The 72,089-nt window shown below is 27.8% G+C and overlaps 2 protein-coding genes across 2 annotated transcripts in view; both read right to left on the bottom strand.

Annotated features, from left to right (window-relative positions):
* The window catches only part of LOC8268675 (NAC transcription factor 56), a 2,076-nt gene extending 293 nt beyond the window's left edge, over positions 1 to 1,783 (bottom strand). Inside the window, exons 1-3 of the mRNA XM_002532637.4 lie at positions 1,433 to 1,783; positions 970 to 1,277; positions 1 to 835 (exon numbers count right to left, since the gene is read on the bottom strand). The exon at positions 1 to 835 is cut by the window's left edge and continues 293 nt beyond it. Of these exons, the coding sequence (XP_002532683.2) occupies positions 287 to 835; positions 970 to 1,277; positions 1,433 to 1,616 (1,041 nt within the window). The 5' untranslated portion in view covers positions 1,617 to 1,783 and the 3' untranslated portion in view covers positions 1 to 286. The remainder of the gene's footprint in view (positions 836 to 969; positions 1,278 to 1,432) is intronic.
* A 55,785-nt stretch (positions 1,784 to 57,568) lies between these two features.
* LOC8263571 (NAC domain-containing protein JA2L) lies at positions 57,569 to 59,159 on the bottom strand. Its single transcript, XM_002533867.4, has 3 exons — positions 58,855 to 59,159; positions 58,475 to 58,743; positions 57,569 to 58,369 (listed from the first exon to the last, which is right to left on the bottom strand). The coding sequence occupies exons 1-3, from the start codon at positions 59,033 to 59,035 to the stop codon at positions 57,806 to 57,808; spliced, it is 1,014 nt and encodes a 337-aa protein (XP_002533913.1). The 5' UTR covers positions 59,036 to 59,159; the 3' UTR covers positions 57,569 to 57,805.
* Between the last annotated feature and the right edge of the window lie 12,930 nt (positions 59,160 to 72,089).

The following is a 72,089-nucleotide window of genomic DNA, read 5'->3' as shown; positions in this document are numbered from 1 at the left end:
TATTGATGACCTCACCTGAAAATGGCAGCTACATGTTACACTGGAAGGAAGCTACAGCAGGCCACTGAATATACTCTTCAATTTCTTGCCTAATAACCAAAATCTCAACAACCCAAACTAAAGCTGATGCATCTAGTCTCTTGACTGTATGTATATGAACAAGTATTTATATATATATAACATGTCATTTTCTTTTTCTTCTGATCCCATTCTACTCTGATTGAATCGGCTAGATACTGTATTTATATATAGGTATAAGACCCACCACTTGAAAATAAATCAAGATTCAAGAATACCAATTCAAGCCAGAGAGTTGATATGGTGGCCTAAAAATCCCATCTCCAATTGACCCTAACGTTGCTTGTTGTTGATGCAATGGAGGTGTCTGTGGAAGTTGGCTCAGCAGAGAGACAAATGAACCATTCCCATCACTCCTAACAACACTTTCATCACCAGTGTGATCCCCTTGATATCTCTTGCTTGATGAAGGACTAGCAGCCATGTCAACGTCGTCGGACCAATACAGAGACGGGAGGGTTCTTTTAAGTGGTAACATAGATAGGTCTCCAGGCCTAGAGCATGTTGAAGAGGCCAATTGAGAGATAGAGTTAGTGTTGCTAATGCTGTGATCGTTAAAAAAACTGGTGTCGTTTTCTACCAATGTTCCATAGTTTGTGCCTTTTAGTAGCTGTAGTCTTGCATTCTGTTGGCTGCCGATTGTTAATGAAGGAGGTATTGATCCAAGCATATCTTCCATTGAATCATCTTTTTCCTGATCCATTGGTCGATTTGTGTTATTTTTCTTGTATATTCTACATAAAACCCAATCGTCAAGCTGAAAAACATGACAACAGAAAACAAAACAAAACAAAACAAAATTAATAAAGATCAGAGGAGGAGAAAAAATGAATAACCCGCCAAGAAAAGTTAATCAAGAAGTACATAAGCTAAAAATTAATTAATAATTACCCTTAAGGAGTTTTTCTTGTTGCCCAAGTCACATCCTGGGGGCTTGTTGCTGACTTTATTATCTGCTAACCGATACTCATGCATAATCCAATTGGTTTTGATTCCTTTTGGCGGCTTACCTCCATAGAACACCAGTGCTTTTTTAACACCAACCTTTTGGGTACCTCCAGAAGTTAACACAGGTTTATCAGTTCCGGTTGCCTTCCAATACCCTGAAGTTGCTGCTCTGTTTGGCCTCACTCCGTTGGGGTATTTCCGGTCTCTAGGACTAAAAAAATACCATTCCTGCTCTCCAAATGTTGCCTTCGCTGAAAACCCATTACAACCCAACACTTGTTAGGCCAAGAACTCTACAGTTATACTTTTCAAACCACAATAATAATAATAAAATCAAGTTATAGCCAATTCTGGATGGATATGATAATCAATCACGGGCCGCACACACATAGACACACACACACACCTGGTAATTCCCACGGATCAAACTTGTAAAGATCAACCTCTGCTATAATTGCCACCGGTAGAGGGGCAGAGGATGCCTTTTTCTTGAGGTAATGAACCACTAATTCTTCATCAGTAGGGTGAAACCGGAAGCCTGGCGGAAGGTTCGGTTGCTGCGAACCGGATGATGAGTCGGTGCTTTCCATTCTTGCAGTCTAAATTCACAGGTGCTGAATTAGAGAAATTGAGATGTGGGTATTGAAGATTTTATCAGAGAATAGCATGTTACAAAGTAAGTTCTTTTTTTTTGTTTTCCTCAGAGAGGTGGTTCAAAAGTTTGCATAGAATTGGCATAACCATTTCTCTTAAATGGGCATATGGGATAACACTAAATACTATGGAACAACGCAGGCTACAGTTCCATCACCAATCATAATCCAGCATGTAATTAAAGAAAAGGGTATATTAGTAATTCTGCTAATTTGTGATTTACATAATTAACCATGCTGTTTAACCTAATCCCATGCAAGTGTTGATGAAGACGTGCAATGGTTAGTGAAGGAAGCAATTAGAGGTATGGAGCTGATGGGCAGCTGATAATGACGCAATCTGGGAAGTTGGACCGTTGATAGATCGACACGTGTAAGTTGAAAATTTTCTGACAGGGTGACATGTGGGAAAGAGGATTTGGGGAGTAGGGACCACAACCCACACAAGGCAACAAAATGATAGAAATAGAGAGATAAGTGTGGGGGTGCTAACAAGCTTTACGCTTCAGATGTCATGCTTTTGTTATGCAAATCCCACCATTCTAAGGGACCCTCCATCCACCTTAAAAAGCCTTAATTTTTGATTCAGATCTTCACACTTGAAGACCTTATGTGTCATCTCCCCTCTTCGAATTCATGGCTTTTAGCTTCCTTTGCCCTAATTTCTTCATCTAGTTCCATACAATCCGACCCCTCAATCCGGCGTTTATCCGATTTAATTTATTATTAGTGGAGTTTGAATTTCGACCTTTATTTCAGGAGTAGTTTCAAATTCAGTTTAAATTATTAAATTATTATTTTATTTAAATCCTTTGAGAACTAATATTTGTGGATGCAACCTAAAAAAGAAAACTCTTGTTGTATTTGTCTAAGATAATATAGAAATATATCAAAATATTATTATTTAGCTCTTAAGTCATGCATAGTTCATTTTAAAAATATATAAAGAAATATAAATGAATGTCTTCATCATGAACATTTCATTTTATTTCATTTTTAAATGATTGTTTATATACATATTTATGAGATTAAAAGACCCAAACCATTATTTCTATCAAAATTTAAGTTACTTAAAACCATGAGAAATTTAGATTTCAAGGTGAAACAAACAACAAAGGTTAATCACATTTTATTTTTCACTTCAGAAAACAAAATAAAGATATTTATGAAATCCAAGAAGTCCAAATTGATATGTCCACAATAAACGAGACTGATTTGATTTGGGTCATTATGCAAAAGTTGAAGTCGAATGTATAGTCAAATTTTATAAAGAGAAATATATATTAATATCTTTTCAATGTTTCAATGTCTAAGAACTTGATATAAACCTTTAGACATTGAAATTGCAAGTGGGAATTCTATTTTCTTCTCAGGAGTATTATCAATCAAAAGAAAGTGGAGTTGGATGGATCTTTTTATGAAGCTTTAAATTGTAAAGAGAGTGAGGGATGGAATTAATGAAGGGGATAGCTTGAGGTTGATAGTAGTGCTTCATTGCCTTTGACCAACAATTTGCCAATACAAATGGCCTCTCAAAGGTACAAAAGAATCAAAATATTTGTAATAATAGAAAAAAAAAATAAAAAATCCATAACTTTCGAACGATAGCCTTTCAATTTCTGTCGTGGGCAAAAGGATGGGCGTGGCAAAGATGTATTCATGGTGGAAACTATGCTAGCTAAGTGGGCTCCATTGATGCAGGTTGCTTCATCTACCTAAGGGACCCATTGATGTCATTTCTCGCAGTTTGAACGAGTAAAATTGAACCAGAATCGAGAAACTCGAACTCGACTGATATAATTTAAAAATTTGCTCGTTTTTCCAAACATAAGATTTTGATTTCATTTTTTTTTATGAAAACAATTTAAATTAAATCATACTCTATTGGAATTGTATATACATGTACTGTTTAACCTAATTTCCTCTACCCTCACCTCCTGTGTTTACGCTGTGGTCTCACAGTCACAATCATCTCTTTCACTCCTTAGCAATCGGTAGCTGCTTCTCCCTATTGCTTTGCTATACAAAATTACTTGTGATCTCCTGCAATCCTTTAGTTATATGAATTATGAAGCAGTTGCTATTCTAATGAAGTAAGTGTACTGGGCAATATTAATGCTAGAGAACAAGAAATCTGCAGATTCTTATGCTCCTGAAGCCATGTCCCTTTTTTCAGGTCATAAGCGAGAAGAGAAGAGCTTGTTATGTGCCATAAAATTGTTGGATTCTTCTTTGCTGACAAAAGATATAATAGAAGTGATCCTGCCATTTTGTTTTTAATAATCATTTACCTTTGATTTCCCTAAATTAAGTTTGTCCTAATTCTCAAGAAATGGGTTTCAATTCTAAAGCGGAAGAAACCAAATTAATTCTTTGAATTTTGATGGGATAATAAGTTGTTACTTACGGACGATGTATAAAAATTTCTCAAATTTTCCACAGAAAATGATTCAAATTAATCGATTTAACTTGTATTTTGATAAAATTAAGCTGTTTGGTTTTTAATATAATAGAATCGATCTAGTCAATGTTCGATTCTATATGCATTATTTCACTGCGACTGACCTAACTTAAGCTCAAACACTAAATATTTCTATAAAAAAAAAAAAAAACAAAGAGCTAAGATACTATCGTCCGTTTGGTTCACGAATTCATAATTTTAAGAATTAGACTTAAATTAATCATATCTTTATAATCTTACGTTTAGTAGGATTGTTTAACTAGATAAATAAATTGTTATAGTAATCAAATTACTGATACACTCTTTATTTTGTATATAAAACTTATATCTCTTTTTTTTTTCATTCTCTCAATACATCTTTTAAATTTATTTATATAGTGTACATCAATTTTTTATTTATTACCATTTTTTGCTCTAGAGTATACAAATATAAACATAGGAAATTATGAAATAAATTAAAAAAATTAATGTCATTTTAGAGAAATAAAATAAGAACCCAAGGCTATTTTAAGGATAAGAATCTTATTAATTATTGATTAGTAATCCCACTAGATATAGCTTACTAAAAATATTAGGGAGTTTGGTTTTAGATAAGATTTGTCTCATAAATCAGTTAAGCCATTGAGATTATTAAGCCCAATATTTATCATAATATACCAAATATAGTGTTATTTACTAATCCTATGGCGTAGTTAAGCAATCTCATTACCAAACAGACTGTAAATAACAGTCTTCATATTTTATATGATTATCCATAATCCAGATAAATATATACATATTAGAAAAATAAATATTTTTATGAAATGTTTAGTCAGCTTATAGTGGATAATAAATTTTAAATTTTTTGCCTATTGTTTTTTATCTAAATTTATAAGGGTTAATTTTAGAAAAAATCATAACCTTTAGTGTCTTTTATATAATCAATATAACTTCCAATCTTGATGATGTCATTTTGCTATTCAATATATTGGCTAAGAAAATCTAGCATAATCTTATTAATATGATAGCATAAAATTGGTTGAGATACTCCACATGAACGCTATATTAAAATATTTAATTTATCTTATTCTTTTAAAAAGATTATAATCTTTAAAATTAATAAAATAAAGCAATTCATTAAGGATGTGAAATGATCTTAACATTTTCGTTTGAGCTCATTTTTAGAAAGTATTATTGTTCGATTTTATTTTAATTTTAAATCCGTTAAAAATTTAAGTTAAATTTGAAAATACAAATACTCGATTTGATATATCATAAATTTAAAAAAAAAATTATTTATTTATAATAAAAGATAAATTCAAACAATTTTTTTTCTCTTATAATCAAATATATGATAAAAGTTTCTAAGACTTTCTTCTAATTGAAAAGGACTTATTTTATTGTTAATAGAGTAAGATGATTTTACTTATAATAGAGTTTTTCATCACTTTAAATTCTATTATTCTCAATTAGTTTAATACTAATAAATTTTATTTTATTTTTTATTATACTGATTTATATAATAAAAACAAAAAAAAAAAGTATTTTAATATTTCAAATAATTTCAACTTAATTCCAATTCAACCTACTTTTTAGCTTGTTTAAAATTATTTATAATATTTCGAATCCGAGTCACTGATATAGTTTTACCGAGTCGAATCTAAATAACAACATGTTGGGATCGGCATGGCTGGTTGTCACTCGTACAACTCATGTAACCACTTGGCTCTAAGTTGTTATCTTGATTTAATGCAGAAGTATCAGATTAGACAAATGGATATTGGATAGCAAAATCAGAATGCATGGGCCCTTATGGTACACCATGACACAGACAATTTGTTGTTTTACATTGGAAAAAGACTCAGTAAGTACCAGGACACGTCACTTATCCAGAGGATCCAATTTGGTCAATGGCCACAGTAATTAATTTGTCATTTTCCCATTTCATGTCTGATTTTGAATGGTTGTTTTTGCATTTCAGGCAGGGGAGTAATTTAATTTATTTAGGTTTACTCAAATGTTAATTTGCCTCTCAAACTTTTAAAAATGAACAATTAATCCTAAATTAATTTTTATGGCCTACCAAACTAATATATTTTACCATCTGACTAATGACACCCAGCTTCAAAAGATTGTGTAACACACATGTCGGGACAAGTAACATGCAAAAATTAAGATATTGTTTACAATTTGAATTTCTTCTATTTTGTTTTTATTTAACATATTATATATATATATATATATATATATATAATATTGGCTCATTAGTTTTTGCTCTTAAAATATTGAAAAGGTGGAGGGAAATGAAGAATATTATAAATTTTTAAAATGTATAGGAGATGTAGCTAGAAATATATATAATATAGTAAAGAAATATTTATAGAAACTTCTGGGCGAAATAAAAGCTTTAAAAGGTTTATAAGAGGAAATTTAAAATATAAAATATTATTAGTGAAAAAAAAATTATTAAGAAAAAGTTTGGGAGGCGATGGTTGCCTCTGTTGATATTTAGGGATTTTTATCTCTACCACATTGTTAAGTTATTAATTTTTGAGGAGTATTTCTTCCACATTGCTAAATTAACAAATGTTGAGGTACATTCCAAGCCTATATAATAAAGGCCTCACCTTGTTATCCTATCATCCAAAAAATAAGAGAAAAATATTAGAGAGTTAAGCAATTATTTTTCTCCTATTATAAAGAGAGAATTTTAATGTTTTCTCCTTTATAAATAGAGAGTTTGTAACTCCTATTATTTTCTTATAGTAAAATTCTTCTATCATTGCCCGTGGTTTTTACCCTAATTTGTTTAGAGGTTTTCACGTAAATCTGTGTGTTCTATTGTGTATTTTGTCTTACTTTATCTTTATTTTCTCAAATTATTAGCTGTGATTTTGCTCTATCAAGTTCATATTTTTCTACAATTGGTATCAGAGCTTGGTTGGCAAAAAATTTCTTAAAATTCGGTGGTTGCAGCTCAGTATGATCTTTCGCATCAGAAGAGAATTTTTTAAGGTTTCTTTAGTGCAAAAGAGCTTGTGTGGAGTAGTAAGAATACTTACAATTTAGGGAAGGTTCTGTCTAAGGAGATTGGTATTTAAGAGGTCTGCTTGTGACCCTCCAGTCTTTCTTGGGAACTTACCTAGTGAGTTGTGTTCATTATTGCGGTTCATTTTACAAGCTAAAAGGCACCGTTTGTGATAGAAGCAATTGCGGCAAAATTTGAGATTGAAAAGTTCAACGTGAGTAATTTCTCACTGTGGAAATTAAAGATAAAGGCTGTATTGAGAAAAGACAATTGTCTTGCGGCTATCAGTGAACGACCGACAACACTCAAATGATAATAAGTGGAACGAGATGGATGGGAATGCTATTGCAAACCTTCATCTGGCACTTGCAAATGGGATCTTGTCCAGTATAGAAGAAAAGAAAACGACAAAGGAGATTTGGGACCACCTCACTAGACTTTACGAAGCCAAGTCATTACACAACAAAATTTTCCTTAAGAGGAAACTTTACACATTAAGAATGTCAGAATCTACTTCAGTGACAGAGCACCTTAATGTCTTGAATACTCTATTTTCTCAACTCACATCTTTGGGCTATAAAATAGAGTCACAAGAACGTGCAGAACTTCTACTCCAAAGTCTACCTGATTCGTATGATCAACTCATCATCAGTTTGACAAATAATGTTGTTACCGAAATTCTAGTCTTTGATTATATAGCAGCCGCTATTCTTGAAGAAGAAAATCGGCGAAAGAACAAGGAAGACAAGCAGGCAGGTTCACAACAGGTGGAAGCCTTGATGGTGATGAGAGGGAGATCAACAGAACGTGGTCTAAATGGGAGTTACAATCATGGTAGATCAAAATCAAAAAGTAAGAAGAATTATAAATGCTACCATTGTGGTAAGAAAGGTCACCTGAAAAGGGATTGTTGGAGTCTGAAGAATTCTAATCCTCAAGGAAATGTGGCATGCACTTCGGATGATGGAAATGTATTGTGCTGTGAAGCAGCAATATCAACTGAGAGCAGGAAGATATTTGCTGATGTATGGCTTCTTGACTCAGGAGCAACTTATCACATGACCTCTCGAAGAGAATGGTTCCCTCATTATGAACCTATCTTAGGAGGATCTGTGTATAGTTGTGAAGATAATGTCTTAAAAATCATAGGCATTGGAACTATCAGGTTGAAGATGCATGGTGGTACAGTCTGCACTATTCAAGGAGTGCGACATGTGGAAGGTCTGAAGAAGAATTTGTTATCTCTGGGATAGCTGGATGATCTTAATTGCATTATCAAAATTTAGAAAGGACTCATGAAGATTAGCCGAGGAGCGCTGTAATTATGAAAGGAGAAAAAATTGCTGCTAATTTGTATATGTTTTTAGGAGAGACTGTGCATGAAGCAGAAGCATCTATTGCTTCAAGTAGTTCAAGCGAGAGATCTGCAATGGTATGGCATCAGAAGCTTGGACATATGTTTGAACAAGGCATGAAGGTTCTTGCTGAGAAAAATCTACTTCCTGATCTCACAAAGGTGTCATTACCCTTTTGTGAGCATTGCATAACAAGCAAGCAGCATCGATTACAGTTCAATACATCCAATTCTAAAAGCAAGGATGTTCTAGAATTAGTTCACTCTGATGTATGGCAAGCACCAGTTTCATCACTAGGAGGAGCTAAGTACTTTGTGTCCTTCATCGATGATTACTCCAGAAGATGTTGGGTGTATCCTATCAAGAGCAAGGGAGATGTATTTGCAGTTTTTAAAACTTACAAAGCGCGGGTTGAACTTGATTTAAGCAATAAGATCAAGTGTTTGAGGACAGATAATGGAGGAGAATACACAGGTAATGAATTTGATAGCTTTTGTAAGCAAGAAGGCATTAAGAGGCAGTTCACTACGGCATACACTCCTCAAAGAAATGGAGTGGCGAGCGATGAACGAACTCTGTTAGAAAGAACTAGAGCAATGTTGGGAGCTCGCAGTCTGAATAAGGTATTTTAATGAGGCGTTAACACCGCTTGTTATATGATTAACCGGTCTCCATCTACAGCAATTGATCAAAAGACACCGATGGAGATGTGGACTGGGAAGCCAGTTGATTATTCAAACCTCCATATATTTGGAAGTCCTGTGTATGTGATGTATAATACCCAAGAAACTACAAAGCTGGATCCAAAATCCAGGAAGTGTTTGTTCTTGGGATATGTTGATGGTGTGAAGGGGTATCGCCTGTGGGATCCCACTGCCCACAAGGTTATAATCAGTAGGGATGTAATCTTTTTAGAAGATAAATTGAAGGGAGAAGATGATAGCACTTCAAAAGAAAATTCAGAGACTACAATTATACAGGTGGAAAGAAAGTCTACAGAAGAAGATTCTTCTGAAGCAGCACTAGAGCACGAAGAGGAAGAACCAGTCGAGTTTGAAGAGCTAGTCGAGTTTGAAGAGTTAGAACTTGGAAAGGGAAAACGTATAAAATTTACACCAACCTGGCAGAAAGATTATAATATAGGCAGCAATGTCGCATACTGTCTTCTAACTGAGGAAGGGGAGCCATCAACTCTCCAAGAAGCAATGAGCAGTTCAGATGCATCTCAATGGATGGCAGCAATGCAAGAAGAGATGGAAGCTCTACATAAGAACAAGACTTGGGAGCTTGTGCCACTACCACAAGGAAGAAAGGCCATTGGCAACAAATGGGTCTTTAAGATCAAAAGAAATAGTGATGATCAAGTGGAGCGGTTTCGTGAAAGAATGGTGGTGAAAGGATATGCTCAGAAGGAGGGGATTGACTTCAACGAAATATTTTCCCCTGTGGTTCGATTAACAACTGTTCGAGTAGTCTTGGCGATGTGTGCTACATTTGACTTATATCTAGAGCAGCTAGATGTGAAAACAGCTTTTCTTCATGGAGATCTTAAGAAAGAAATTTATATGCTCCAGAAATAAGATTTTGAAGAAAAAGGAAAGTGGAACTTGGTTTGTAGGTTGAACAAATCTTTATACGGTTTAAAGCAGGCGCCGAGGTGTTGGTATAAGAGATTTGATTCCTTCATCATGAGCCTTGGATACAACAGACTTAATGCAGACCCTTGTGCATATTTCAAAGAGGTTAGGTAAAAGTGATTTTATTATCTTACTGTTGTATGTAGATGACATGTTGGTAGCGGGCCCTAATAAAGATCATATTGAAGAACTAAAGGCACAGTTGGCTAGGGAATTTGAAATGAAGGACTTGGGACCAGAAAACTAGATTCTAGGGATGCAAATTCACCGAGACAGAAACAATAGGAAGATTTGACTTTCTCAGAAAAATTATTTGAAGAAGGTCTTGCGACGCTTTAATATGGAAGATTGTAAGTCAATTTCTACCCCACTTCCTATTAGTTTCAAATTATCCTCCAGTATGAGTCCTAACAATGAAGAAGAAAGGATGAAAATGTATCGAGTACTGTATGCATCAGTAGTGGGGAGTTTAATGTTCGCGATGATTTGTACACGACCAGACATTACACATTCAGTGGGAGTAGTAAGTCGGTACATGGCGAATCCTGGCAGAGAGCATTGGAATGCTGTAAAGAGGATTCTAAGATATGTTAAGGGAACCTCAGATGTTGCATTGTGTTATGGAGGATCAGACTTTATTATCAGAGGATATGTTGACTCAGATTATGCAGGTGATCTTGATAAAAGCAAATCTTTTACAGGGTATGTGTTCACACTTACTGGCAGAGCTGTGAGCTGGGTATCAAAACTGCAGTCAGTTGTGGCGACATCAACAACAAAAGCAGAATATGTAGCAGCTACACAAGCTAGTAAGGAAGCAGTATGGTTGAAAATGATGATGGAGGAACTCGGGCACGAACAAGAGCATATTCCTATGTTCTGTGACAGTCAGAGTACCTTGCATCTCGCAAGGAATCCAGCTTTTCATTCAAAGTCAAAGCACATATGAGTCCAGTATCACTTCGTTCGTGAAAAAGTGGAAGAGGGCACTGTGGATATGAAAAACATTCATACTAAAGACAACCTAGCAGATTTTTTGACGAAGGCAGTTAACACTGATAAATTTATTTGGTGTCAATCCTCTAATGGCCTGATAAAAGTATAAGTAGCATGGAAAGGTAAGGAAGAAAGAACAGTGTGAAGATATAACTGATCCTCAATCAAATCTTCAAGTGGGAGATTGTTGATATTTAGGGATTTGTATCTTTCCCACATTGTTAAGTTATTAATTTTTTATGAGTATTTCTCCCACATTGCTAAGTTAACAAATGTTGAGGTACCTTCCAAGCCTATATAATAGAGGCCTCACCTTGTTATTTTATCATCCAAAAAATAAGAGAAAAATATTAGAGAGTTAAGCAATTATTTTTCTCCTATTATAAAGAGAGAATTTTAATGTTTTCTCCTTTATAAATAGAGAGTTTGTAACTCCTATTATTTTCTTATAGTAAAATTCTTCTATCCTTACCCGTGGTTTTTATCCTAATTTGTTTAGGGGTTTTCCACGTAAATCTGTGTGTTCTATTATGTATTTTGTCTTACTTTATTTTTATTTTCTCAAATTATTAGCTGTGATTTTACTCTATCAGGTTCATATTTTTCTACAGCCTCTTGCCTCCATTTATGTCTGCCACTGGCCATGACTCCCATAGTTTCCCTCTCCCTCTACTTCTTATGAGAAGCTTCCAATAAGTCCTAATCTCTAAAATTCCATTACTCATTTCTTTTACTTGACCACATTGCTTGATTCGATGAAAGATGATATGAAATAGATAATTGCGTCTTTGTTAGTTTGCAGTTAGGACTGAGATTGTAAATGAGTCAGCTGTTTATAAACTATTTTACTCGATAAAAATTTATTTAACAAAATTCAAACATCAACTAGAGAGTTAGCATGTCAGATTGCAGAGTCGACTCGTTTATAACTCCTAGCTCATGGATTAGCTATTAATAATTTAGTGTTTAAATATAAAATGTTTATCTTTTTTAATTGTAATAGATATCAAAAAAATGCTTTAACATATTTAGTATAATAAAATTATAAAATTTATTAAATATTACAATTTCATAATAGATTTTATTTTTTAAAGAAATAACTAAATAATTTAATTTTTAATATATACTCATTAACTCATTTAGACTTTTTAAATATGAAAATTTTAAGATAAATTACTATGGCCCTTCTGAGATTATATACAATATATGAGTCGATCCTCCATTTATTAATAATTCATTATAACCTTTAATGTTTGGTTTAATATAGTGTTTTATCATTCCATCAAAACTTAGGTAAATATTCTATTAATTCAAATATGTTAAATTTTAATGTTTCAAAATTACCCTTAAAATATATATTACTATTTCCCTTCACTTATTATATAAAATACTAATAGGTCCCTAAATCTTAAAATTTGAAATTAGATACCTATTTTTATTTTTATTATTAATAGCTAGTTATATTAGTAGAACAAAATAAGCTATAATAAAAATTTATTATGATTTAATTTCTTATAATTAACTATAATAAGAACTTAACTAAAAAAAATTAAAATAAATTTTCTTTTAGTAAGTAATTATAAATTTTAAGAAATAAAGTAAGCACGATAAGTTTATTATGAGATATTCTCAAAATAAAAATACATGTTTTTTATTATAAATTCTTTATAATTTATCAAGTTATTCAGAATTTTCTAAATTTAGATTCATAATTACAAATTTAAAATTATATATTAAATCACAGGTGTCTTTTTAAAAATTTCATATATAATATTCAATATAGGCTTCTTAGTGTGAAATTAAATTGTTGAAATTCTTTATATATATATATATATAATGAAATAAATTTCGATATCCTTTTAAATTTTATAAATGTGATTTAGTAATTTCAATATGATGCAAGAGGGTCATAATAATTTTAATATAGTATATATATATATTATTTTAATGGATTATTTTGATGAAAGGCAAATAAAATATTAAACTAAACTTCATGGATATCAAAATATATTATAAAAACTAAAAAATTGTGTATCTTTTTGTTATCTCATGAGAATTATAATAATTTATCTAAATATTTAATAAATTTTGCTCGAACTCGGCTCGATAACAAATAATGCAAAACTAAACTAGTGATAATTCAATTCGGCTAGATTGAATTGTACTTCCACTCCCGTTGTAAAGATTTTTGCTTATGATTGCTAATAGGATATACTTTTGTATTGTAACTAAAAAACCTATCATATTGATTAGAAGCCCTGCAAGTTTTTCTTTTCTTTTGGCGTGCCGGAGTTTCAACAATCTAAAATAATCGATTCTATAAAAATCATTAAAAGTTTATAAATTTATTTAAAATAATTTACTTAAAAAAATGTATAATTTTTTTAATTTAATACACCCTTTTAAGTGTTGCATAATAATAATAGATTTAGTTTGTGAAATTACTTAATTAAGACATATATTAGTAAATAATACTACATTTAGTAGATACGATAGAAATTACTTTTAATAATCTTTTCAAAACTTAGCTAATCTATGAGATTAATTTTATCTAAAACTAAGCACCGTGTTAGTAAGTCGATCTAGTGGAATTACTAATTCTATAATTAATGGAATCTTAAAACAATCTTGATTTTTAATTTATTTATTCAAAATTGCAGTATTATTTTCTTTCTAATAAAGATACTAAATGAAATTGATTTGCTTCAGAAAAATTTAGAGAATCTTCTACTATTAACATGACCACGGTGGTTTTATCAAAATAGCGCATAATTATTTTTCTTTTGTTCCCTTTACGCAATAAATTTAAAATATTAGTGTTTATAAGTTTCAATAAAAACAATAATTAAACATTTACTCAATATCATGCAATAATAATTGACATAAAAACTATAAATATTTATTAATCCCTAAGAGTAAAAATGATGTTTCAAGTTAAAAATCCGGATAGACTAGATGAATATATTCAAAAACGTTTTGAAAAAAAAAAAGTATAAAAAAGTGTTATGTAGTTTAATACTTTTGATTTAAAGGACTGGTATTTTTATGATAAAAAAGTATTATACAATTTAGTTTTCTTATATTTTTAATATATTTATTTTGAATAATAAAATTGCTTATTAAGTGATTTAGCATATAATTAACTACATTGAATTCGTGTTAAAAGATATTTAATATATTTTTAATTTTATTAGAAAAAAGATAAAATAATTTGTAAAATAAAATTATAATAACTTTAGAAGTATTCAGATAGTTGATTTGATGGTAAATCACCTATAAAATAATTTTATTATTAAAAAAATATTAATTCTAATATTAAATCATAAAAATCTAATAAGTAGTAAAAAAATGTAAGAAAATTAAATAACATAGTACTTCTTTGTTACGAAAAATTACAGTCATTTAAGTATAAAAGCACCTAATCAAAATATATATTTTTATACATTTTCTAAAAAATAAACTAGAAAAACATAATTTTATATATATAGTAAAGTGTATTTAAGTAAAATGATTATTTTAATACTTTATTTCATTGGTTAAACTATCGTATCAAATATGGGACTACAAAAATAATATTAATTGATGTTATGAATTAAAATATTTGTACCAAATAAAGTTTAATATAAATAATTCTATAGCTTAACTAAGCAGTAATGGCTCTAGAAACTAAAATATGAAACACAAAGAAACCACAAAGGGGTAAAAGAAAATTTAGAAAGGTAGGAGTTATAACCACCCCTAGCCTCCCTTGATTGTACCATTGATCCTATAGATTATAAATATGTGAACCAAACAAGTTGTAGGGAAAGGGATAATTATACCAATGATCACTTAATTATATATTTAGTTTTAATTTGGTCACATAATTTTAATTTGGGTTGCATAATGGTCACAACCGCCATTAAAGATAAAATGTACTCGTAATCCATCTATAGAATGACACATGTTATAATCTCTACCCTAATCATCTTCCTTTTATATTTCCTATCAGCTATAGTTTTAACCTAACCTAAATCTAACCATCTCTAAACCTACCACTAACTAAAGTTAACTCACCTTTTGTTCTTTCTATCAAAATTCCTTATTCATATCACCTTTCTCATTTTCTCTTTCTTTTCAAAATTACCAAATCAAAATGCTCTAGTAACCCTAACTCCAGTAACTGCATTATGTTCTTCATGATAGCTGTTGATAGAGGTATCAAGCTCATTAAGACCTTCCTAGGTTCTCCTCTTTATCTTTGAAATTTCATCAAAGAACCTATTGATAACCTCATTTGTGCAAGTTGGAAAATCATTATCACACTATTCAAAAAATTGATAACAACTCTGAAAAATTACAAATTAAATGTAACATAATATACCAAAACGTGTTTCACTTAGGTTTCATTTACCTTTCTATTTTTACATCTGAAAACCTCCTTCACGGGTTTTCCTCTATCGCTAAGACAAAGGCCTATGACCCCTCATAATCATATTCGGGTCTACCTACAAACCAATGACGATCTACATTAATATGATTCCTTTTCCATGAGGAGCAATTTCCCTATGGACGATCTAATTGATTTATGAAGAGGAAAAATGAGCGCTTGATAACATTCTCCTCATTAAATGTTTGAGTATTGTTGAATGCAAAGAAATGTTAAGGATTAGTTAATAAGGGAACGATTTTTGTTGTAGAGAATTAGGAAGTTTGCAAATTAGAGGAATTAGGTATTTTGATTCTCTACCACTAACTTTAGATATGAGTTAGTGTTAATAAATTAACTTTAGTTAGTGGTATAGGTTTAGAGATAATTAGATTTAGGTTAGGTTAAAACTAAAGCCAACTAGGAAAGATAAAAAAAGATTATTAGAACAAAGATTATAACACATATCATTTAATAACAATTTCGTTCACTCTTCACCATATAATGACAGTTGTGACTATTCTATAATCCAAGTTAAAATTAAGCGATTTTCATGAAATAAATTAAAATTAAATGATCAAATCGAATTAAGTATTTAGCTAGGTAACTACTGGTATAGGAGTAATAGTTCCCCCTTAAAAAAAATTTCTCTCTTGATTTATATAAAGAAAAAATCTTAAACTCTCTTTGATCTCTATAAGGACAGTAACTAGTGTGAGGGTCATTTTGTAATCTCTAAACTTATCATTGCTTAACATCAATTAAACGAGACTAAAACTAGGGTGAAAAAATTTGTATGTTTATTTTCTTTTGGTTATTCAAATATATTAGGTAATTTTGAATAATTAATTGATACATATAGATGATGATAAATAATTAGGGTTAGCAATTAAGCCCATCGTTTTAGAGACAATTTGATTTTTATGAAATTTTAAATAATCAATATATTAATCTGATAATAAAATTAGACCATTTTAAAAATGAGCATTGGAATTTAAATCTCATTAATACGAAAAAAAAAAAGAGGAAAAAAATTATAGTGAATAAAATCCACCTCATTTCATACATATTATTAAAAAAACTTACAATCACACTCAATTTAAATTCTTCTCATAACTAATCTATTGCCACTTTTATCCTTAATTGGGTATGACATTAAAAACGACTCACATGCACCTCAACAGAAAATCCAACTGATTATTGCAATGAGTGGCTTACAAATGGTTGCTGAGCATTGAAGATTGGATTGCAATAGTTCATAACGGCCATTCTCTTTCTGTCTAATTCAAACTGAAAATGCAAAATAAGGAAACAAAATTTCTAATTTCCCTAAACATTAAATTACAATTAAAATAATTCTTTTACAAGCCGGCAAAGACCCCATATAAAATCTAGAGCCACCCATGCAAATATTTTCTTATGAATTTTTGTGATATTGTTGGATGGGATTTTAATATTCGGATGAATTTTGCACATTAATTCTCTATCACATGTATTTGAAAATCTAATAATTTGAAATGAGTCTAGATTGTCCCATGTTTTTCACAAGAATACAATGTGTTTTTAGTGTATACATGACATCATAATAGTTTTGCTCATATATAATAAGAATTAGTCTATGTTAATATGTAAAATAATTTTATTTTATTCGAACAATAATTAGAAAATCATAAGGTATTATAAAATTTTATTGAATAGTTTTTTTTTCATTAAGAGCTCAACTTCTATTTAAGGCTTAACTTTAATATATAGATTAGATTATTTCTTAAAAATGATTAAAGATTTAAAATTTTAAAATTTGATGATGTTGCGAAGCTTTTCTCATATAATTTCCTATATGTATCTTAATAGTAATTATATATTTGGCATTGTCTACTTATAGCTTTTAAAACTTTTATATAATATGGTAGATTTTCTCACCTTAAAACTTAAATTTGAAATGGAAATTGAATTTTTAATATAGTTTCAGAGTTTTATAAAAAAAATGGTAGAAGAACTTCATAGCTCATAATAACACTCATGCATCATGCATAAGACTTGGTTGATTTATCTTTAAAGAAATATATGTATGATAGCTTGGCGTGAAGAAGCAGTTTGATGAAGATAATAAGTAAATACCGGAGCAAGGGTAAATTGGGTCTAAATAGTCATTGTTGTCTTCCTAAGAGCCTAAATAGAACATGTATCTCCCTTGCACTAAAAGTGAAAGATCTAAAGGGATTCTCAAAATACAGGTTGATTAGTTATAGTAATTTTCTTTATAAAGTCATCACTATGATTATAACTAACAGGTTTTAAGCTGATCATTTCAAAGCTTGTTTCTCCCCTCTAGACAGCTTTTATTATTGATAGGTGCATTCAGGAAAACATTTTTATCACACATGAGGCCATCCATGGATTGAAGGGAAAAAAGCAAGAGGCTCTAAGCAATATGGCGATAAAGCTCGACATCATGAAGGCCTATGATCAAATAGATTGGAGTTTTTTATCTTTGGTGTGGGAAAAACAAGGTTTTGACCCGAGGTGGATTGCTCTAACTCAAAGGTGTGTCTAAACAATGGATTATAGCATCAAGATCAACGGCACTTCGACAAGGTATTTCAAACCAGGGAGGGTTCTGAGGCAGGGAAACCCACTGTCTCCCTACCTCTTCATTCTCGTTTCTGATGTCTTGTCAAGAATGTTAACAACAAGCCATGAAGAAGGAAGGTTGAAAGGTTATAAGATAAAGGGAACATGTCTTATTTGCCAATGATACAATGCTTTTCAGAGTGGCAACAATCAATGGAGCTAAGGAGATGGCGAGTCGGTTGCAAAAGTATGCGAAAGCGTCAGGACAAAGGGTGAATTTGACAAATCAGAAATCTTGTATAGTACAAATATATTAAAGGAGGCAATAAGAAGGGTAGCACAGTTTTTAGGAGTTTCCAAATCAAAAAGTTAAAAAAAAATACCTTAGAATCCTAGTTGTATGGAGCAAATTGAAGTCTCAAATATGTAATTATATAGTTTAGAAAGTACTTCATGAAGTGCAAAATTGGAAGATAAGATTCTTGTCTCAGGCAGGTATGGAGGTTCTAGTGAAAGCGATGGTTCAAGCTATCCCCTCGTACTTCTTGTCAAATTTTAAAACTCCAGTTAGACCCAGTGAAGGAGATTGAAAGACTCAAAGCATAATTCTGGTGGAACCAAAATGTAGGAAAGAAAGAAATATAATGGTTAAATTGGAGATCTCTAATTGAACCGAAATGTAACGGGGGCACGGGCTTTAGGCAGATTTCTTATTTCAATACTGCCCTGTTGGCGAAGTAGTGCTGGAACCTATTTAGAAATTCAGATTCGATATGGGTGAGACTAGTCAATGGCTTATATTTTTCTCACACTTCCCTTTTGAATGTAGTGCAAGAGAGTAAAGGGCGTGGACTAGTTTATTGCATGATAGAGATTTATTGAAAGAAGTGCTAAGATAAAATGTGGTGTCGAGGTTTGATGTTCGTATTTGGGAGGAAGCCTAAGTATACCATCATTGTAAACTTTCAAAATTTCATCACATGCCCCTAGTAGGCTAAAACTTTTCTTAGTATCAGATTGACTACAGGGAGGGAAGAAAGGAGATGGAATGACAAATTGTTAAGGTCCTTCTTTTTTAAAGAAGAAGTTCAAGAAATTTAAAAGATCTCCCTAGGAAGGAGAGCTGGCTTAGACTACCAAGTGTGGTGATTCGAAAAGAAAAGAAAGTATACTATAAGGTCAAGTTACAAGGTGTTGAGAAAAATGGAGAAATGAGGGAACCAAGTGTAAGGGTGTCTTTTTCTATAGGTGTTGATAATGGGTTTTGGATATTATTTTGGAGTCTTCAAGCACCTCCATAAATCAAGAATTTCATTTGGAGGCGTGTGAAAGACTCCATAACTATAAGAGTAAACTTGATGAAATGAAAATTTATCCCAAACTACTACTGCCAGATTTATCTCAAAGCCCTATAAACTTTGAAACATTGCTTATTCTTTTGTTAAAGAGCTAGGAGAATATGGCTCTTGAGCCTCTTTGCTTATAGCCCAAAAGAAGACAGCTTTGGGAGTTTTAACCGTTGGTGGGACCTGTAAGAAACCAATTCCAGGAAGAAGAGGATAATGATTTAATGAGAAAAATGGCTTTCATCTATTGGGGGATTTGGTTAGCAAGAAATGAAAAGTTGTTTAAGGGGTCTCTGCAAAAACTACAAATGGTAGTCTCTAGAAGTATGCAGCAACGGCAAGCTTTTCAAGAAGCAATATCTCTAAATATATAATAGGAAAGCCTTGAATATGGTTAGAGTGACAAAAAATGGAGCCCTCTAAATAGGCAGTAGGTAAAGACTAAACAGATGCTTCTTATGTCCAAGGCAGAGGTCAAGCTCAAATTTCCTTTGTGTGTAGGGACAATAGAGGAAACGTAATCGAAATATTTGCGAGGAATATTGCATGTGGTGCTGTCTTGAGTGCAGAAGCACTAGCTCTTAGGAAGACAATAAGATTTGCAGCAAGACAGAGTTTGCTTTGAGTCAGACTCCTCTGTAGTAATGGCCAGCTGGGTGCACCATGCAAAGGAAACTCCTTAGGAGATTGCAGCCATAATGGAAGAGATACGTGAGCTAATTAAGAGCAAACCTTTTTTTATTTTCAAGTATGTGTATCAAACAACAAATAGTGTAGCGGACTGGCTAACAAAGAATGGTATTTTGTTAGTCCAAAGAGGTGGTGCTTTACCTCATGCTTTGTTAAGCCTATTGTCAAATGATATATCTCCTTCAATTTAAAGTAATGAGAATATCATTATTTCTGATCAAGAAAAAAAAAGACAAAATGTGTCTGAACAAAGAATAGTTCTTGGTAGATTTCTAGAATGGCAACGCACATGGTTGCATGCATGAATCGAATTTTGTATCGAGATAAGGCAGGAAATAATTGATAGTTTAGTAAAACCTTAGGAAATAATTGATAGTTTAGTAAAACCTTTCTATAGTGATACTCTATATAGGAAAAACCCGTACATAGTCATAAAAAAATTACGGTCCCAATTTGAGCTAGTTATAAATAGGAATAGGCTCTCTATCGTAATAAGTTATAAATTTTTTAATTCCAGCATTAAAAAAGTATTCCTCTATATAGTAATATTTGTATATATAACTTTAAAAAATATATATGTTATGCTATGTTTTGTCTTACTGTAGCATTATTTTATCTCATCAATCTTATTTGTATAATATGACAAGATATTTATGTATTTTACCTTTTGGTTCCTATTATTTCACCAACAAAATTAAGTACTAAATCCAAAGAAAAATTAATACTCAAACTTCCATTCAGTTATAATTTTTTTTTATAACTATAAATTTATTTGGTCTTAAATATATGACTATAAAAAGGTTTTACTGTATATACTAGAATCAAATCACATACGATATTATTTGGTAGTTTAGACTATGAAAGGAATTTTGGAAATGTAGCTAGAACATTCTAAAACTCTCTTGAAATGATTATCGGATTAAATATTTAATTAGCTAATTATATATAGTATTCATTATTATTAGTTAAATACATTATTTTTATTTATTAAACTTTTTATCTATTTTTAAAATCTAATTAGTGGTACTTGATAATTATGAAATTCACTTATATAATTTAGACTCCTATAAAAAAAATACTATATGTAAAATCATTGAAAATTTATATTAATAGGACATATAAATAAAATAATATTAATTGATAGTCTATAATTAAAAACTAGACTTATAATAATAAGATGCCAGAATAGTACTCTAGCAAAACTCCATTTTTAAATTTATAATTCGAGTACAAAAATATAGGTGTTACATACACTCATTTGCATAGGGTGAATATGTGAAATTCACCTTGAATATTCTCATTCAAAATAGTTTAAGTCATTTAAGATATATTAACATTGTGTTTGGTTGAATTATGTAAAATTTATAGAATTTATTTGCAAATCCAAAATTTATGTGCTTTGAATCAAGTGAAAATTAATTTATAATTTTACATATTCAAAATTTGTGTAGAAATGATTATAGCTAAACTAAATTCTAACAAAATAAATAAGATTTCTAATTAAATTCCACATTAATTCGTTAATGTATTCCATAGAACTAAAATATCTCTTTCAATTTTATCATTTTCATTTCACTTTCTCTCTTATCTATTTTTCTCAAATGAAATGAATTTTTTAATAAATTTCAAATAAGCATTACATAAGTTATAATTCAAATCCATAAATATATGTGAAATTATTTCATTGAGTAGTTTCGGTCTATTTTATATATTAAAAAGTGATAGACGGAAGTAATTGATCTTAAAATGTACCAAAAACATGTATTTTCTCAAGCTACCAGAGCAGAACTAATGGTTATTTGGTTTCCATTGATTATGCAAATTAACTGATGAAGAAAAATAATAGATAAAATATACATCTGGAATGACGAAGGGTATGTAGCTATCTTGCTCATCTTGCTTTGCAAGACAGGCACCTTTTTCTTCAGAATTGAGTAAACTTCTTTGACAAACGTATAGCAATTAGGCATCTGAACATATATAAACTTTCCATCTTTAGATCACAAATAGTTAGGTTCAGTGATTTCTGTATAACCCTTTTTCCTTTACAGGCTCCTTTTTCCATCAAAATATTCTTGATGGCCAAACAAGTTTACAAGACAAGCCCCAAAGATTATGCCACAAGAAAGGCCTAATTTTCTCAATCTTTTAACAGATTCTTAGTGGAAAAATTAAGTCCCAATTGCATGACCCATTGACATGTGATCAAGACCTTTAAAAATTGTGTTAACAGGTATGGATATTTGTTATAATGTTATCTCATACTTGATACGTTTCTGTCATCAGTTTGGTACATTGCACCAAATTCTGCAACTAAAATCTCATCTTCTATAGGACTTTAAAAAATCACGTGCAAAAACTTAGCCTCACAGTCTTCTCAAATTGCTGCCAAGCCATTTTCCTTTGCTATAATACATCATTATCGACCTCACTAACCAACACATGCATGAAGCCATTATTAGGGTTGCGTTTCTTACATGAAGAACTTTTAAGAACTTGGATACAGTTCTTGAACATCAAGATTTTTTTTTATTAAGGATCTGCCTCACACTTTACTGACTTGTGTCATACAAAACTTTGATGATGATTTATTTATTGCATTTGAAATTGTACCCTCATGACACAAGTTTATTGGGTGCCCCTATTTATCTTTTGAATAATAAAAAAATAAAATCCCATGCTTATGTATTTTTACATATAAACGATTGTGGTTTTTTCTTTTTCTTGATCAGTAGGTTTTATCTTCATATTTTAAGGTGTGTAAATTTTGTTTTCTTCTTACTTGAATACTTTACCAACTAATATTATTAAAACTGGTTACTATATATAACATTATATGATATGGACTTTCAATAATAAAATGATATAATAAACTAAATATCAAAATACTCCTAATTATAATATATACTAAGTAAAATTAGAAAAACATGGTTAATTATATTTATCATATGCTCATTCATTTAATATATAATCTTAAAATTGGAAATTCATATTATGTAAATTTAAGATTATAAAAATTGAATGTGTAATGGTTCAGTACCAAATTACATAAAATGTTATCCATTTTAGCCTTTATTAGTTCACGGCTTTATCTCTTTAGAGAAGTAAAAAAACTTCCTAAGAGGTCACTAATTCTAAAATTTTGTTAAATTTAACACTTTTAATTTGAATTTTTTTCTAATTTCATAGACAAACAATTAAAAAAACCCCATGTGATAAGTTTAACTCTTTACAGATATGTTATTAGCCATTTCATGTTTTATCTTGATTTGAGATTCAATCCGTTCATATATTTTCATATTTTAAAGTGATGTCATCTTAAAAATTTGCAAACAATTGCTTTTTATCGAAGCGTTTTACACTCGTCCTGGTATTCACTGCCTCTCCTTATACCGCTTTTATATGTCAGACTGCCATATAATGATATTAAATTTGTAAGATATGAAAGTGCCAAAAAAAAAAATCATAAACTCTAAATTAGTTTTACTTTAGATTGTTGGTTGGTCTATGTATGAATAGGATCATGGCTGCTTAGTAGTTGAGATTCAGTGTATGGAAATCACTCATTTAGAACTGTCATCCAAAGAGATATTCTATGAAAAATGAGGCAGCATACAAGGTTAAATGAAAGTCTTACCTGATTAAAATTAACACCATTTCTATCCATATACACCAAATTGCTGCAAAGAAAATTTCCCCATCATTATTTCCTTTGCTAACTTGCATATGGAAGAAGTTTTCCTTGATCAAAAAGCTCATCGAAGGTTTTTGGTATAGAAAAATTGCATTTCCACCAACTTAACAGAAATATTTCTTATCTTCCATGAGCATTTACAATGTAGGAATAGCTACAAAATGGTCTTACCAGATGTACCATAAAAAATACACTTATTTCTTAGCTATATACGAGGATGAAGCAAATTTCAAATAAAACATCTTTGCAAGATATGTATGATTCTTGTAGGCTAGCCATCTCTTAACTTTAATTTAAGGGGGGCAATGTTTGAGCCAGACATATAATTATGGGGCTGCCTTTGATTGATAAGAAGGTAACTCTTATTAACAAGTGTAGTTCACTGAGTTGAGCGAGTTCCCCTTTAAGTAATGGCCTTTTCCATTTCAGGTCCCATTCCCATAGACCTCCATCCCACTTACCCGGAGAAGAGATTTTTGCATCAGGATCTAATGTCAAAAGAAAGAGTCTAAGAACTCAATGTTCCTTCCGAAAGCCACTCATCCAATCAAAATATAATTGACTTGGCAATATTTCCAACGCAGTTAATCCTGTTTTTCATGAGAGAACCCAGCATCTTGACATTGACTGTCATTCTGTTAGAAATCAATGCAAGCAAGATATTCTTCAGCTTCAACAGTTTTCCTCCAAGCTCTAGCTTGTTGATATTATTACAAAATCCTTAGGAACTCAACAGCATCAATTTCTTTCTTCCAAGTTTGGATTGCTTGATTTTCAGCAAAATCAATATCTAGAGGGAGATGGGGGGATGACATTGTATCTATTTTACTTTATTTAATGCTTAGTTAATTTGTACTTAGCTTAGTTATACTTGCTCTTAGTTAGCTTGCACTTGCCGTAATTAGTAAGCCAATTTGATTTGTTTCTTGAGCCCGTCCAACATTAACCTGTCACTGTTTATGTATACGAATCGTGCTTTTTCAATAAGAGAATTAGCTACATTCAATAGATTACATTTTCTCTCTACTCTCTCACTCTATGCTTACCCTAAATTGTCATGTCTCACATGAGAATAATGAATAGAAGATCTAGAATGCGACCTAAAATCAAAAGGGGATATTGGACTCTGAATCTCATTTCCACTCCAATGATTATGTTAGATTTTACATATGAATTATATAAAAAATTGAGTAGAAATAATAAGAATTAAAATTCTCTAATATTAAAGTTGAATATGATATGTCATATTTGTATAATTTTGACTATGAATTTTATTATCCAATAATAGAGTAGTTATTTTTTAAGTGTTTAATTTAAATTGTTATTAAAATCTCAACCGTCCAATTTTAAATTAAAAATGCAAATCACAAATATATCATATTCAACTTAAACATAAAAACGGCTCAATCCAAATAATAATATTAATTATTGAATGGAATTATCAAATCCTAGTACCACTAATAAAGTCTTGTTTAGCATTTTAGCATTGTAGTTGGAGAAATACTTTTTCGGTTTTCTTGAATTATGAATTTTTTTTTTTTTGAAACAAACATGTAAAATGATATACTTTAAAAAAAATAAGTTTGAAAATAACAAGTTATAACCCAAAAACGTATAAATGAGATAGTAAGGGTCTCTTCTAACTTAACCAAGGTCTCAAGTTCGAATCTTGAATATGCAACTGTATTAAAATTCTTGAGTGAGTGTATTATCACCCGTAAAAATCCTATCAAGCATATGCTCTAGATTAGCTTTAGATATATGTATATAAAAAAAGTAACAATTTATAAAAAAGATTAACAAAAAATCAATATATGAAATTTAAAAAGCCTACTCTTCTAGTACCAAACATCAAACCCGAATACACCATAACTCTCCATTATTATAGATGTTTAATTTCTCCCATTTGAGACTAAACTACTGTTCCTCTTTGGAGTAATAGAATTTGAGATAATTAATTATCCAATAATGAACTTTTGTCCTATAAAGACTCTAATGGGACGTCGGGAGGAGGAACTCTTCTCTCATTGAAACTATTCCCAGAGGTGGCTATCATTTTTTATTTCTCAAAGATGATTAAAGAAATAAGAAAATCAAAGGCATTATATTCTATTCAATTAATTAAAAAAAAATCAAATAAGTTTGTGGATTAGCAATGTAAATGGTGGAAATAATAAAGTCAAACCAAGTTCATTATATAAGAATGTTTCATGTGAATGTAATAGCAATTACGTACCATAAGGTGTTTGTAATATACAAGTTTTACGTTTTTTAACACTCCTTTTCTAAATTATAAGCCACTACGCGGGGTAATAGCCCCGCTGCCTTTTAATTTGTATTAAAGTTTTGATTTCTTTTTTTAAATAGTCGATGGTATTTATTAGAAATTCATTTAATGTTTTATGACATGGAAAATGTAGTTCTATATTAATATTTCACTCGTCCGCGTCATACTTGATTTTTGATAAATTATCCGTCGTACTACAGTTCAACTATTTATATCCAAAACGGTATTAATTTTTCAATTTATTTCTTTTTAGTACCATATTTATTATTTTTGTTTTAATTAATGGGTACCTGATAGAGACTCGCCTAAAGGTGAATTTCCATGCGAGTTAAGAACTCGCCAATATTCGATAGTTTGTCTAGACCACTAACATATTCGATAGGCAAACCAGCATTCCACACAGTTCTAAAGCACTATTCTTGAAGAACATAACCCAAATTCCTTAAGATCTTTAGGACCACGTCAGACATAAAAATAACTAAGTATGACATATGATGTAGCATCCATTGGATTCTGGTCTTTTTGCTGACATGATAGTCAGAAATTCACCTAAACATGACACTAAAGAAAATTATTAGAATTTTAATATATACCATCAATAAAAATAAAAATAATAGATATATTACTATAAAAAATAAATTAAAGAATTGATACTAACAGGGCAACTTGTCAAAGTCAAATGTAATATGAATAGTGATGTGGAGTTCCATCCTTTGTGTTATTAAAAATTAAATAGATTTTTAATGGATATTGTCATCTATAACGAAAATTAAAATTTTGATACTTAAAAAGATTACAATATTAATATCAATTAGAAATATATTTCAAAATTTGGTACAAACCAGTTGTTTACCCCGATTATGTGACAATCATGGCGGAGCCCGTGTGAAGATGAGTGAATTCTGAAATCGTTTCTCTTGTTTTCCTTTGGAAAATTTAAAAAAAAAAAATTGTATTTCATAATTTTTTAATATTACAAAATATTAGTAAATTATCTAAAAACTAATCAATCAAAGAAACATCTATTTATTTATAGGACATATTTGCTAATGATATTAGTGTTATATTTATTTATTGATGTTGAATTGTGTTGATAATAAAAACAAATCAAAATATCAAAAATAGTATTTAAAAAGGGTTAATGAATAGACAAAACTTATATATATGTAATATTAATTGTCAATCTCCGCTCATTTTAAATGTTGCGTCGGCTCCTGGACATATTGTAAGAAATCAATTGTTTGCATGACCATAGATTACTTGTATGACTTGGGTTTTAGTGTTCATTGTTGATGGTGCCCAATTAACTTTTTTCTTAGTTTCATATGCAAAGTAAGGAGTATCAAAGCAAGATAATCAAGCACAAATGGTCAAAGACTGTGAAGATATATATACATGTCATTCATGATTATGATCATGATCATGGCAGTAATGCCAAAGCTTCTTTTGAACATCTCTGCTTGTCTAGCAAACAATTACTTACCTTTCTTTGCACGTAGCTGTTCTTAAGGCCTAAATCTGCAAATTGATTCTTATACGTAATAGCACATGTGGATGAGATAATTACCATTTCCGTTATTTACTTTGCATTGAATTTACTTTGATTAAAGGAAAAAAGAAGAAGTCAAAAGAGCTCTAGAAAGATCTCATTGTATAGAGGCTTCTTACTGAAAAGTTTTAAACTTTACCCTTCTGTAAGAAAGATAAACTTGGCAAGATCATCTCAATCAAAGAGTAGTATAGAAACTAGAAATATTTCATAGTCTCTAATATTATCTACCAAGTTTTATTTTATTTTTTTTTACTGAAAATTTTATATTTAGATTTTACGTTTAGACATTCTTGACATGCTAAATATATCTGGGGTAATTATCCTATTTGGTACCAAAAGTTTGTATTATGTTTCCATTTATTATCAATTCTTTGATTTCTTTTTATTTAGTACCAAACTCTCTATTTTAATTTCATATTGAGGTACTTAAGGGGATTTTTAGCCGATTTTGGATAATGCATTAGCCGGAATAGGAATATACTTTTAAGGTTTGTCACATTAGACACCGTATTATTGGACAATTTAATTAATTATAATTTAAATCAATATACGAGGTAAAATGCATGTCTTAAATGTTAATTTAAGTCATAATTAATTAAATTTTCTAGTGCTATGATATCCAATATAGCCAGTTTTAAAATCATATTACAATTCCGGCTAACACGTCATCCAAAGATGGTCAAAATCTTTTCGGGTAATACAATTTGAAACTAAAATGGAAAATTTAGTACCAAAAAGAGAAAAATTATAAAATTAAAATTAAATGGAAACATATGCAAAGTTCTGGTATCAAACGGGATAATTATACAAAAATCTGCATATTCCATGAAACCAAATTAGTGGGATTGGACTCATTGTATGACTTTATTTATCTACACTAATGTATATTCAAACAGACTCTTATAGCATAAACTGATGGTGATGTCGGGACTTATGTCTAATTAAATTCTAATTCATGATTGGACTAGACCAATCTGTTCAGTAGCAAGTTTTTATTAGGGTTCTTGAGTAGGTTAATAAGTTAAAGCATTCTATATAAATATGACAGTGATATAAAGATTTGATGGTTTTTGTGCTCAGGATTCCTCCTAACAGAGAGGATGAGATGATAGAGCGCAAATTGACAAAGAGGTGATCAAGATTGAAGGGTTTGTGAAGGAGAACGTCTCTCTTAAGATCAAAGAATATGATCCGTCCATATTGTGACCATTCCTACTGAAGGATGAGTCTATATTTCAGAAAAGGGGGTAATTGCTCTCTTGGTTATATGAAAAATTTACATACAGTATCATAATAAAGAATGAATCTAGATCTCTTCCCTTATAAATTAGTAAATTGTCGTTGTTATCTAGGGAAGACTTACATTATACTACCGTAACAAAGAAATAAAATTGACCTCTTTAATTACAAATTTTGTGTTCGCCACTACTTGTTGCCAAAATGTGCTATTACATTTTGGGAGACTTTAGAATAGGAAAAAGTACAAAATTTAATTTTATGGTTTAGTTTTTAACATATATGTGTCTTTTTTCTGTGATACTTTAATATTCCAAAAGTTAAACTGTTATATTCAAATTCCTAACACTGTCAATTTAATAGTTGTAGCTCATTTGTTCAATGTCAATTGTTTGTGATTCAACTACTATTTGACTCCTTATACTGCAGGAAAAAAAAAAAACTATTTAGCTACCACATAAAGAATGATTCCTATTTTGCTACCACATAGCGATCATTATACTACCACTTAGAGACGAGAGTAATTAGATATAATTTTACGACCACATATACGGTGATCAATTAGCGATCATGGGGTGACATTGAGCAATAGTAACCACACAAAAGTAGTCTAATAAGACAAGATTAATTTTGTAACTATCGAACTTCATCTGAAATTCCATAGCTAAAATTTATTTACGACATCAATAAATTTAAAAATAAATTGCTAACAGTACAACTCTCAATAAAAAAAAAAAATTACATAACATCTTATATTAAAAGATTAATTTACACAGTCAAATTTTATATTTTTTCCTTAAAATAAATTCATGCATTTTGTGATCTCCATATTGATAATTATGTAGCTCTCTAAAAGAACATATAAATGAAATGGCAGTAATTCTTATATTATTTATTTACTTATTTGTCAGTGTATATATTTTTACTCTTCTGCGTTCCCAACATGTATTTAGTAACTAAATTCATAATCTGAGATCTTGAAAAAAAGTAAGCTAGTTTTTGTTTGTTTTTCTCAATTGGTAACATCATCAATATGATAACTCGTTGACATTGATACCCAACACACTGAAATAACAAGTAATGGAAGCCTATGATCCTGAAATATCCCTTTTTCAAAGAGAGAAAATAAAAAGAGAAATTCGATGCATGTGCAAATACGTGTGGAAAGTATGGTTCGAATGTCAAAATAGTTATCAAGATATATATTAGGGTTTCGAGCTTTTAAAGTTTTCCTTATATGGTATCCAAGAAGATGGCAGTAAATGAAAGTAGATGAAATATTCCATTTTTTCTACAATATGGATTGCGATTTGCCTTGCAATGATAGAAACTGATTCGTGCCCTTTGCCTACAAAATACAAAAGCAGGAATATAACTTATATTTCTTTTCCTTTTTCTTTCTTAATCAAAGAAATAAAAGCAATTATTTTCTTAGAAAAATAATTCGACTACGTCACACTTATCCTATTGAAGATGAAAGCATTATTTTTAATTTTTTTTAAAATTAAATTTTAATTAATTAAACTCAAAATCTCTATATTTCAAAAATATATACTCATGTTACTTAAATTAGTTCATGAAAAATACTATCAATACTTCTATCCGAAGACTATATGCTTATTTATACTTGTATTTATAGTCATTTCGGTAATAAATATTATACACAGTTCCATATTCATAGACTTTGCGAATTTATAGGTAACTCATTACAGAAATAATTGTTAAAATATTTGTTTGAAGCACTTATGTAAATTACGTCATTAAATATACTAATATATAATTATTATGAAATAAATAAAAATAAGAAGAAGAATAAAGAGAACAAAGTACATAAAGAGAGAATGAAGAATAATTTTCTATATATATATATATATATTTATACGTCTATATTTTTTATTCCATTGATTGTAAGACCTATTTATAGGTGTAAATGGTTACAGAGGTAGAGTTATATTTACACAAGAAAATTTATTCATAGTCATAAAGATAGACATCTAATATAACGCAAATATTATCATAACACTTCCTCTTGGATGTCTATTACAATGAATATGCCTCGTTAAAATCTTACTAAGAAGAACCTTGTTGAAAAATATCTTAGTGAAGAAAAAATAGTACATTATTCATATAGAAGATTGCACCATAATACTGCCTCGTTAAAACTTTGCTAGGAAAACTCAATGGGACAAAACCTAAGCTAAGGAAAAAAGAGTACAGTGCATCAAAATTTCTCCCTCATGAAAACATGACTTCCAACAAAGATCTCTGAATGGGTTGTCAAAGCCCTTCAAAATAAATTACTGATTTTTCTAAATTAATTTGTAGAAATAGTGAAACCAGGTCGAATCCCAAGGGAACCAATGTGAATAGCTTCTTAAAGTTAAATAAAAATAGAGGGATTTTGAATGTTTGAACTAAAATTATAAATAAACAGAAAATCATCTAGGCTGAATATTAGAGTAAAAAAAATCAATTTTAATAAACTTCCAATTCAAGAGTGTTGATTCCATCCAATTGTAATCATGATCATAGGCTTAAATATCAATTTTTCTATTCAAGTACTTAGTTTACTTATTCGGAAAAGCCGCAACAAATGTAAATTCTCCTAATATAATTGACTCAAACCCAGCATCCAAATTAAAACTTACCATTAGTCAATTAGGCACAGTAGCGTTCCATATCAACTCAATGATAGCATTAACAATAATGAGAATGACTAAACCAACATTAATTAATCGAGATAGCTGCAATTGAATCAATCTTGTTCCTTTATTTCCCTAGAGCCTATCATGCAAGCTATGTAATTCGAAAAGGCCACATGTGTCAATCGTTCATGATAATTACGAATCACAAACTCAAAATTTAGCAATAGAAAAATCAATATCAAATTGAGTCATCAGTATAATCAATATCAAAAATTCATAAATAATAAAAACAAGAAATAAAGAATACTTGAATTAAAAAAAAAATTCAGTTAAGCACAAAACCTCACAAAATCACAATTGGAATTTATTCATTCTTGAGTCAAAAACTAAAAGCTTAGCCACATATGGTGGAGCAAAAATTCACAAGAAAAGAATTGTAGGGAATAAAAGAAGAAAAATAATAAATAATCTCCAAGTACTCAGCCGCCTTTTACTTTGTAGAACTAGCCTCCTTATGTAGGAAGTCAAACCTAAACCCTAATAAGATAATCCTTATCCAAAAAGAAATAAACTTCCTATATGATCTTAATCCTATAAGGAAGAATAAGATAAAGAGTAATATAAACAAATTAAAATTCTAAATAATATGGGAATCAGTTTTCCTTATCCAGTACTTCCAAAATAAAGAAAATAACATAAAAGTTGGTCCACCACGAATTTAACTTGAAAATTGAAAATTCTCTTCTACAGATTCCAGCAGCTCACATATTGTAAGGCGTGGTCACGCCTTATTGAAAATGACCTTCTGCATAAATTTTCGCTCTTCCTCCAAAAGACTTGATTTTTGACAAGTGATGTTTAAAAATATGTCTTTAGGTTGAATTCCACTCAATCTTTGATATTTCACCACCTAGATCAGAATAAACACAATTTTCATAATTAAGCATATTTTCCAATCAAATTCTAAGGGAATTAAACACAATAAGTATAACTATTTATGGTCTATCAATCTCTTAGTCGGCATATGCCAATTTTATTCACCAACTTCTCAAATGTTGTTATAGGGAGTGCTTTTGTAAACAAATATGCCAAATTATCAATAGATCGAATTGGATGAATATCTAAAACACTTTGGTTTTGAATCTTGTGAATGAAAAGAACTTTGGTGAAATGTGTTTGGTTCTATCTCTCTTAATATATTCTCATTTGAGTTGGGCAATACAAGCAGCATTATCTTCATATAGCACTGTTGGGCTTCCTTTATCAAATAGGAGATCGCATGTTTCTTTGATATGTTGGATCATAGATCTCAACCATATGCTTTCTCTACTAGCCTCATGCATTACCAATATTTCAACATGATTAGATCATGCGGCAGTTAGAGTATGCTTAGTAGAACGCCAAGATATAGCAGTGCCACCATATGCAAACAAGTAACCCGTTTGTGATATAATTTTATGTAGATCAGATAAATATTCAGCATTTGCATATCCAATTAATTCTGATTTCGAGTCTTGTAGATAAAATAAGCAATATCTGATGTATCACGTAAATAACAGAAAAATTATTTCACATCATTCTAATGTCTTCGAGTTGGTGAGGAACTATATCTTACTAGCAAATTCATAGAAAATATTATATCATGTCTTATACAATTAGCAAGATACATTAATATTTCAATAGTACTAAGATATGGTACTTTTGGACCAAGTGTTTCTTCACCATCTTCCTGATGAAGAAAAGAGTACTTTTTCACATTCAGGTGTCTAACAATCATAGAAGAAGTCATTGGATGAGATTTATCCTTATTAAGACGTTTTAATATCTTTTTAATATAAGTTCATTGATGAATAAAAATCCTTCCAAATAAATGTTCAATCTATAGAACGAGATAAAATTTTGTTCGTTCTAAATCTTTCATTTCAAAATTCATTTTTCAAATAATTTATTATTTCTGTCAACTCTTCAGAAGTCCCAATGATGTTTAAATCATCAAACATAAACGCAATTATAGTAAAATCAGAATTTATTTTCTTAATAAAAACACATGGACAAATTGAATTGTTAGTATATCCTTCCTTCAAAAGATATCTATTTAGGCGATTATACTATATTCGTCCAAATTGTTTCAATCTATACAAAGATTTTTGTAGCTTAATTGAATACATTTCTCGTGGTTTTTTGAGCTACATGCTTCAAGTATTTTTAATTTGTCAAATACTTTCATATAAATGTCATTATCAAGTTATTAATATAAATAAGTTGTAACGACATCCATAAGATGCATATGAAGTCGTTCAAACTTGCTAGGCTAATTAAAAATTTAAATATAATTGAATCCACTACCAGGGAATAAGTTTCTTTATAATTAATGCCAAGTCTTTATCAGAATTCTTGTGCTACAAGTCGTGCTTTGTATCTCACAATCTCATTTTTCTCATTTCATTTACGCACAAAAAAAAACAATTTATATCCTACTAGCTTAATAATATAAGATGTTAAAACAATGGGCCCAAAGACTTGGCGTTTTTCTAATACATCTTATGGATATCATTACAGCTTATTTATGCTTGAATTGCATCTTTCATTTAGGCTAATCATTTCTTTGTCAATATTCAATGACGGACTTAGATTCAATGTCCTCATTTTCTTTTGCAATATCAATTATCACTACATTGTCGATAATAGTTTCACTTTTGTTCTATCGCTTACTTGAAGTGACATAATATCTTATTGTTTTGATCATTTTCATGCACTTAAATCTCTTTTGGGATTATTTGTTCTTCTATTTTTTTGTTATAGACTCTTCAAGAACATCAATTTTGGGACTGTTTCTGATTTATTTTGTTCCTTTTTCTTTCTTGGATTTTTATTCTTAGAACCAGGTGCCCTACCACGTTTCTGGAATGTCTTGGACTCATTTGCTATAATATTAATATATTGTCTTACTGGGATATTAATTCTAGCTGGAGCATTTTCAGCTGGTATATGAGATTTAGTAACTCTTTATAGATCACAAAATGTATTTGGCAATTGGTTTGCTATACTTTGCAAATAAATGATGCTTTGAACTTCTAGTTCACATTGTTTTGAATAAAGACTAAGATGATTTAATGATGGCTCATTCCAAATAATTTATTTCTCTAATTGCTTGTTCTCTCCCTCCAACTTAGGAAATGAAACCTCATTAAAATGACAATCATTAAATCTCGCAGTAAAAACATCCTCGTTAATGGCTCAAGATATTTAATGATAGATGGAGATTCATATCCAATATATATTCTCAATTTCTTCTGAGGTCTCATTTTTATGCGATGTAGGGGGTCAATTGGGACATAAACGCACATTCAGAAATTCTCAAATGGGAAATATTTAGCTCCTAGCCAGAAATCAACTATAATTGTAAAAATTTATGATAACCAGTTGGATGTAAAATTGCATATGTCCTCAAGCAATTATTGGGAGACTTATTTTCATAAGCAGTAGTCTAGCTATTAATTGGCGATGTTTAATAAAAGATTATGCTATACCATTTTGAGTATGAATATGAGCTACTGGATGTTCAACAATTATTCTAATTGACATGCAATAATTGTTAATGGCCTTCGATGTAAATTTATCGGCATTATCAAGACAAATTGTCTTAATAGCATATTCTGGAAACTGTGCTCTTAATCAAATTATTTGAGCAAGTAATCTGGCAAATGCCAGATTTCAAGTTGATAATAAACATACATGTGACCATCTTGTTGATGCATCTATTAACACCATAAAATATTTAAATGGTCCACATGGTGGATAAATTGGTTCACAAATATCACCTTGTATACGTTCTAGAAATCTAGGTGATTCATTTTGAATTTTGCTCGGTGAAGGCCTAATAATCAGTTTTCCTTAAGAGCAAGCTGAACATGATGATTCATTAGATTGAAGAATCTTCTAGTTCTTCAATAGATGGCCATAAGAGGTTTCAATAATTTTTCACATTATTGTTGATCCATGATGATCTAATCGATCATATCAAATAAGAAAAAATATTTGGATCAGTAAACTTCTGGTTTACTACCACATTTGTTTACATATATGTATAATATAAGCCAGAAGAGAAAACAGGTAATTTCTCCAATATATATTTCTTTTTCATTGTGAGAGTTGTAATATAGAGATATTCTATAATTTCCATATTTGGCGAATATCTTTAAAGCTCAATAAACTTCTATGAGATTTTGGGAGAATAATGTATTTTTAATAAAGAAATATGTACCTCCATGTAGTAATATATTTGCTCTTCCGGAGCCTTCAATTATTTTTTTACTACCAGATATTGTATTGATATAAGTTTCTCCTATTGTTAAGTGAGAAAAATACTTATTATCTCTTAATATGGTGTGTGTGGTAACACTGTCTGCAATATATAAATCTGAATTATTTATTTTTAATCCTACTAAAGATTGAGTAGGATCTACAATATTTTACCTTTCTATATAAAGAAAAATAAATAATACGTCAATTAGCATCAATCTTTTAAAGACTAATATATTTAGTTATTCAGAAACATAAAATATTTTCTTAATAAATTAGGATAATAGATTTCAAGATACTTAGTTCTTCAGAAACTTACGGTCAAAATTCTTCAAGAATTTATACTTTTGGTTATATATTTATTTAGTTCTTCAAGAACTAAAACTAATATTGATTCTTTAGGGATTTGTAAGTTCTTCAAGAACTAAAATTTATGATACAAGTACTTCAAGAATTAAAATTTATAATACAAGTTCTTTAGGAACTAAAATTTATAATATAAGTTCTTCATGAACTAAAATTTATAATATAAGTTCTTCAAAAACTATATATCACCAGTTCTTCAAGAACTAAAATTTATAATACAAGTTCTTCAAGAAACTAAAATTTATAATACAAGTTCTTCAGGAATTAAAATTTATAATACAAATTCTTCAGGAACAAAAATTTACAATAAAAGTTCTTGAGGAACTATATATAACACTAGTTCTTCATGAACTATATATAATACTAGTTCTTCAAGAACTAGAAATTAATTAACATTAACTAATATTAAATAATATATCTATAATAAATTAATTAAAATAAGATAGAAATAAAAAAAAACTATGATTCTACAAAAAATGCAGATAAAATTATAATTGCAATACAAACTAGTATTTGGCTAAAACAAAGAAATTTAGTAAAAATTCAAAAGCCACAAAATCAAAATAAAGAAATAGGTGTGATAACTAAAATGGGTCCTTGTAAATTCAATAAATACTTCAATAAAAATATAGTATAGCTTCATGCAAATTTTTTTAAAATATGAAAAGAAAAAAATAACTCTATCTTAAATGTTGTTTTAAGCAATCGTGCTGATAACAATATTGTGAAATAAAGAATAAGAAGAAGATTAAAGAGTATTATAAAATTAAGATAAAAATAAAGTAAATAAAGAGAGAATGAGGAGTAATTTTCTATATGTATGTATGTATGTATGTGTGTTTATATGTTTATGTGTTTCATTCCATTAATTGTAATACATATTTATAGGTGTAAAAGGTTACAAAGATAAGGTTCTATTTATACAAGAAGATCTATCCACAGACACAATGATAGACATTCAATATAACTCAAATATTATCACAACAATAATCACATTTAACTGAAGTAATTTGTATTTTCTTAAAGAGATCATGTTAAAATAATAAAATAAGATAACTACTTCAAATTTAAATAAAAATTAGATAATAAAGAAATTTGTTCAATCTCTTAATATGATATATAAAATATAATATAATTAACCAGTTGAATTATATAATTGTTAACATTGTTAATTCGATTTTAAAAGACTTAGAGGATGTTTGATTCAGAGAAAAAACGATATTAAAGTGTTAGTGGTAGACAGTTGATTTAGCCTTAATCAGCTGTTAATCATACCAGCTCTATTTTAAAATTTCTTATTAATTTATTTAATTTATTTATTTATTTAGACAATAAAATGATCTTGTAAAATTTATTAATAATAACTTATTTTAACTTGATCTCATATAATTAATTTTATATAATTTATAATAAATAATGAGAAATATTGAAACTGTTCTTTCCAGTAGTATTGCTGCTGTCTTTTTTGCAGCTCCCACGACAAGTTTTTTTCTTTACATAATGAAACTTATCATAGTGGCACTCTTCGGTCCGTTAAACCAACTCCATTATTTTTTTAAAATTATATTTAATAGTTAAATAATTATGATATTTATAATTATGGCATTTAAAGTTAGAAATCTTTTATCGGTGGAATTCAAATTTTAATTTATATTTTTAGAAAAAGCTTTATAAATATTTTTGTATTTGATGATTTTTAATCATAGATGAAAAATGTAATGAAATTATGCTATTTAATGAAAAAATACACTTTATTATTTTTTTCATCAATTTTTTTATTATTTATTTAATCATGTAATTATCAGATTTTTACTCAAGTCAAAGCTAAAATTCCCACCTACAAAATTCTAATTTATGATCTTATAGGTTAGCTTTAAAGAGATGTGTACTTTTCAGAAATTAAAAACTATATAACTCTCAAACTTAATTATTCTAGGTGAAATGAAAATATATCCTATTCAATTTCATGGAGTTTGGTTTTATCATACTCATTGTTCGGTTAATTTAGATATTAATTATCTAATTTGGTCATACAATATTTAAATAGAGATTATCATTTCTAACCTATATTATTATATCAATTATAATTATGATTTTCTTTTTGAGAAAGTTTACATAAAACTATTGGACGAGTGATACCTGCTTTGAAATATTTTATTATTATTTTATACATATGTTTTTCTAATAATAGAATATAAAATGCTCCACTAATAAACAAAATCCCATTTTGTTTTCACAAAAGAAATCAACATAATAGTACTCAAAAGAAGAAAAATCATATTTCTTTGATTTATGTTTATTATTTGCCACTTCAAGTAATCATGAAAAAAGCAAATTATAGATGCAAGGCGGCTAATTCCAAACTCAAATCAACAATACTATATTATCATCATTTTGTAGACTATTTCTTCCAGAGGTTAGCATTGATTTTGTGCAGGATTAATATAAACAATTTTAATGAAATTAATAAGAAGTTATTAAAACTTAATTTATATAATTTAATTAAATAAGTTTAAAAGATCCATTTATTATAATAAATTTAGAAAAATTGGAAAAAAAGTACGTTCAATTAAATTATTTTAAATTAAAATATGGCACTTTTATATATTTTCAAGTTTTTTAATAAAATTCAGGTACTTTATATTTTATTTTATATTGTTGAGAAATTTCTAAGAATTTATAATTATCTTATATGTAAAATATTTTCAAAGTGATGAAATTACTAAATACATTTCTAAAATTAAATTTAGTAAGTTAATATCATATAGAGTACTTAAAATTTGATTTAATTAGTAGTGATTAATTTTGAAAGTATAGTATTAACGTTACGTTTATAGGATTAAATATAAAATAATAAAGAAAAGATAAGATATCCCTTCTGAAAAGATGTAATTCGAAATTCTAGATAATGAGATTATTAAAAACCATATATAACCGTGAAATTTTTATGGTGTATAAAAGATATTCATTTTAGTATATGAATTTATAAATAAAATTATGAATTCAAATTTTATCATAATTAAATAAAAAATTACAACTTGAATAAGTAAATAATTAATAAAACTTTTTAATAAATTAAAATAATTTTATTGAGCATACCTTTTAAGAGTATTTAGAAATAAGGTCACGAATTGTTGTAATGCTATTTCGAATGCTACATTTCTCAAATTTTTTTCCTATCACTTGTTCTTCAATTTTATTTGAAGATATATAGAAAATAGAATGGAAACAGAAAATATAAATATATGAATGAAAAATAATAATTTATATTAGAATAGTAGTTGTGGTAAATAATGACATTTCAATTATCAAGAGGTAAATATTGACATAACACATAAATTTAGCAAAATATCAAAATTAAAAGCATTGTTTTAAAATCAAATCAGATTGGTCGATTTAATCGAGAACTGCTGATCGGACTGGTCTAATTGTTTATATACAATTAAATTTGATTAAATCGAATTGAATCATCTAAATTGGAAAGAATTGATTTAATGAGTCGACAATTTACTATATTTGGTAAGAAAATAATTTTTAAGAAAAATTGAATAATCTTGTATTTTTCCATTACAACTGCATGCATTAAAGAGAAAATATAATAATTTCTTAAAATTTTAAGCTTCTGCTTATAATTTATTTTCTTATAACTTCTATTCTTTTTTAATTTTTTCATTATTTTACTTTTAGGCTTAATAGCAAAATAAATTTTATAATCCTATTGACATGTGCATACTTATATTTCTTATTGGATTATTTAGATTTTGGTGTTTGGATTTTGTTAGATATATTATTTTATTAGTTACTTATCTTATTTTGGAATATTAAAATTAGAAATCACTATTAGTATATATTATATTATTGTTTTATAGTAAAGATAGATACTTTTATTAAATCGATTAGACCAACAATTCAACCAGTCCAACCAATTAAACCGGTAAATGACATTTTAACTGATTAACTTATTGGTCCAATTTTAAAAATATTACTTAAAAATTCTCAATAATTTATTATAATTAATTGAGGAGATTACATAGGCTTATATTAATACAAATAGGCCATTAATTTGGTTCTGAAGATTAAAAAAAAAAAAAAAAAAAGAGGTGGTTCTTCTATAAAAACTAAAATTAAAATTAAGAATTCACTACAATGTAAAATAATTTTTTTAAAATTTATAAAAAAAATTCAAATGAAAGAAGAAAAAATGAAAAGCAAAATCCCAATGTCATGCCAACATCAATTTTAATTAATGATCAGAAAATTTGATGAATATCCATTTGACATAGGAAAGATAGATATGAACAAAGAAGATTTATAGTGATTGCTGACTAAATAGGTAGGGCTTAAGAAGGGCAAACAAGGAGGTGTTGGTGATATGATTTTGCTTCACCTTAATAAAGAAAGTTTGACATGATATGTCTTTTAAAAGGTTTTTCACATCATCAGATTTTTCAACCTGATTTTTTTTTTTTAATTTTATTCCAATTAACATTTCTCCTTAGCTATCTAATATACACTCATTTTCCAATTCTATAATAAAAGACAAAGCCAACTAGTTAGGATATATCAACTCCCTTAATTTATATCTTAATTATCATAATTAAATCAAATGCTACCATTTATCTCTTTGCTCTCTTATCTCGTTTTCACCTCTTTGAACTTGATGCTTTGATTGTGGTCTATATAGCATGACACTTTTCATTTTGAGCCGTAACCCTAGAAAAGGTTCTACCCAAAAAAATAAAATAAAAGGCTTTTGCTTAATACACTAAGTTAATGATAGAGAAAGAGACATAATAATTTGTATATATGTCACCGTATATACACTGAATTGCTAAATTATTAATATATCTTTTTTTAATTTTAAATAATTAAATATGTGTTAATTATTTAATTTAAAATATAATAAAACAATAACATATACATATTATTCTCTTATTTCTTTCATAGTATACACATATATTGCAATTAAGAATTACCCTTACTTTCTGCTCATAATTTAAATTTGAATGGTTTAATTTAATATATGTAAAGCATGCTAATATTGTATTCAAGCTTTAACACTTTTGAATTAATATTACGAATTAAGAGTAAATCAAAATAATTATAAATTTAATACATGTTTCAGTTAATAAATAATCTATATATATATATATATATATATATATATATATATGTGTGTACTATTTTTGATACATATGTACTATTTTTGACACATGTGATTTAAAAATAGTATATTAATTATATTTTAATATTATATTGACTAATAAATTAGTTTTCTAATTAGATAATGATTCTAACTATAAAAATAATATTTTTAAATATTATATTCACTAATAAATTAATTTCTAATTATATAATAAGTTCTAAAAAATAGTAATATCAATTATATAATACTAAAATTAATAAATAAATATTTTAAAATAATATTTTATATTATTGAATTAATAAAATTTTAAAAAATAGAGATATTTAAAAATAATTACTTTACTATTATTTTAAAATATTATAAATTAATATTAAATATTAAAAAATTATTAAATTATATTTATGAATCTAATAATAATAACTGTGGAATGCACGGCCAAACCACTTATTATATTTAAAATTTGATTGAAGCAAGATGTAAAATACCGGACAATGAGAAATACATCAAGAATCTGATAGAGAGAGAGAAGGAAATCAAGAATGCAACAGTTGCAAATGCCTTCAGATAGAAGACCCAATGGATATTAATTTTGGGCCTCATTAATTTTAGTACTCAAAAACATATTGTTATAAAGTCTGTTTAGAGCGGGCGACAGGCTACAGCCCATTGATCATGGAAGTTCCTCTAAAAGAAAATTCTGTTAGGATTTTCATTGGAATCACTAATTCCTTTAATTTTCCTTTTCAGTAAATAATTTTAATTCAAAATAAATTTAATATTTTTTGTTTGGCTTTTGTGATTGCATAATATGCAAAATTATTCCACTATTAATATCTTCTTTCCTATAAAAAAAAAAATACGGTGAGATTTTAAATTTAGCGTCCACTTGTAAAATAAAGCATAACAAAAAAAAAAAGATCCCTACGCGACGGAAAAATGAGAAGACAGTTGCAAATTTTTATACTTCCAATTGTATATATCTCGCTTTAGCATATGTTCTGCATGGATCAATTCTTTTTAATCCACACCTTCTCTTTTTCCTCTTTTTTTTCTTTAATCTTTTGTGTCTTTTTCTTTTGTGTTTCTTCTTTTTAACTTGCTTTTAGTGAAGACCCCAAAGCCTATCGGAAAAAAGGAAAGGCACAACCTTTTCTTTTTCGGCCAAAGTGGCTGCCAATTCAATGTCATGTAACCAAGTTTAGTAGTTGACTAATGACCTAATGCTAATTGCTATACACTATATATGTTATGCTATGTGTGATTTTAATAAGGACAAAAGTTGTAGTCTTCTTTTAAATGAATTCATGGATGAAATAAAGCACATGTCAATTTCTAGAATCAATTCAAGAATAAAGAAGAGGATAACTACACATTCGGGAAACTCTTTTTTAATTTTATTTTTCTCTTGAAGAACATAGAAAATTCTGAAGACTTATTTATTTATACTCAAAATATATAATCAATATATTTGCTCCGATCTCGTGTTTTTTTCTTTCCATTTTTAGGAATAGATAACGAAGCACGTTTATAAAAAAATAATATATATGTTAATTGAGAAAATTTGCTTAATTTTTGACATTGAAAAAGTTAGTGAGCCTCTTTCTTCCACGGGGGAGAAGAGATTTGCTGATTCTTGTGAAGAACATGGGAAATAATTAGAATTAGATGGGAGAGTGTGGTGTCTTTTGTACTATAAAGTAATTGTCAGAAGAAAAATATTATGGAGATGGCATGTTCTTGTCTTGTGAGTTTGTGATAATCTAAGTCTTGAGAAAGAATGAAAATTAAGAAGAGGTGCATGCACATGCCTACCTTCCATCTTTAAAACAAGTTTCTTTTTGTCCCAAAACCAATTTCTTGTTTTCCCAGTGGATATAATTTAATTCTAATATTATAAAGTGAATTTTAATTTACCATATGGATCTGAGGAGGGTTTTTAAACATGTGTAAAACTTTTCTCCACCGTTGATTTTCTTTATATCTAATGGCTATTCTCATATATTTCGTATTTCCTCATTATGTAGTCATTAATTAATTATGTTTTCTTATTCATTTTCCATCTAAAACCGGAATCTACTTCCTTTTATCATTAGATATGAAGGAAAACAATGGTAGAGAAATTGTATAAAATTACAAAATTGTACACATTTATTAAGAAATAAATATGTCATGCATAAAGCTCCTTAAACTTTAAGCAACCGATGCATTCACATCAATTTGAGTTTGATCTGAATTCTTGGACATATATGTGGAAGTGGAAAGGGACACTCCTTTAATCTCATCCTCTTCAGCTAAAGAGTTTTCTTTTTTGATATAACTGGAAACTACAATTCTTTTCTTTCATTTTAATAGCACTGCTTTTTTTTTTTAATTATTTTTATTACATTCTTTCTATCTTCTCTATAAAAAAGATATGTCATATTTCACAATTTATTTTAATTTAATAACACAAATAAAAAATGATAATTTTATAATACTCTTACAATCTTAAACTATTTTTAACTTATTTTATATTTTCTCACTTTTTTTTTAATTTTTTGAACCGCAATTTTGCGAATGGAATCATTTTATATAAAAATAAATATTTATTATTAATAAAATTTTATATTTTTTAATTAGCAATCTATTTAAAGATATTAATGAGGTGTTGAAATAAAAATGAAAATTATTGGTGTTTGCTAACCCAACTTATTACTTAAAATTTAAAAATTAAAATACTTATTAATTTTAAATTGATTTAGTGACATATTACAGGCATAATAATTTAAATGTTTCAATTAAGTCAGAGACCACTTAAAATGATAAGTAAAAACATTTTAACTTAAAACAACTGGATACGCTTAATAATTAAATTTTTAAATTCTTTTATTAACGTGACTTTTGTAATTTTAATATATTCTTAAATTTTATAATAACAAGTTAGTTTTTTTAAGATTTTATATTCACACATGATTGCTTGAATTCTTAAATTTTAATTAAAAATTTTAAATTCGTCTTTTCTCTTTTTTCTTTTTTTTTTTTAAAAAAAAGGAAGAAAGAAATTAAATTAAGATGAAAAAGCCTTAGTACAGTCCTGGACAATTAAAGGATAGACAGTAGAAGGAACATCATCAACGAAAAAAATAAGAACAATTATAATGAAGACTAAGGGAAGCTAAATTATGAGCAACAATATTAATTTCTCAGGGAATCGGTGACAAACCAGCAGAGGTGAAACGTGACAGTAGGATCCACTTTAGTGAGGTGCCTTCACAAGAGTAACCACATTCGAGCAATCTACTTCATTTCAATTCTTTTATATAAACAAAACTTCATTATTAATTTCTATAGTCCTCATTTAAAATTTTTAATAATTTTTTTAAAAATATTTATTAGAGATATTATCTTTGTATTATGATAGTTTTTTTCAAATATTTTATTAATAATTTTTATTTTTTTCTTATTTTAAAACTGTATTTAATAATTAAAACTTAAAAATCAATAGTACGAGATTAAGTATATTCAATTAAAAATTTTAAAAGTTTTCGATAATAACAGTTACCAGACATATTAGTTAGATTCAACACTTAAAATTCCAATGTTTAGTACATTCAACAGTTAAAATTCAGTACTTAATTTTTTAGGATTTAAATTGAAGTTTTACCAGAGGCCACTTTAGGCAATAATATTAAGTTAGTATGGTAGAATAAACTAAGAAAATGTCAATATTTTAAAAGTATTACAAAAATACATAATTATTTGATTTGTTTAATATAATTACATTAATTTTAAAATTTATAGAAAAAAATAATAAAGAGAAGGTTATTAGCATTTCTCTATATAAAAAAAGAATAGAAATTAGTATCAAACAATAAAAATACACAAAAACATATTTATTTTGATAATCATTTATTATATTGACCGATTCATAGATTGCAATTTTATGAGAAGTATGATTGATTTGGTAACATTAAGCCACTTATTAATTTTATAAGTGTTTTTTGATAAGTTCAATGATTTAATATCATATTTAATTTTTTTATTTTTTTCATTGTTCCTGGAGAAGGAGAACTCAACATCCACATCACCTCTCTCATAGGAAGAGAACTTAACATTCCATACATGGTCAAGTATATAGACCGTTACTAAATTTTGTCCTTTATAATATAAGGATACCAAATTTTTAAATTATAAATTATTACTAGATTTTGATTTTAATGGTACCAACAAATTCATTTGCCACACTAAGATGATGTAACACTTGAAAATGAATATTCTAAGAATTTTTTTTCTAACTCCATATCATCAATGATACATGTAAAAAATAGCTTATACCATTAAATTTAGTCAGCAATTGGATATATTATTGACATTATTGTAAATCCTAAAATTAATTTAGTATTTATTTTTTTGTAGCGTTTGAATTGGTCATTAAACTTTCATAGAATTTTATGTTGATGAGAAAGAGTTTGGACTGTAACGAAACATCAAAAAAGCACAACCATAATCTATATGTGGCAAATAAAATTCATATTCAATCATATTTCAAAATTTTATGTCAAAAATAAATATACATGTCAAAATAAAAAATTTATATGAATATAACGATACATGTCAAAAGTTTTTGTTTCATAATTTAATTTAATATAACAAAATATAGAGGCTAAATGCAAATTTAGACACCTGAACTTCAATATTTTTGTTATTTTGACATCTTAACTTTTGACTTAACCGGATAAGTACCTCAATTTGTATTATTTACGACATCTAAATATTTTTTGATATCTAATTTCATTTAACATTTATAACATGTATTATGTATAAGTGTTTTAATGTTATTATAAAATAAAATTCCATTATTTGTTAGATTAAATCAAAAAATAAAATTTTTTAGGGATTATAAAAATAGAATTTAGGTGTTGTTAGATTAAATTAAAAATTAAAGTTTTAATGCAACTAAATCATCAATGTCGAGGTTTCTAGATATGTATCCTTCCCATATATGCATTATCAATCCACATGTTCAATTATTAGCCTTTTTGTTTTTAAAATAATGATAATATTTAGTATTGGTGTTATTGGCCTTATTTAATACTAGCAATTTATTCATCTTAATGCATAATTATTTTATTTATTTTATATTTAAATTTTTTATTTTCCTATATTATTATAATTTAAATTAATAATATATTGATATAAAATATATTTTTATTTTTATTTTTATGATATTTTTATTTATGTCTATATTAGTTATTTATAAAAATCATATAATATAGTACAATAAAATAGATTAAAATTAAAGTTGATAAATAAATATAGTTCTCATATTTATTTGTCTTAGCATATAATAAATATAAAAATCTCAGAAGATTATATTATATGATTTTTACTATTTAAATCATTACTTTTTAATATTATATATTAAATTTTTTCTAATTATTATATTTGACCAATAAATTTTTAAATGTATCATAAATTTCTTTTAACTAATTTTTTATGATTCGAATTTAACATTTTTATCTTTTACTATTCTATTATTATTATTATTTAATTTTATATTTATATGAATATAAAAATATATTTTATTAGATTATTATTAATATATAGTAGCTATGATAATTATTATATTTGTTATGAACATAATAGTCTTATATTTAGATAAATTAGAAATTTTTATTATTATTCATTATTAGCATTTAAGATAATATCTAATTTTTATAAATATTATAATTAATATTTTATAAATATTATAATTAATATTTTATAAATATTATTGTATATTATCTTTTTATTAGAAAACAACATAATGTCATAATTTTATAAAATTCTACCATAAATCTCATAAAAGAATTTAACTATCTATAAATTTAGATGTTCAAAATTGAAAAATCTGATTTAACAATTGAAAATTCATGTAGACTCATTGATTTGAATTTTCTTATACATAAATTGGTGCTCATCAATTTCAAACGAAAGATACTTAATGCACTTAAACAGACGAGTTGCCCACACGTGCGGGTAAAGAACTCAAAATTAATAAGGAAGAAGATCAACAGTCAATGCATATCTCGGAAGAATGACACTTCGTGGAAAATTAGAGAATTTATACTTCCACGTCACCAAAAAGTGTCCAGATTCTATTCTTTTAATAGATAAATTGTGATAGAAATAAATTTATATTATTTTACTATTTTTTAGATAATCAAACAATTTAAATCTATAAAAATTTACGTTCAAAAAGGATAAATTCGAATTTGTATGAAAGATAATACCAAAAGTTTCTTAGATATTATTATACATTTAAAAAGATAAGATTTAAAATTATAAATTCAAATTGAAATTCTTAACGTATATATTGTTTCTAGTAATAAAACATATTATAATAAAAGATTATTTTTCTTACCTTTCATATTAAAATTTCTAATTTTTATTTCAATTGTGATTTATAATATAAATATTAAATATTTTAAAAAAAATAAAATTTAGTAATTAAGAGTTAAAATCATATTAATAAATTTCATAATATAAATCAAATTTTTAAAAAGAATATGTAAACTAGTTGTTATAATTACAATAAAATTTCTATATTATTTCTAATATAAAAAAAGACAACGAAATTACAAATATGAAAAATATATTAGTAAAATCCATCCATTAAAAATAATAAATTTTAAATTTGACCTATCACAAAAGATGGAAGATAATGATTGGTATGGTAGTATCTTATTAAAATCTGAAAGGATACATTTCATAAATGTTTGGCATCAAATTAAAGTCTAGTAGCTATCTTTATTCAATTGTGAGAAATGTGTAATAAGGACCATAATGAGATGGAAAAAATGATACACATGACTTACATATGTTACATGAAATATTCAGTATAAATAAATAGGAGACAAGTCAATTCAACCAGCTGGATTGATAACAGCTTTGTCTTTTATCGATTTTTTATAATATAAAAAAAATAATATTAAGAATATTCATTTTTTATTTTTATTAAATTTATGATTTGGGTTGATTTTGAGTTTTTTCAGTTATGTTTTTTTAAAATAGCTAAAAATTAAAAAAATTATAAAATAATGAAAATAATCCAAAATAATTGAGATATGACTAAAATATAATTTTATTTTCAAAAAATAATTTAAACACAATAAAAATAATGTAATCTTAATATATTTTAAAAAATTTTCTAAAATAAAATTTAATGAATATATATCAATTATTTATAAGATTGATATAGAGATAAAAACTTACATTAAGTCTAGATAAAAAAAATTTAAAAATATATTATATTTTTTATATTAAATGGTTGACACATATTATATTATTTAAAAATAATAAATATATTATTTAATAATTTATAAATTCGACATATACAAGTAAACATATACTAAATGGTAATAAATTTTTTAAAAAATATATTATATTAAGCCATATAACAAATAGGAAAATTACAAACTTTTACCTTTTCTTTAAACTTTATCACCAAGTTTATTTTCTATCCATTAAATGAATAAAACAATTCTAACATATGTAACGTCATAGAGTGATCACTTGCCGATTTGCTTAAAAAGATCATTTTCCCAAAAAAAAAAACAAAAAAACGAAAAAGGAATATTAGTTCTCTCTCTCTCTCTCTCTCTCTCTCTCTCTCTCTCTCTCTCTCTCTCTCTCTCTCCGTTCCCATAGATTTCCTTTAATAACATGTTTTTCCCAAGCCCGTACACATACACACGTAAATACATAATATATATATATATATATATATATATACAAAATTATACCTATCTCTGATTATTTTACCATTTTAATTAGTTTAATATTCTCGTTTTTAATATAATCTAATAGATATTTTAAATTTATTTTTACAATATTTTAATATTTATTGACATATATTTTTATTCAATACATTTACGTGTTCATATATTATTAAAAAAAATTGAGTATATTTATTAAATTAAATTAAAAATTAAAAAATTTAAATATTAAAAAGAATAAAATTCAAAATGTCTATTAAATTAAACTGTTAAAGTGTTAAATTGACTAATTAATACAAGTATAAATATATTTAACTCACATATATATGCATAAAAGAAAAAGTAAATTAAAGACCAAATGCATACTTATGCCTCTAAAATTTTAGTTACTTAATTAGTTTAAATGTCGAACTTTCAAAAGAATCTAATAGAAAGTTAAATTTATTTTTTATAATTTTTAAATATTTTTTGAAATGTGTCTTTATTCAATATATCTATAGATATTATATGAAAATAAAATATAAAATTAATGTGTATGTTTGATTAAGTTAAAAGTTAAAAGTTAAAAGTGTTTATATATTAAAAAAAATAAAATCAAATGTTGATAAATTAAATTGCAAGTGAAACTATTAAAGTGATTAATCGAAATAAGTTTCTAAACATAAATATATGTTTATCTTAAATTAAAGCTTATAACATATTTATTTAAAAGATTCCCAAAGATTTAGATAAGATGTAAACATAATTATAGAACAAATATATTGAACTCAATATCGGAATTACTCTTTTTCTAATTGATGTAGTAAAATTTATTTCTAAATTTATTATTTAAAGTGTAGAGCCTCAATATTTATTTATTACTTAAGACTTTATATATATACTATAATTAATAAGAGAGTCACATGTATATATCTGCCATTTATGTTTTGATATTGGATAATGGATACATACTATATTATTTAAAATAAATAGATATATATATTTATCATCTATCGGTTTGATGTATAAGCGGAGTTATAAGTAAATATAAATATAAAATTTTAATTTATTATATAACCTATATTTATTTATCTTTGATTCATATGCAGTGCACTAAACCGTGAATTATATAATAAATGATAGCTATTTTTTTATATTTGATATAAAAATAAAATTTTATTTAAAAAATAAATATTTTTATTATTTAAATAAAATATAAATATAGCTAATATTTAATTTGAGACTATGTAGCATTGTAATATTAAAACAAATTTAATTAGTCTGGTTTCTGTATGTATAAGCCATGGGATTGTCTGGAGATTTGAGATTTTGGGCCACTTTGGAAGTTCTCGAAGGCAAAAGGTGGAAGAGGCAGCAAAATGGTTAGAACAAGACGGCGACGACACGAGCAGTGCTGATTTATATGGCTAAGGTCGAAGAAGCAAACACGTCGACAATTGTTTGTGGCCAAGTGTAGTAATGCATGCATGGGATTCCACCGCATCAACAGAACGTGTACTGCATTAACAGACAAAGAAAAAAAGAAAAAAGAATTAATGATACGGTAACAATATTTAGGAATAAATATAAAAGATAGAATGTAATTTTACTGTTTTGGTACTTTTAGTATGTACTATTTATCTAGATAAAAAAAAATTTATAATTATAAATAATCACAATTAAAAAGTTTTTATTACTAAGATTCAGTAATTTTTATTTCAACCAACTATCATTATCATATTATTTGTAGAATAATGTATAATTTTATTATTTGATGGTTAAATTATAGTTTAAAAATCAATAATATAATGAGATGGATTTGATGGTAAATAACAATATTTTAAATTGTTTAACTATAAACTCATATTATCACATAAATAATATAATAATAATAGTTGTTAAATAAATATGGTCAAATCTTTACGAATCGCTATTTTATAATGATGAAATATATTTTTTTATAATTTTTTAATTATATATCTTTTTATTTGAAAAGAAAAATCATTCAAATATTTAATTTTGCTAGAGTAAACCACATACATTTACAAAAAGTAACATATATCTAAAGGGAGAATTTATGAACACTCTTCTAAGATTTGGTATAACCCATATTTATATTTTTTATTTTTTGATAATATACACTTTCATTTCTCATGGTAATTGCCGTCTACTTAAGTATTAGTATTGTGAAATTATTAAAAAAATTTGTTCAATTCTGTATTTTTATTATTTTTTTATTTAGATAAAAGAAAAAAAAATATTATATATTGTCTCTAATTTAAGTGATAAATATCTCTATTTCATTTAAAATAAATTTTAATTTAATATTAATTCACATAAAAGTAAAAGCATCTTTTAAAATATTAAAATATAACACCTCAATACTTTAACCAATTTAAAATTTATTAAACTAACATACTACTAACGAAATATAACTATTATATTGAATGGATATAAAAAAAATTATATAATTATTATAAAAAATTAAAAAATGTAAATACAAATTATATCGAATTTCAGATGGCATTTTTATTTACCTCCGACTAAAGTTAGAAAAAAGCAAACCACACCCGATTTTTAGAAATCTCAATAATGTTATTAAAAATTATACGTCGTTATTTTGTCAACATGTCAAAGTTGACATATATTAAAAAGCGGCTATGAGTCAGCTTATTCTAAAATAAATAATAAATATTTTAATTTTATAAATTTGTTCTTTAATTCTATGTATAGGCTTGTGCTAAGATTAATTGATTATGACTTATTTAAGAATTAACCAAATCAAGAGATGTGAATTTTATACAATACACAAGGATGTGAGTTTGGAGATTTGACGTAGGGGAAATAACATCAAGAACTTGAACATTGAGGAGAAAAGAAATTGCAAAAAAGATGAACCAGAAAATAGGCTAAAAGAAAGAAATGGATATCCTTTGCATGCCAATTTGACCACTGGACAAACCTCACCTACTTGAAGAAAATACGGGCTAAAGACAAAGAACACTCGGCTTCTTCTACCTGGAAATCAAAACAAACAAGACCACTGAACAGAACAAAGAAAAGTGCAAAACAGACACTCTAAACTAGCAGCAAAAACAGCGAATATAGCAGCAAATGGCAATCAGCTGAAACCAGAAAAAGAAAAAGAACAGCAGTAAGTACTGCTGCAACACAGCAGGCGGAATCATAAAAAGAAAACCAACAGCCAGCAGCAGAAAGAAGAAATCGGACAGCAGGAGAAGCAACACCCTAAGTACATTAGTATGGGATTGTTCATTAATCTGATGAAAACTATATTGGACATCTCTTTTTCATGGGTTATCAAGTCCATCAAGAAGGTATGGAGACGTCTTGAGCTTCAGATTATGCTATGGGAGATTAGAGGCATGGATCCACTTTTTGTTATTGCACCTGAAATATACCCAATTGGCAATGAAATTTATTAGTATATTATTCTACTTTTTAGTATATTCTGAGTCTTTTCTTATAAGAATTTTATCGATTTTAAAATCATTATATTAAGCATATTTTTGGATAGCTTACGTATATCTTTAAATCTCTCAACAATAATATAAAATTCTCTCTCTAAGTCTCTCGAAGCTTCCCTACTGTTAACAGTACCCTTCACTTGGGATAGTTTTCGGTTGCTTTTGCCACCGGAAGCTTACCCCAACACCTTTCTTTTCTCTGTATATACATATCTGTGGATTTCCTTATTTATGAATTTGTGTTTTAGTTTTGTCAAATGGGTCTTCTTTGTTTTTGGGTGTCCTGTAGTTTTAATGCCTTTTTCAAGTCTTTATGCTGACTCTCTGTGGTCAGTCCTGTCTAATGTTGATCTTCATCCGATGATGTCCGACATTCTCATCGACTTCAGTCCTGTGGGGCACTCTCATTTGAGGGAATTTAGGAGTTCCGGATGATTTTCTTGGGACTCCATTTATTACTTTTTTCAGATTTAAACCTGCTTTTCAGAAGGCCTATAACAATTAACAACTTGATTTACCCAGCGAAATTTCAGATTAAAGGCACTCTTGATATTCGCTTATCTAGACTTGTATTATATTTACTATTATTTGTACTGTTTTGGATTCTTTAGCCTTTTCAAACCAATTGTTTCTTCTTTTTTCTTGATGAAAACACATATATATATTATTAAATAATTAATATTTATTTAATTATTAAAAATTATTAAATTTATGATAAATTATTTATTAATTTAATATTTAAATAATGAGTATATGTGATTAAATTAATTAAAAAAATATCATTTTTTATATAAAAAATTAACTTATAGTAGTTTAATTGGAATTTTCTCCAGCACGCCATTCTACCTATTTATCTTTCTCGGAGGAATCCTGTTTGGATCATCAAACACTATCATTATATGAATGAAATCAATTATTCACTTTCCTTTATTCGTTTTTAAGTGAATTCTTCAGTCAAATTATATGCTGATTGGGTGGAACTTCTTACGATTGCTAAAAGATGATAGAAATTATAGTCAAATCCGATGTGGGTATCCAGCATTATCTCTTTTGGGATATCGTTGCTACTCTTATGTCTATCTATCTTGTAATTGTAGACTGTATGTGCTGAGTCAGCTACCAGACAATTATCCATATTCTTTTGATTGAATTGAATTTACATCACGCTGTGTTCTCGAATGAAACAAACTGTACCTTATCTAATCAATTAAAAAGTTTTGGATGCCACCTTCACTTGTGAACTTAGGGGAATTGGTACAAAAAGATAACAGGATGCTCATTGGTGGTGAATCAGTTCTGCGGGCTTTGCCGAACATAACATTTGACTTGGAAAGTACAAATTTAGCCTCCTTTCTCTTTTCTCATTTTTGTACCGTAGATCTCAAAATGGTTGAGGGTAATTAATTTTTCATTTTATATTATTAATTTTAAAAATATTAATTTATGTTGTCTCTATTATAAATTGTTAATTTTTCTTTTATAAAAATTTTATAGTGCTTCATTGTAGAAGTGCTGAATTTTTCTTTTACTTAAAAATATGATAATAACAGAAAAATTTACATCGAATAACTAAAATATATATATATATATATATATATATATATATATATATATATATTATAAATAGATGGACTCCCATCCTCAACAAGATAATTGGTAGATTTTTTGTCAAATATATATTTATCAATCTTGACTATAATTTTTAATTTTTTTATTTAATTTAATATATCTAAATTTAATATTTTTATAATGTTTTAATATCTGTTGATATATGTGGATCTAAATATATTATATAAAGGTGTATAAATATTGTTAGAATTGCGTGTTAACAGTGTTGGTGTTTTTTTGTATTTGTTAAAGATTGTACGAGGAACATTTCTTAGTTCTATGTCCTTGAATTCGCCGTAGCTGACAGTACTCATGTATGGACGTTGTGAACGTTGACTAGAATTACCAGTCTTGTAGGATGCCTAGAATTTCGATTAAAAGAGTTATAATTATTGTTGGAATTGCCATTGTTGGGTCTCCAATTGCTTGTGGTGCGAGTTGTGACATTGGCAGTAATGGGAAAACAATGTTTCCTGTTTGTGAGTGATGAGTGATGCTTCAAAGTTGAGAAGTTTTTCTTGTAACTTCTCAGACGAGATGGGGTTGTGCTTTGCTTGTACTGCCCGTGCCAGTTCGTTATTATCATCTCCAAGGGCTTCGAGAATTTTGTCTGAAAGATCATCAAATGGAGATCCCAGTAGAGCTAACTCATCAGCTCTAGCTTTCACTTTCTGTAATAACTCAATAGTGTCTAACCCTTTTGTCATGTGTGTTATTTAATTGCTGACTTGCTTAATAGGACCTCTTGATGGCTTTGCATAGGTATTGGCTAGAGTTGACTAGGCTTTCTTTGAAAGCTTTTGCATTAGCAACAAAATGAATAATGGTGGGAGAAATTGATCCAATAATGACATTAAGTATCGGTTGATCCTATCGGCTCCAAAAAGAGTGGGCAGGATTAAGGATGATTCTGTCGTTGTTGATAATAGTGGCCGCTGGCGAGATTTTGATCCATCAACATATCCTTGTAAATCATAGTCGATATATAATAGAGTTTGGAATTGGAATTTCCAAGAGACATAATTTGAAGAAGTTAATTTCAAGGGAGTTTGTGCAGCTACATTGATGGTAATAAGGAAACTATTCGGCTCATTAGTATTTCTAATGATGGGATTTGAATGATTACTAGGCACTGGAGTTTTAGAAATTTAGATAAGAACGAAAGAAACGAGCAAAGAAATCTGATATTAGGTTAAATAAAGAAATTGAAGATGTTTAAAGATTAAAAAAATAAATTTCAAATATTTATTAGTTAAATCAGAAATTAAAATATTAATTTAACTAATTTATATAAATCCAAAAGTATAAATATATTATTTATTAAGTAAAATTTTATAAGATAGGTAATTTTATAAAAAAAAAAAAAACATAAATATCTATGAATATTAATCACAGTTATGAGGTGTGAAATTAGTCATGAATTTGATTCGCATAATACATGTACCTGTTCAGGATATTTGTCCCAATCTAAATCCATTCCAGCTTCAGTGAGACTCATTTTCAAAATTTCAAGATGAGAAATGATATTAGTGCAACCTAATTCAACAAACTAACGTCTTTTATATATATATATATATATATATATATATATCTATCAAATCAACTAATTTTGATTTTTTTGCCTTTTAAAATAAGATAAAACAAAAAATGAGACAAAAATAATATTTATACTTCTAAATTTATGTCGATTAATTAATTTTTTTGATATTTAAATATTTTAAATTTTAAACTCAATTTAATATACATTGAATTGGTAAGGATTCTTGTTTTTGGAGATAGATGTCTTGAGTTTGAAACTTTTCTACCTCTTATAAGATTAATTCTCCATAAAATAAAATAAAACAACTAGAAAAAAAATGAAATTCATAAAAGTTCATCCAATTTTTTTTAACAATTAATATATACTAATTATGTCTCTAATTAATTTATGATAATATATCACGTCCATATAGTATAAATAACACATATCAAAAATATCATAAAATATAAAATATAAAAATTTATTAAATTATATTAAAAATTAGAATATTAGTACCACTAAATCACATACACATAATGTGGATTTGGCCAAAATTAAAAATTAGATAAGCATTGAACAGGTGTGGCAGCACCAATTTTGAGCACATATTTGATAGCTCAAAGTATGAAACTAATTTTGGTAATAAATACATGCATCCTTCCTTCTATAGGCTTAAAATAAGATCAACAACTGTCCTTGCGACTGACAGTTTAGTTAGTTCTTACTACATGATACATTCATTGTACCTAAGCTTTTGTTGTCGTTTCTGATTGAAACTGACAGGAGTTAACTTGCAAAAATAAGAGAATTTCATATGCCAATTGGAATCCAAGTGTTACCTTTGTGTTAATATTTCTTTGCACGTTTAACTTTCTATATAAATTTTATTTTGTTTCATTAACTTTTCTTTTTTGCATGGAAAAATAAATGCAATATTAGTGGTACATAATAAGTACTACAACTATAGAAATTGGTGCTTAATTAGTTAATATTTTTTTATATCAATTAGAGGCTCTTTATCACATTTAAATTATTAAGAAAGTCATGTGTTTTATACTTATTATTAAATTTTGTATGTAAATTTGATATTAATTTTAATTTTAATTTTTAGTAAAATAATCATTTAAATGTACTAATATAGTATAATTTCAGTAATAATACAAAACAACTAAACTCATATTAGGATCTAATTTTTCACCTCTACAATTTAGTTGATTATATATACTTTTAAACGATAATATTTTAATAATAGAAATACTATCAGTTTATTTTTTACCTTCTATTATCATAATTTACATAACATTAACAAATTTAGTTGATCTAGATTTTAATATTAATTCAGCCTTGAAGATTTTTTTATTCCTTTTTGTTTTTAACCGAGGAATGGATAAATGTATAACTTGAATAATAGTTCCAAAAAGAAAAATCTTTTCAGACTTCAAATCAAACTACAAACTATAATCCAAGAGCAACCACAATCACATAACTGATATTCAAGAAACTTAACATAAAATCAAGGAATTTATCATAGTACTCCTATGTCAAAATAGACCCATCATTTCTATCACAAAAAACAATAATAATAATAAAAAAAAAGACCCACCATTAATTCCTTGCCATGTTACATTACAACTAATGCCAAATGCCAATTTCCACATCTATTATAAGCACATGTGGTATGCATCAAAGCAACAAATTAGGCATTTTTCTTTCTCTTATTTGCTTCCTCACCATTGTCTCTTAGCTGTTATAGTACACAAAATTATCAGTCTTGACCCATCTCAAGACAACGATTGAAACCAAAATTTTCTCATTAATCACTGGTTTCCATATTTAGCAATGTACCCAATTGAACAATCCTTGGTATAAAAATTATATAATATCCTATCTTAATTCTGAGATTAAATTGTACAATTGTCATTGAATCTAATCCAAAATTATAAGCTCCCCATTTCTCAACTTTTTTCCTCTTTTTGGTATCCAAACCAAAAAGTTAGCCCCAAAGAATCCCAAATATTTACAGAAATGCCCTCCTCATGCCTTCCCTTTCAGGAAAAGAAAAAAAGAATATTAGAGATGCACTCCTAAATTCTGTTCTCACTGCCTAAACCCGAACCCACTACCCGGTTGGGCCGAGTATCTAAACCCATACGGGTCAAACGAGTTGGACAAGTTCTGAGTCAACACGCTCGAGGTTTGTTGAAGAAAACGGGAGCTATCGGCTCGGTGAGTTCTTACTCCGCTTTGAACCTCTTCTTCCATCTTTATATCCACATGTCCGATATGCTGTTGGAACGAAGGGACATAAAGGTCATCACCATTTTGAGTATAATTCATCAGCCCTTGGGTCTGAGACTGAGCTTGCTGAGCCGTAGCGAGTTCAGAGACCGAGTTCAACCCGGCAAGAGTCGCCCAGTCAAAATTACCCGAGCCCAGATTGTTGATGTTGATTTTATCGTCGGGTTGCATTGTTTTGGCAGTAGGCAAAGCAAAGAAATGGTCATCGATTTCAGTTAAAGAGTCCAAAACATCATCAAGATGAGAAGATGAAGATGAAGATGAACCATTATTGCTATGTTCTTTACTTGAAGGAAAGCTTGTCATGGGTTTTTGTGCACCCGAATTTTTCTTATATATCCGACATAAAACCCAATCATCAAGCTGCAAAGGAAAAAATAGAAAGAAAAGGAAGAAATAATAAGAACTACTAACCCAATTGTTAAAACAATTTAAAAAGGCGTTCCATGCACTATTAAATTTTTGTACCTTTGTACTTCCATTTTTCCGCGAAGATTCCAGGAGGCGATACTCATGCATGATCCAATTAGTTTTAGTTCCTTTAGGAGCTTTACCAACGTAAAAAACAAGAGCTTTCTTGATTCCAACTTTACGCCCTTCTGTAGTGATGACTTTATCAGTACCAGTTGCCTTCCAGTAACCCGAACCCGCGACTCTATTGGGTCGAGATCCGTTCGGGTATTTTCTGTCTCTAGGACTGAAGAAGTACCATTCTTTCTCGCCAAATATGGCTTTGCCTGTAACCACAAACAAAACCCATTAACCAAGATTTAAAAAAATATATATAGATTAATCAGTAAACAAAAAAGAAAAAATCCATTTCGGATCGGGGTTGTAGTAGTAATTACTTGGTAAAACCCATGGATCAAACTTGTACAAATCAATTTCACCAATGATTTGTAATGAAAATTGATGACCAGCAACTTTCCTACACAAGTATTGCACTAAAAGCTCTTCATCCGTCGGGTAGAACCGGAAACCCGGAGGTAAGCTTAATTGGGTTAGCGGGTCCATTTCTTGAACTCCCATTTTCAGGCTACAATTGGAGAAAAATAGAAAAAGAAACTATTTTTTTCTGTTTGGCTATAGAGAAAATTAAGCTAGAATGATTTCCTTTTCTTTCTCTTTTTCTTTTTTTCAAAGATTATCGCATGGGACTAGCTTATATAGGAGATGGTAACCAAGATAAGTACGGTCGTCCTTGTCTTACTGTTAGATTAAAGGGACCCACTTAAACCTTATCACCGTTAAAAGTAAGCCACGTGACACTATCGTGCGGCCGACCGTATCCAAGGGTGAGTCGAAGAGAGAGAAAGTGTGTTGTGTTATGTTCTATTTTTTCTTCTCTCTTCGGTGCATGAACCATCAGGAAAGGCCGCAATGAGTCATCGCCTAAGAAGGACACGTGTCTATGCCGACTGGATATTCATATTCATATTCATATTCTATTCTAGAAATGAGAAAAAGGCCTTTGCAGACTAGTGGTACCGAATTTGCATGATACCATATGGTAAAGAGAAAAAAAAATAGGGCAAAAAGCCAGGGAAATGTTTTAATTGGTTTAATTGCATTTTTCACGTGGTGACACGTGGTGTCTTTTGTTAGTCTACTGAAGTTAGGCTTGGTTTTTTTTTTTTTTTTTGGCCTTTTTCTTTTCAAAAGGAAGGAAAAGTGAAAGGAAGAGGAAGATGCAAATGGTGGCTTGAAAATTTGACACGTTAATACAGGTTTTACTTTTTAGAGGATTATGGGTGTGTATAAGATTAGGGTTTCTTTCACTCAAAAACCTCTCTTACCTAGCTTACAAGTATTATTGAAGGTTTGGACCACTTTTCTTTATAGCAAAACCGATAACACATCATTAAAATAATATTTAATTGCTACAACAATATTAATAATTCAGCCATAGAATATGTAAATTCTAAATTAATATATAAATAAATATGGATATAATTTTTTAATTTATGGAATTTATTGGGTATGATATGGCACCCATATCCTATATATTTAATATTATTATGATAGCGTATTGACTCAATTTGATATGTTGATTTTAGTATTAATTAAGATATTTAATTGATAAGAATAATTTTTAATCATCACCCATTTTATAAATATCTAAATACTCAATTTGAGTTAAATAAATTAATGATTGGACTAATAAATTAAAAAAAATATATAAAAAGAAAAAAAGATGATGATGGGTTTTAGGTCAAACTTTGAGAAGGGGCGTACACTGTATATAACTATAATATACAGGACTAGCTAGAGCGTCGTGATGACTAGGCTTTTCCTTTTAGAATTATGTGGACGTGGAATAATTCCAAAAGAATAAAGAGAGAAATGGGCAAATTTTATTAAATAAAAATATGGAAATTTTAAAATTGCTTGGTAGGTCAAATGAGGACGTAGAGGTGTATTCATCACGTAGATTTCCTGACACGTTGTTTTTTATAATTTCTGTGGGAGTTTGAATTTCCAGCTCTTCACAAGTAATCCAGTCCCCGGTCAAATACAGGAAATCAAAATAAGTTAACGAAGATATTAAACTATTTTTATATAATAATTGAAATGCAAATTTATCTAAAATTTATAAAATTAATTGTGACTAAGCTATATATTAATAAAACACATAGAATTTATTTAGTAATAATATATTTTATAAGATTAAAAATACTTTTTTTGGAATTTATAATTTCATTTTAGTTTTTTTCCATATTTTTTATAATTTCTTTTATTTAAAATAAAAATTTTAATGGATTTTTCCTAAATCTAAATGTAAATACTGTATATCTGAGAATTAAAATGTATACTGTTACTATTCAACCTTAAAAAAAAATTAAAAAATTAAAAAATTAAAAATAGTTTTATAGAAGGGAGAAGACATATAAAATCAGGAAAAGCGTGCGTCAAACTATGATTAGCTATATAGTAAAAGTTGAAACTTGAGAGTTTAGAATTTGGAATTTAGATTTGTAAAACGCCACGTGCAGATAAACATAATGTTATAGATTTGGATTCTCCATAATAAGTGGAGCACTGTGATTGGTTTAGAAAGAAAAATTTGTAGCGGTCATCAAAGTGGCAGATTCGTCCTGCCTACCTGATATTGATATTCGCCTGCTACGATGGTAGTTCGGTTCTCTATGTAAACACAGATTTAATAATAATCATTAATTATAATTTATTCTCTACCAGAATATTATACGTATAAATCTATTTTGTGTGTGTTTTTTCCTGATCTATTTCTTTTTCATTACTATTTCATTCGGTCTGGTAATTATACATGCCTCAAAACTTTTATTTTTATGTTAAGAACATGTTTTATAAGAATAAAAGTTCAATTTCATTTCCGAATTTTATAGTTAAATTTAATTTATTTTTTAATTTTTATGAGTAATTTAACCTCTAAACCTTTTAAATAGGTTTAATTTAGCTCTTTTCTAAATAAGTTTGTTGCACGCGCTATAATAAAAGCGTGAAAAAAACAACCAAATTGAGCCTTACAAAAACATTTGAGGGTCAAATCGAACTCATATGACAAGTTAAAGGGTCAAATTAAACTTTATTCTTTTTTTTTTTAAGTTAAAAATTATAAAAATAAATATAGTTTTTTAATTACCACAAATCAATAAAATATCAAAACCAACTTATTAATGCGGCCATTACTTTTTCACAAATCAATAAAGAATTATCAATATTATTACTATAAAATAAAAATATATATGAGATTTAATCCAACATTATTATTGTCAGCATCCACATGACTTTCACCAACTAACTCAAAACTCTAAAAAATATATAAAAAATTTAATATATAAATTTAATTATTTAATTAAATCAAATACAATCCGAACTATTTTTGAGGGTGAAATTGAGTTGCATAAAAAGTTGAATAGCCAAATTGAGTCTATATTAAATGTTGAGTGGCTAAATTGGACTCTATAGTGCTTGCACTTCACTCTCTTAGAAAAGGGTTGAATTGAATCTATTCAAAAAATTTAGAAATTAAATTAGCCATAAAAATTTAAAAAGTCAAATTGAACCTGACTGTAGAGTTCAAGGGCCAAATTGAACCTTATTTCTAATGCAATTTATCAAATTAAAGTTTTAATTAGTTTAATCACTAAAAATATCTTAAGCTTTAAACGTATTATAAATTTAGTCAATCCTAATTAGAAGGTTCAAGTTCATTAACATATCAGAAGGTTTTGTTTCAAGAACATATTAGTAACAATTTTCTTACAAATACATCACTCTTTATTTCTAAAGATGGCAACATCATTATCTAATTATTTATATTGATGACTTGATAATTACTAGGAATAATATTGTAGTGGTAAATGAGTTTATTGCTACTCTTACATATAAATTTTTATTAAAGAATCTTGGTCATTTATCCTACTTTCTAGGCATTGAAGTTCTACGTACATCGGATCAGATTCCATTGTCTAATAAGCGGTACATTATGGAGTTGCCAGTCAAAACTAAATGCTTGAAGTTAAGACTGTTCAAACTCCACTGCTACCAACACAATGCTCATTTTACATTCAAGTATAAATTTGATAGATGCAACTTAGTATAGAACTATGTATGAGTGTTTTGTCCTTTAATATTGGATTATTAACAAGCATTCCTTTATTTAAAATAAATATATATGTGTCAACTATAATAATCGTATATGGATCCTGAAATCAAGGAACATTTTTATAATCTATTTGAATTAATTTGTATAGATTAGAAGGTTGTGTTTCTCAATAAATTTATCAACTAGGAAAAGTTAGTTTCATAATCTTCTGTATATATTCATGTACCGACGTTAATATAAATCATCAATTCCTACCATCTTACTATTGTGTTATGGTATCAAAGCACAATGCTATTTTATTTCTTTCTCTGTCCTCTTCTTTTAAATAGTCATGACAAATAATTATGCCATTCCTACTATTATGAATATAAATGATCCAACCAACTTCTTAATCACCATCAATGTAGCAGCCCAAACACCACTTAAGCTCACTTCCTCCAACTATCTTTCTTGGAAACTTCAGTTTCAAACTCTATTTATAGGATATGATTTACAAGGCTATATTGACAGCTCAAAACCACAACCATAAGCTACCATCACTATCGATGATAGACCAATTCCAAATCCTGCTCATTTACTGTGGGTACGCCAAGATCAGTTGGCCCTTAATGCTATTATTGGCTTAAGATCACCAATCATCACGCCTTTCGTTCCTAATTCAAAAAATTCTCAAGAAGCTTGGAAAAATCTTGCAAACACCTACGCTAAACCATCACGGGGCCATATAAAACAAGTGAAAAATTAGCTCAAAATAAATGAGTAAAGGTCTAGAAACTATAATTGAATTTATACAATAGGTGAAAGCTAGAGCGAATGAGTTTTCTCTACTTGGATCCCTATTCGCTGATGATGATTTATCAAATAAAATTTTTGAAGCCCCTGGTAATGACTACAAAGAATTGATGGGAGTAGTTCAAGTAAGAGATATTCCTATCACTTTTGAAGAGTCACACAAAAAAATCCTCAATTTTGAAGCACCAAACCAGAACCTGTTTTTCAAATCACTACTAATGTTTCCACCAATAGCAACACAAGTTGGAAGACTAACAATGGCAATTCCAGCAACCATTTCATACTGTCAAATCGTAATTTTAAGGCTAATCAAATAGGAAATTCTAATCAGCAGCCACAACAACCATATCTTGGTTATTTCAACTTCGCAAGATCTGAGGTCATACGTCCAAGAAGTGTCCTTCCTCAATAGGTCCACTCCTCGGTGTGGCAGCCAAAGGTGAATCTTCTCCAACAACACTTCATGGCTATTAATAGTGATGCGTCATACTATATCATTACTAATTTAGAAAATTTATCCATTCATGTTCCTTATAGTGGCAATGGTGATATGATGATAGGAGATGACTCAGAGTCCTTATAGTGGCAATGATGATATGATGATAGGAGATGACTCAGAGTTACCTATCTCACATACTAGTTCAACTACACTCAAAACTCCTTCTAAAAACTTCTAATTTCATAATATTCTTTATGTTCTTAACATGAAATGAAATTTAATTTCAATTTCTCAATTTTTCAAATCAAATAATGCTATTACTGAATTCTTATCTTATTCTTTTCTTGTGAAGGAACACATCACATAAGTACCTCTACCGAAAGGCTAAATTAGAGGTAGTGTTTATGAGTAGCCCAAATCAAATTCCATTCTTGCATTATCCAGTGTTAAGGCATCATCTATTGAGTGGCACAATAGATTAGATCATCCTTTCATGTCTATTTTAAAGCATATAATTTTTATAAATAACTTGAGTTTATCGATACCTTCTTCATATGATGTTTCATGTAATGCATGTTTATGTAATAAAAGTCACAAAATCTATTTCTTTCAGTCCACTTTCACTTCATCTAATCCATTAGAAATCATATATTCTAATGTTTGGACTTCGCCAATAATTTCTCTTGATGGCTTCAAGTATTACATACTTTTTGTTGATTACTACATACAGTACATTTGGTTTTACCCTCTCAAAAACAAATTGGATGTAAAAGATGTTTTCATTCGGTTTAATTCCATTGTTGAAAAACACTTTGATAAGACCATTAGAATCTTATATTACGATAATGGTGGTGAGTTTATGTCATCGTCTAAATTTTTATCTTCCTATGGTATTGCACATCATGGTACTCCCCTACATATACTTGAGCATAATGGTTCAATATAGCGTAAACATCTCTATATTGTAAAAAATAGGTCTTGCCTTAATGTTATGTCTTCCTACTTAGTATTGGACTTATGCTTTTGCCACTAATATTTACCTAATTAAATAGGATGCCTACACCCACATTAATTCTTTCATCACCATAAGAAATAATATTTGCAAAGGATCAAAATTACTTAAAATGTAAAGTTTTCAGGTGCGTATGCTACCCTTGGTTAAAGCCATACACTATGCGTAAATTAGTGGCAAATTCCAGACCTTGTATTTTCACTGGTTATTCCTTGCCAAAGTGCATATTATTGCTTAGAACTAAAGACATCTAAAATTTATGTGTCCAAGCATGTTAAGTTTGTAGAGTTAACGATTCCTTTCAAAATAACTACTCTCAAAAGTCTCATTCCAACTCAATTTCAATTATTACTCGGATACCACCACCACTATAAATAAACACGATGCCTACTCCTCCCTTATAACACTATTGACTGTAAAAGTTTTGCAACCACCCTCAAATCTAATTCCTACCACCATTGCACCCTCAACTATACCTCAAACATATCCTATCATATAATGATTACAAAAGCACATAATAACATTTATTAAGATGTTTGTAAAATGAATTTCAATTCTCAACTTACACCATATAGTGATCTTGAACCAGTAATGCTAAAACAAGCTTTGAAAAATGATAGCTGGTATTAAGCCATGACTGATGAGTTTAATGCTTTGATAAGTAATAAAACTTGGGAGCTTGTACCTCTAATACAAGCTGCAATAATATTAGGTGTAAACAGATTTTTCATACTAAATAAAAATTCTGATAGCTCTATTGATAAGTACAAAGCCCGCTTGGTTTCCAAAGGCTTCAACCAATGTCTAGAGTGGATTACCATGACACCTTTAGTCTGGTGGTAAAACCAACTATAGTCAAACTTGTACTACGCCTTGCTATTATGAATAAATGAAGTTTGAGGCAGCTAAAAGTAAATAACCCCTTTTTACAAGGCAATTTGTTTGGAGATGTTTACGTGGACCAACCTCCTAGGTTCATAGATCTTGACAAGCCATATCACATTTACAAGTTGAGAAAGGTCATATATGGCCTTAAGAAAGCACCACGTCCTTGGTACCAAGAAATACATAATTATCTTGTTGAAGTTGGTTTTAACAATTCTCTTACAGATACATCACTCTTTATTTCTAAAGATGGCAGCACTATTATCTATCTTATTGTTTATGTCGATGACTTGATAATTACTCAGAGTGATGTTGTAGTGGTAAATGAGTTTATTGCTACTCTTACACATAAATTTTTATTAAAGAATCTTGGCCATTTATCCTACTTTATAAGCATTGAAGTTCTACCTGCACTGGATGAGATTATATTGTCTAAAAAATGGTACACCATGGAGTTTCTTTCCAAAACTAAAATGCTTGAAGCTAAGACTGTTCAAACTCCCCTAGTTGCCAACACGGTGCTCACTTTACATTGATGTATAATTTTGACAGATGCATATAGGACTGTTGTCAATAGTCTTTAAAATTTGCTTAACATTCGGCCTGACATCGCATTTGCGATCAACCATCTCTCCCAATACATGCACAAACAAACAACTGAGCATTGGGCCTATGTCAAATGCCTATTGAACTACTTGTTTATCATCGCTGATTATGGTATATAACTTTGTCGAAATTTCAGTCTCAATTTACATGCCTTTTATGATGGTGATTGGAATGGAAATAAGGATGACTTCACATCCACTGGTGCATATATTGTTTATTTTGGTAAGAATATGGTCCTCTGGTGCTCAAAGAAGCAATGCACTGTAGCTCGCTCATCCATAAAGGCAGAGCATAGGTCTGTTGCTAATGCTACTGCTGAGCTAAATTAGGTTTGTTCTCTTCTATCTGACTTACATGTTCAGTTTTCGAATTGTCTGGTGGTTTATTACGATAATGTTTTAGCTGCATAGCTTTGCGTGAATCTCATTTTTCATTCTAAAATGAAGCATTTCGCTCTTGATTTTCATTTGCTTCAGGATCAAGTACAAAGAGATATCCTTCGAGTGGCTCATGTTTCATCTGCTGATCAATTGGTCAATATTTTCATAAAGTTCTTCCACAACTTCAATTTTACTAATCTAGAAACAAGATTGGACCTCATCATCCTCGTCTATCTTAAAAGGGTGTAATAACAATACATGGTTCCTAAAATCAAGGAACATCTTTATAATCTATTTGAATTGATTCATACAAATTAGGAAGATTGTATATCTCAACCACTGTATAAACTAGAGAAATTAGTTTCATAATCTTCTATATATATATATATATATATATATTCATGTATCAAGGTTAATGCAAATCATCAATTTATACTATCTCGTTATTGTGTTAAAATTATCTATTAATTTGGTGTATAGGTGGGAACATCAAACTTAAACAAAAAAATTTCAATAAGGTAAAAAGTAAATAATAAAACTGACAATTTTAAATATAAAATTATGCACTATATAAGACATTAACTATATAGAAAGAGAAGAGTGAAAATAAATAAAACTTTAAGAATCAACTTTCCTCAATCTATTTTCTGTCTTTATCCAAACAGGAAAAAAAAAAAAGAAAAAAAACTTACTTAATTTCTCTCTTTATTTTCTTTTCCCCACTTTGACAAATATATGGGAAGTTGAAGCTTACACATTCATTTACACATTACATTCGTGCTTATACATTATACAGTTCATTTAAACCACAGTCTCAAGCCTAATTATATTTACTCTGTTTATTCATTCATCGTTCATTTTCAATTCTCTTAATTTCGGCAGTACATTGTTATTGTTCTTCTTTTTCTTGCTTTGGGCATAGAAAAAGTTATTCTTTTCTACACGTGGATTTCAAATCCTGCTGCTGAATTAAAATGTCATAAATCTTGACTTGTGGAAAACCCAAAGAAGAAGATCACAATTTAGCCAAAAACTTAAAAGAAAAAAGAATCCATGGAAATTGCTTTCCGGGTTCCCCTTTGTCTTTGTCTTTCTTTTTTTGTTTGTTTTCTTTCCATTTTCTCTGGTTGCATACTAACTACTAGCAAAGCTCTATTTTGCTGCTGCTGAATACAACATCATAATTTTTGACTTGTGGGCAATCCGGAGAAGAAGATTGAAATTTAACCCAGAACTTATAGAAAAAGAAATCAATGGAAATTGCTTTTCAGGTTCCCCTTTTTTTTAATTAATGTTTTAATAATTCTTGGTTGCATACTAGCTACTGGCAAAGCTCCATTTCAATTTTGATTTACAAGGAAATTTCCTAATTTCATTCTCCACAAAGAGTTGTGATAAGTCTACAAAAATGACTATGAATAATCAAAGATGATATGTGACAAATTAAACAGATAGTCAAGTTAAGGTAATCAAATTTGATGGAAAATTTTGGCAATGTTTATATTACCTTCTTAATTTGGAAAGCCATCAAGGATGGAAAAATTGTTAAAAGTGTTCAGCCAAAACATTAATTTCTGGGCAACTCTTTTTACTCGCACGTGACAATTTTACTCAAGTGTCATTAAAATAATCTCATTTATTCCTTAAATATTAAAGTTTTACTATATTAATATATTTTTTTTCTATAGGCTACTTTAAATTATTATTATTATTATCTCTTACATGAACCTTCATCTATGAAAGCTAAAAATTTATAAAATGCCAATATAAATAAAAAAAAATGAAAAAAGTTTAAGTTATACTATAAGATTTGAATTAAAATAATATTAATAATTAAAATAATAATAATAGATCCTGCTGTATATAAATAGACAACTGATTTTAACTACTAAATTGAGGACTAAGTATAGTCTGGTTGAACTTTCTACCATGACCTAAAGTGTAGAAGATAAACATCAAGATGCAGACCAACTTAAAATCCATAGATATTTCCTTAGTAGCATAAATTGACCATAAACTAGATTTATTGGACATGTACCTATTTACATTGGGTGGTGTCATTATCCCACTTTATTTTATTAAAGCCAGATAAAAATAAAAATATTTAAATTTAAAATACTGTTTTACTCATATAATGAAATCAGATTTCTAAGATATTTTAATTATCTTTTTTATATTTATTTTATCCTTTTAATATGATTTATAATATAAAATAATATTTTCAATTAGAATCATTTAGAAAATTATTTTTATATTTTTATTGTGCAAATAAAAAAGGGGCGACAGCTATTTTTGAATTTCACCTGAAAAATATGGACAATAAAATTGGCTGCAAAGCCAAAGTTGGAGGGGTAAAAGATTTGAATAGGAACACATTTATCATGCATACAGCAACCGACAATACCAACTTCTTGGAATATGTTTGCATCATCACCTTTATATAATATTATTGACGTAGTGGATGACCTTTTATTATTAATAATTTTTTTGAAAATAAAATAAAAGTCGGCTTGAATTCAATTGTTTTACCAGTATTCCTTCTGTTGATTTCAGCACTAATACTTTCTTTTTATTATAAATCTCTTTAGCTATGGTATGACTTTTCAAGTCTATATTATAATTTCTCTCTGATTTTAGCAAAAAATTCAGTCTTGAAGTTGAATTTAATTCAGATTTTCCTCCCTAATGCTTATATATATATATATATATATATATATATATATATATATATATTAACAAATCTTTCTTTTCAAAATACTGCTAATTAAAATTTTATTTTAAAAATATTGTATAAGATATTTTAGTTTGCATACGGAATATTAGGAGCGTGATTTTTAGATTAAATGACATTTAAATGAAAAAATTTATAAAAGATTCTTTAATTTATTTATATATTTTTAATTAAGACTCTAAATTGACTTTTTTGCAACCCTATTTCTAAAAGGTTAACTTTTTATGTACATATAATGCACGTGACTTCTAATATTATATTAATTATTTATATTGGTTATTAAATAATTAGTTAATTTAATATTATACTATCTATAAATTATATATAACTAATATATATATATATATATATATATATATTAATGTATATTATATAATATTTATAATAATATATACATATATACTTATTAATTCCTGATATATATTTTTTTCAGATTCAGAAAGAATCTAGTATGATAAAAGTGTTTTTGCTATAGTGGGATCATAAGTCTTCGGATTTCAACACCGACATAAGTAAGGTTTTTTTATTATATTTATGATATCTATTTAGTATATATTTAGTATATCTTTGTACATGAAGTGAAGTGGAAGATTTTTAAATTTTCTTATTATTTTATTATTTAATTTATATAGATAATTCAAATATAATTCACATATAACTCTTACATTATTAAGAAAATAAATTAAAAAAAATAAATTTTAAGATATTATGCATGCTAATTACAAAAGGAATAATTGTAGTAGAGTATTTCTTAAATTGTAAGTCAGCATTACATGACAATGATTTAAAATGAATGATTAAATGCTATAAATTTTTTTGATTGTAACACCTCTATCAAAGTTAATAATAGTAAATATAGAAATTATTTGGAAGAACATAATAATAATATGTAATACATATAAAAGCACGAAAGGAAGGAGATTTTTAAATTTATTAAAACACCCTTACTAATCTTATATTAATTTTATATGTAATTTTATTTAATTTTTTTAACTCTAATAGAATTAATTAGTGATTTATCTTTTCCTTATCCTAAAAGCACAAAGGAGGGGAGAATTTTTTAATTGACTAAAATACCTTAGAATTAATGAATAATTATTAATCTCATTCTAATTCTATAGTAATTAATTTAATTTTTTAATCCTAGTAGAATTAATTACTGATTAGTCTAATTCAATTCTAATCTTATAATAATTTCATATAAAATCTTAGTCATATAATAAATTGATGAGTTACTATATATAACATTATATGTACCTACAACGGAGTTCAAATAATTCAATAAAAATTTTTGTAAAAATTTAAGACAAATCATAGAAAAAAAGAATGACACTTTTAATTTAATTTAATTTAATTAATTATGTTAATTCATGTATTTATTATTATAATAATACTTCATTAATAGGATCATTTACTATCTAATATTATATCATATACTAGTTTATTAAATAATATTTTATTATAATTTTATAATAATATTTGCATGCGTAATGTGCGTGGCGAGCAATACTAGTAATAGTACTAATAATAGAGTAATTTAAATTTCTGATGGATTAAAATGATTAAATTAGATAAGTAATGGAAGTAATTTAATATTTAAGATGAAAGAAAAAATAATTAATTAATGAGTAAATAAAATTGGTGTTATAAGGAAGGATCTAGAAGTATTATGGGGAAGGAGTTATTAATAAAAAAAGTTTATGGAAGATTTTGAAAAAAATAAAAAAAATTGAAAAAACCAAGTAGTTATTTGTTGAAAAAGCTTACAATCTTCTTTTTCTTCTTTAAATGAAAAAGAAAAGACTCAAGAGAGAAGAGTGGCAACAATAGTTAAAATCAATATAAATAAAATATTATATAAATAAAAATAAAAAAAATAAAATAAAAATGATATTTTTTAAAAATTACAATATTTTATGTAATTTCCTCTTATTTCTTTAGAGGATTACTTTACAGTATTTTTGTACTCTTTTGGACAAAAAAGTAGAAATTCTTTTTGTTTCTCTTAATTACGCTTTTCAGGGGAAATGTTAATGCCACACTGCAATTTTGTTATCGCCACAAAGAATTAATATCTTTTTAGATTTAAAAGACAATTATACCCATTTTCTTCATTTTTAAAATTACACTTCAATGTTTTCACATTCTACACTTAGTGGTTAAAGCAAAAGAAGAAAAAGAACTTAGTCCTTAGATATATAGTTATAAAATTATTACTATACGAACACAACCTAATATCATAGTACTATTAAATTAAAATTGAAATTTCTAATATTTAAACAATATTCATATAATATAAAATATATAATAACTAATAATTGAATGCAGGTATTTTAATTTAAAATTAATTTTTAGTACTTTAAAAACTTAATAGATAATATTGCAAAGGCAATTTGTTGTAAATGCAATGCAGAAAATAATAAAAAAGAAAACTTGGGTTTCTTTTGAAAGTCCAAAGGTCCTTTCTAATTCTTATAATTGTACATCAGACACAGAAAATGACAATTTTATTAGTTTTTATAATTGAATTCTTAAATTTTATTTTGGTTTAATTGGGTCTCCCTAATTTTTATTTTTTTAATTAATGATGTAATTAAAATATTGAAATTTACATAACTTCTAATTGGCCAATTTCAACTTTTAATATTTT

This window comes from Ricinus communis, chromosome 9 (genome assembly GCF_019578655.1).
Source record: "Ricinus communis isolate WT05 ecotype wild-type chromosome 9, ASM1957865v1, whole genome shotgun sequence".
In the NCBI taxonomy this organism is placed as follows: domain Eukaryota; kingdom Viridiplantae; phylum Streptophyta; class Magnoliopsida; order Malpighiales; family Euphorbiaceae; genus Ricinus; species Ricinus communis.
The sequence above is the reverse complement of the archived record's forward strand: the minus strand, read 5'-3'. Positions and strand labels throughout refer to the sequence as shown.

Coding starts and splice junctions, on each gene's coding strand:
- LOC8263571 (XM_002533867.4), bottom strand. CDS start 59,035: ATGGGAGTTCAAGAAATGGACCCGCTAACCCAATTAAGCTTACCTCCG. Junction 58,744..58,854: donor TGATCCATGGGTTTTACCAA/GTAATTACTACT, acceptor TTGTGGTTACAG/GCAAAGCCATATTTGGCGAG. Junction 58,370..58,474: donor GGAAAAATGGAAGTACAAAG/GTACAAAAATTT, acceptor TTTCCTTTGCAG/CTTGATGATTGGGTTTTATG.